This window comes from Mesoplodon mirus, assembly GCF_964341445.2.
Source record: "Mesoplodon mirus genome assembly, chromosome: 1".
NCBI lineage: Eukaryota > Metazoa > Chordata > Mammalia > Artiodactyla > Ziphiidae > Mesoplodon > Mesoplodon mirus.
The window spans coordinates 215,302,891-215,374,979 of NC_138976.1; the positions used below are offsets into that span (position 1 = coordinate 215,302,891).

General features: G+C 39.6%; 1 protein-coding gene across 2 annotated transcripts; it reads left to right on the top strand.

Moving 5' to 3' along the window:
• Positions 1 to 1,718: 1,718 nt before the first annotated feature.
• Positions 1,719 to 31,503, top strand: LPL (lipoprotein lipase; the record flags this gene model as incomplete). Of its 2 annotated transcripts, XM_082629226.1 has the most annotated exons (10): positions 1,719 to 1,991; positions 8,450 to 8,619; positions 12,466 to 12,645; positions 13,948 to 14,059; positions 14,831 to 15,064; positions 16,268 to 16,510; positions 18,472 to 18,592; positions 19,326 to 19,508; positions 27,705 to 27,809; positions 29,939 to 31,503. In XM_082629226.1, coding segments are annotated over exons 1-10 (1,437 nt in total). In that variant the 5' UTR covers positions 1,719 to 1,903. The 2 variants fall into 2 exon arrangements, with proteins under 2 accessions (XP_082485352.1, XP_082485351.1); XM_082629225.1 differs by lacking the exon at positions 29,939 to 31,503 and having other exon boundaries at positions 27,705 to 27,813.
• Between the last annotated feature and the right edge of the window lie 40,586 nt (positions 31,504 to 72,089).

The following is a 72,089-nucleotide window of genomic DNA, read 5'->3' on the forward strand; positions in this document are numbered from 1 at the left end:
AATATTTGCAATACAAGACAAATTGTGCTGTGACATTTAACACAGTAGCTTAAAGACAGAACTCTATTCTGTAGAATAACAAACTGAATTATTTAGGTATTATCAGGTATTTTGTTTTTGAGAAAAACTGAAAATATGAGAGTAGTTTAAATTGTATGGCCTTTCATCTTTCTAACATACAAATGTAGATTGTGTGTGTGTCTGTGAGGGAGGAGAGGCAGAGAGACAGGGAAGGAAGGAGGGATGAGTAGAAGGAAGTATTAAAGGTATTCAGAGAAATAATCCAATATAGACAGTGAACTGGAGGTTTTGGTTTATGAGCCCATTACTGAGATGTAAAGTGGAGAGTATAGAGTTAATTATCCCTCCTGGCTAATTCAAATTCTTTACATTTAAAAAGATATTTGAAAGTATTCTCAGCATTTTGGCAAAAAAATGCAATATCCAAAGTGATTTTATTATTCTTATTATTTTACTTGCATACCTCAATACATCTTTTTAATAGCTTTATTAAGATATAATTTACGTACCATAAAGTTTGCCCATTTAAAGTGTACAAGTCAATTTTTTAAATTTATCTATCCAGTTGTACAACCATCACCATAATGTAATTTTAGAACATTTTCATCACCATCCCCCCCAAAACATCTCCATTCTCCTCCCTCCCCTGTTCCCCAGCACCAGGCAACCACTAATCTACTCTCTAAGATTTGCCTACTTGTGGATATTTTATATCAATGGAATCATAGGATGTGTGTCTTTTGTGACTGGCTTCTTTCATTTAGCATAACAATACAGTTTTAGACTATTTGGCCTCAAAATTCTGCCTCTGAGGATAAAATGTAATCTTTGCATTCCTTGATGAGTTTGAGGACTGGGTATAATTTTCATGAGGCAAAAATCAGAAACTAGTTAGAGCAAGAGGACTTTCCACAACCACTTGCCATTTTGCCAATGTTAAAATATCAGATTGTGCAAGTTCAAGCTGCAGAACAACGTGTGTTCATGGGTCCTTAGACTGACATTGTCCAGGAGAATTTGGGGGGGGGGGAATAAACAAAAAACAAAACAAACAAAAAGGGCTTCCCTGGTGGCGCAGTGGTTGAGAGTCCGCCTGACGATGCAGGGGACACGGGTTCGTGCCCCGGTCCGGGAGGATCCCACATGCCGCGGAGCGGCTGGGCCCGTGAGCCATGGCCACTGAGCCTGCGCGTCCGGAGCCTGTGCTCCGCAACAGGAGAGGCCACAACAGTGAGAGGCCCGCGTACCGCAAAAAAAAAAAAAAAAAAAACCAACCAAAGGAAAAAAAACCACTGCAAGTTACAAACAGGATCCATCAAAAGAGGAGTGGGTTTCAGTGTTGACCAAATGTAGTTTAACAACTTAACTTCCTTTCCTTGGAAAACTGGTGATTCCAGAGTATTTCACATAAACCTGTGTTTGGTGCTTGTGCCGGGCACCCAGGACAGCCAGACCCCTTAGGAAAAGCAAATAGGCCTCATAGAGAAAGTAAAATTTCCTTTCTGCCCTTTCCCCCTCTTCTTGCTGGAAGGGTTGATCCTCATTACAATTTGCTCAAATATTTGGAAGTGAATTTAGGACCCTCCCCCCAGCTTATGATTTTATAGCCAATAGGTGATGAGGTTTATTTGCATATTTCCAATCACATAAGCAGCCGTGGAGTGGAAACAGTGCCAGACTCAATTTCTCCTCCTCCTTTTCCTCCTCCTCCTCCGAGGAAACCTGCCACTTCTAGCTGCCCTGCCTTCTCTTTAAAGGGTGACTTGCCCTGCGCCAGACCCCGCTGCTCCAGCCTGTTCCCGCCTCAGGCTCAGCCCGTCCATCCGTCTGTCCCCGCTCCAGCCGGGTGCCCTGTAACTCCCCCAGAGGGGCTCGCCCCGAGATGGAGAGCAAAGCCCTGCTTCTGCTGGCTCTGAGCGTGTGGCTTCAGAGTCTGACCGTCTCCCGCGGAGGGGTGGCCACCGCCAACAGTAAGTTTTGCGCGCAGACTCCCCTCCACTTGCAGAATCTGCTCAGCGGCCACTTGCACACGTTGTGAAGATGGGAAGGAGGAAGTGGGAAGGGGTTGCGATGCGCGCCGAGGACTCTCCTAACCCGAGCGCTTGCCCCAGGAAGGATCTGGAAGGGCCACGGAGGGAATTTTTCCTCCTATCTCTCTGGGGCGGCTCCCACTTCTTTCTCTCTTTCCCGCGTTCCCGCGCTGTCCCGTGCACTCTGGCTGAGGCTGAGTTCCCGGCCGCCTGGGCTTAGCAGGGAAGGGAGCGGGGGGAGAGTGTGAGGGGCGGGACCAGGGGGGCGGGAGAAAGGGCTCAGATGGCGGTGACCCGCAGCAACCTTTTCGCTCGGCGGGGCCCTGGAATGAAAGGCAAGGGAGCCAAGGTGACCCTGGCTTGGCCTTGGCCGCGGCTCAGTCCCTGTCATTGAGAGCGCGGTTAGAAAGTGGCCCCTTCTCCTGGAGAAGCTGGCCCGTGGCCGCGGGTGGGGTGGGGGTGGGGTTGACCGCCACTTAGGAGTACAGGACATTCTTGCTCTGCACGTGGAGGTGGGAGAGGACGCGGGACGCGGAGTCCTGGGGACGCAGCGTCCTGCAAGTGATGGGGCGCCGGGGAAGCTGTTTAGCTTCGTCTCTTGTACGCTCGGCTTTTCTTAGCGGCCAGAAAACTTAGCGAAGGGTTGACCCTCCTGAAAAACGTGGCAGAGCGACCAGCAGTCTGTGGCCGCTGGCTTGGGGGTTGCCAGGCTTGCACTTGGCTACACTTACTGTCCTGCGAGCTGAGCTCGGCTCCGGGCGCCCTGCCCCGAGGTGCGGTCGCGAGCACTTGGGGTTTCTTGGGCGCCGCCGGGAGGCCACTGGCTGAACCCCAGTTACCTCTCTCCCCAGGGTTGAGGCTTCGAGGCCGGATGTGCATTTCTTTATTGCAGGGAAGATGTGCGCCCAGCCAGAGACCTGCCACAGTAGAGGCAGCCTGTGTAACTTGAACCTTGGTTCAGTTAACACACAGCAGCAACTGAAAAGGCAACTGAAGCAAGTCATGAAAGGAGGCAACATTTTCTTTTTTCTTCCTTCGTGGACTTGCAGTTAGGGCGGTGTCCTTTGGTTGTGCTTTCAGGCGAGGCGGTCTGCAGTGGTTCAAGTTGTAGTCGAGTTTGTCTCTGACTTTGCTGCTAAACGCTTGTTTTATTTCAGCACTAAGTTGTGAAATAACATTTTTGATAGATTAATAAAAGAAAGTAGATTCCATCAAAGCTGATAAGAGAAGTATCTTTAATGTCAGATCAGTTTGGGAACAATGGAGGTTCAATTAGAAAGTCTTAAACATCTTATGAAGTAGCATGTGCCGCTGGATAGTGTTTTACACGGTCCAAGAAAATGGTTGGAACAAGCTCCAAATTCTTATTTCGGAAAGTACACTACAGAGTAATGTTACTTAGACTAAAAAACACACACAAATAAGTGTCATCCACAGACTGAGTTTTTTTCGAGACTCCCTGAGAGATTCAGGACCCTAAATTCCTGGGCTAGTCAGTGGTCACCTCTCTGAGTTTTGCTTCCTCAACTCTAAAATGAGGAGTTTGGATCAGACTCAAAATTCTCTTAGATCCCTCCAGATGTAGAGAACAAACTTATGGATACCAAGGGGGGAAGGGGGGATGGGATGAATTGGGAGCTTGGGACTGACATACATACACAACTATGTATAAAATAGATAACCGATGAGAACCTACTGTATAGCACAAGGAAGTCTGCTCAATGCTCTGTGGTGACCTAGATGGAAGAGAAATCTAAAAAAGGGGGTATATGTATACATATAACTGATTGACTTTGCTGTACAGCAGAAACTAACACAACAGTGTAAAGCAATTATACTCAAATAAAAAATTCTAAAAAAAGGTCTCTTAGACCCCTCTAACTCTTTACTCTTTGATGTAAATGGATACAAGTGATTAATGAATTAAATTGGATTTTAATCAGCACATGCTTTTCATGGCTGTAAATGCTTTGTAAGGGAGGAAGCATTTTGAAGTGGACTTGAAATTAATCCTTCTCATCCTTCCCTCCCACTCACTCTACTGCCCCACTCCCCCACCCCCGCCTTTATATTGTGCCTCTTCCAATACAGCAAATTTCTGCCCCCTTTATCCTCCAAATGAATTTAGGTAGGAATGTAAGAAATTCAGAGTAGAAAGGTACAAGTGTGAGGGAATGGCAAGCAGCACCCCCTCTGGGCTCTGACTTTACTTATTCATTCTCGATTTCTAGGAAAAATATGAGGATACAGGCACTGCCCTCAGCTCTTTGCTCTTGGAGGCACCACAGTCTCTGCGTGGCCCCATTAGGAAATTTGAAGAGCTCAGTAGCTGCAGTTCTATTTGACTGGCCATAGTGAATTTCTAGGCTAACCTCTGAGTTAAACATGTTGGGTGATGACAGCAAAGTAGCAGGTACCACCTGCAAGGGGAGCAGAGATCAGCAAGAGAGTGATTGATTAATAGCTGTACAGAAAGGTGGGAGTCAGCCACTGGGGAAGACTGACAATGGGAAATTTTCACTTTCTTTCAGGCAGTGTATTTTTAGCTCAGCCCTCCTTTTTGGCTTTATTCTGGGAAGAGAAATTGGGCTGCACATTTTACGGCCACTGTTTTAGCAAACCCTTTTTTTCTATAAAAATGAAAAGTAAATCAGCTTGTTAGGTAAGTCAAGCACACTGTCTACATTGGAATATCTGAAAACCTCAATTAATTCACTCAGATAACAGCACTGATTCCCCCCACCCACCCCCCGCCTATTGGGTTTTTTTTTTTTTTTTCACTTGTTTTTTGGCATTCTACAGAAGCTGAGTCAATAACTGTGAGCATCAGCCTCAGAGAGGAGGTGAATTACTGATGAAGTTCTTTAGGAGTGTGTGTTTGTGTGTGAGAGAGAGAGAGGAAAGAAAAAGAGAGAAAGGAAGTAGAAACTTCTAAGAGAATTGCATTATAATTGAGCTCTTGTATCTCATGTCTTCATATAATTGTTAATCTTATTTATCTGATAACTGTGAACTGCCTTTAGAGTCTCTTTCCTGGGATGCTCAGGGCTCCTCCTATAATGTACCCTCTATAAATGTACCTTTAAAGTGCTTTGACTTCTCAGCCTAATTTCATTCCTGTGAGCTATTATGCATATTAAGATAGCTCCTTGTCTTTGTTTATACACATAGATTTTTAGCTATCTATTTAGGAATTTAGGAATAAAGATGATATAGTCAAGAAATGCATTAACATGTAACTTTCCTGGTGCCCCAAAATCTTTCCCCTTAGTGCTTGATAAGGACAGGTCTGATGGTGTGATGTTACTGATATGATAAGCCAAATTCAGAATAGGGGCCCTTATAAACGATTAAACCTATGCACCTCCCCCCTGACACACACTATTCTAAGGCGGCTTTAATTTCTAAGGGGATCTGGTGAAAGGTTCTTCTCCCCTTAAAGGGCTAAGGGCAGAGTCCCTAATATCATTTCCATGTACGAAAAACAATAATTTTTTTAGCAGCAGTTGAGCCAACTCAGTTCATCTGCCAGCCAGGAGCAATCCCAGTGTATATATTAAGTCAACTAAACATACTCATAATGACCCATAATGAATGGATGACCCATAAATCAGGGTCCATCCTTCTCCCTAACTCTTCCTGGCCTAAGTCAGTTGTGTGAGGGCTGGTGGATGTTTGGAAAGCACACTCATCTTTAGATGCCAAGACATCCTTGAGGGGTTGGAAACACCAGTAGTGTGGAAATACCTGTCAGAACGCCAAAGAGAGGGAAAGACTGACTAAACACCAGTAACATTTATGATTTCATATAAAGAACAAACACAGAATTGAAAACATCACGTGGCATATAGAGTGGTATTATTTTCTTGTCAAAGGCTTCCTTATGTTTTCCGTAACTTAAAATGAAAAAAAAATTCCATGAAAAGTGAAACAAAAGTTTCCAAATACAAATTTGCTTGAGAATGTATGAATTTCCTATCATTTTCCTTTACAAGCGATGTACCCAACAGAAAAGGTTGCTTGTGGGAAACTGGAATCCTGCCTTAACAATTTCAAAGAATATTCTTAGTCATTTCGAAACCACCAGCAACACCAGAGACACCGTGTTGCACAATTCTAGGAAAAAATAGAATAAAAGTGACTGGTATCCTCTGGAGTTATGCAAGGCAATAATCTTAAATATCAGTTTGGCAAATAGGTAGTGGGCAAGATCTGTCTGCCAGATTGTTCAGAGTATTTCTGCTTTAAAAAGCTTGCTGATCGAACATGTTAAAATAAGACTGTTATGAGAGGAAACATGAGTTATTTGATATAGAGCAAATATATAGAGGGTAAAGTTAATTTAGTTTTCAATTTTCTAAAGCACTTTCTAACAGTAAAAGAACATCTTGGGCAGAATCTGAAAGTGGAATCAGATTAAAAATCTATAATTTTTTTCGACCATCAGATAAATTATTAGGCCACCGGAGTGCTTTCTGGTTAGGAAGGAAAAGGAAGACCCACATCTTCAAATGAGTTGAGAGGCAGAGAATATTCTTGATTGATGAATGGATTTCAAGTGAAATTTTACTATATGGAAATGAAAAAAAAAGCTTTAAATATCAATAGTCTATCACAGTCTTTTATTTGAATAAATCTTAGAATGTTTAGGTGCTAGAGGGGTGTGTGTGTGTGTGTGTGTGTGTGTGTGTGTGAGAGAGAGAGAGAGAGAGAGAGAGAGATCAACTTGTTGCATATAATGAATCTCTTGCAAGCAACCACATTATTGTTTAAGGAATTTTGGGAAATAATTAAAAAGGAGAATGCTGGTCAGTCCTCAGAAAATTATAGGATAAGTTTGATTCATATGCCTGTACTTTCACTGTACCATATCATTCTTATTTTAATTTTTGGTCTGACTTTTGCAATGTTATTTGAAATTAAGGATTTTCAACTTTTGTGAAAAGGAAGAAGGTTTAGATTAAGAAATTAGAAGTATTTCTAAGCAACCTTAGTTATTTATCTTTTGAAATGTTTAAATAGCCAAATCTACGCCTGCCAATGCAGGGGATATGGGTTCGTGCCCCGGTCTGGGAGGATCCCACATGCCGCGGAGCGGCTGGGCCCGTGAGCCATGGCCGCTGGGCCTGCGCATCTGGAGCCTGTGCTCTGCAACGGGAGAGGCCACAACAGTGAGAGGCCCGCGTATAGCAAAAAAAAAAAAAAAAAAAAAAAAAAAGCCAAATCTAAAATCTGTAAGTTACTACCTTCTTGTAGTGAATGGATAGGTTTTTTGACTTCTTTTTTACTTGACCAGAAATTAGATAACTTCCTAATATAACTTCCCTTTGGTGTGCTTGCTTTATAAAAGAGTTTGATTTTATTTGCAATACAATTTACTTAAAGTGTTCACTGTGATATTATATGTACTACCTACAAATACCATGTGAAGATTTATCAACATTTAGAAGTATTGTCCAGAGAGTCAAAAAATAGGCCAACGTTCTCTTTCTCTCCTGACTCACTTTGGGATTAACTATGAAGAACCAAAGTGGATTCTTTCCGAAACCACCTTTGCTATAGTACTTTAGGCAAGGAGTTTGTGTGGAAGACTGTAAAGACAAAATTGAGAAAAGAAATACTGGGGGGAAGAATTAACCATAACTCACACATAGCACAGATATTTCTGAACAACCTGTTAAAGGATTTTTAAAAACATTTTAAAGTGATGCATCTTGCCATGCTGGTGGGAATGATTCCATACAAAGACTTCCCCATGCTTCCAACTTTTCTTCTTGCTAAAATTAAAAAAAGTAATGTTAGTGAAAAGGAAACAACCTTCCTTCAAACAAACCTTATTGTATCATATTTTGTGGGAAGACAATCTTTTGATGTAATCAGAGATTTAAAGACGGTGAAATCATATATGAAGTAAGTGGAATTATACAACACAAGTGCCCTGAGCCAGTGTTCTCTAGAAGAACTACAACCAAGAGACCTGGGTTCTGGTCCCTACTCTCTCTCCCACTATTGGCAGCATAACCTTGGCTAACTCACTTAAATTCATATTTTGAGAGAAGATTAATTAAGGAATTCCCAAATAGCAGTTCTCTTACTTGAAACTGTATACACCCCACACACACATACACCCCTTGACTGAAAAAGAGCTGAAGAAAAGGATGGAACACAGGAGAGGTCAATATTACTTAACTCAGTTATTTTAAGGCTGTCTCTGTCAACTTTGAGCACCACTGGAGGATCAGTCATTCTCTTTCAATCCACATTCAGTTTTTTGGGTTTTTTTTTAACTTTAGAAACAAAAATAGCATTGGTGGTATTTGCTTGTGAATCTAAAACATATCAGTCCAGCAAGTAAAACAACCCTCTAATTAACCTCTTATCCAATTTTTCCTTTTCAGGAATTACAGGAGGAAAAGATTTTATAGACATCGAAAGTAAATTTGCTCTCAGGACCCCCGAAGACACAGCTGAGGACACTTGCCACCTCATTCCTGGAGTGACAGAATCTGTGGCTAACTGTAACTTTAACCACAGCAGCAAAACCTTTATGGTGCTCCATGGCTGGACGGTAAGAAAGGCTCCATAGGAAGGAGCTGAGTGGCATGAACCAAGCATTCTGATTGGCTTGCCCCAGTTGTTGGAAGCCCAGTGATGGGAACACAGTGATGGCTTTGCTTTAAACTTGAGTAAAGACAATTCTGGCTCGGGGTGGGGATTGAGGAATCTAAAGCCAAACGTTCATGGATACTTCCTCTGGACAGTGCCAGCCTTCATTTTACCACGGTACCTAGCTGTGACCTCAAACCAGCCATTCCCCTGGGCCTTTGCTCAAGTATAGAGAAGAATATAGGTTACCATTTAGAGGAGACAATGGAAAACTGGCATGATCCTGATTCATCCAGCACATCGCCAAACTCCTTTCCTAAGGAAGATAACCTGTAAGGGGGAGGAGAGGGCTGGAGTGGAGGGAGGAGGTGCTGGTTCTGGTTCTGCTTTGCCATTCTCCAGCTCTGTGATGTGGATCCAGGTACCTCTCATCCCTGGGCCTCAGTTTACTGATCTGTAAAACAATGAGATTAGACTAGACGTCCCTCCGCTTTCAATATTCTCCAATTGTAAACTTTTGGGAGCTTTACTTGAGATGAAAGAGGGTTAGCCAGGGAACTGTCAGCGACATGATAAGAATATGAATAAATATGCTAATTAGTCACTTTATATGGTATAGTTCTTACTTAACTACTTTAGCTTGTTTTCAATATTTCATTCCTTAGTGAGCAGATGTTACTGTTTATTAAAAAGGACTTATATAAAATTGATGGTTAAAGAGATATTATCTTTCCATTGTGTCAGAGCTTGTGAATAAGGTAATCGACACTAAATTCTTATGAGAATCAGTCCTGATTTCTTTTCCTACATAAGTGCCTTTGTCATTGACAGTGAAGGACAATTGCTATAACTTTTATAGAGATGAAGGCAACTAGTAACAGAATTCACAGGGATGTTTATTTTAATAAAATACATCTGTTTACTAGAGGTAACACAGTAAATTACATATCTTATGATAAAATTACATATTCAAATTCCTAACATAGATCTTTTTATATTTTAAGAGGTTTAAATAGGAAAACATATCTTTGGTGATTTTAGAAACATTTTAGTTGTATGTAGTCTTGGCTGTTAATACTTTTCAAAAAAGTTTAAGCTTAATAAACATTTATATGACAGCAATAAATTGAATATCTCAGGCATCTCAATCTTATCCCTGAGAGAATTTTATAATTTAAGAATATTTGAAAAACATTTCCTTCTCACATTAAGATGACACGACTCACCTAGTATCAGTAGATAGCACCAATTTCTATCCTTAGCCCTACTGCCCAATAAGCCCACTTACATTCTTCACATCATATGTCCTGACTTTTTTGAGTGCCTGGGCTCAGAGGCTGGGCCACTGGCTGTGGGACTGAGTTTCATCGTACAGAGCTGGTCGGTCTGTGCAATAACTCATCCAGCCGTGCTGGATAACCGATCTCAGCCAGTTCAGTCAACTCCCTGGCTGGTTCAGTGGGACCACCTGGGGCAGGTGGCAAGGAAAGCTTCAAGTTCAGCTGTATGCCTGAGAATCAAAGCTTTTAAAAATTGGTACTGATTTAAGGAAGCACAGAAGAAAAAATTAGGAAATAATACCTTTTCAGAATTGAAGAAGGTGGGTGCTTGTTTTCCACCCCTTTGTTGGGGTTACTTATAACAGTGTCTTATGTTAAATTAAAAAAAGATAGAATTAGATTGGTTGTTAGGCAGTTACTAAAAGTATTAGTCACCGTAGGAGTACGTTGGGTTCCTTGCCCTTTGACAGATTACCTAATTTAGAAACACTGATAGTACAGAAAAACTTAAAATAGGGGCTGAGAGCAAATGAGATTTTCCTGCCGTATCTGAGGTAAGCTGCTCAGCGACTCAAGGGCGTAGGACTAGGGGAAGTGAGGAGGTTCTGCAGCTTTGTTCTGCAGCTTTGACGAACCTGAAAGAATGCTTAGCATGCAGTGTGCACAGGACGCATCCCAGAAGGCAGTGAGACACAGCTGCCCTGGAGCTTGGCCACCTGCTTGTGTTTAAGTCCAGGGTTCTCATTGTGGTGTTGGAGATCCTCACCCCTGGCTGAAAGGAGGAGTGATTAACATTGCATTCTGAAGAAATGACATCATCCTCTCTCAAAAGGCAGCTGCAAAGGGTGGCCAGCCTTCAACCTCTAAGAGAGGAGAAAGGGAGGCAGGACCAATTCCTTAGGGTTTTTTGCTGGGTGGGTATTCCAGCTGGTTCCTCCAAAGACCCAGGCTTGAAGCAGCCTCACTGAGACATGTTCAAAGGAGATTTAAACATGTTCCTAATGGGCTCACATCACCTATGTGCCTTTTGTTTTTTGTTTTCTCCTCATGCTGGAAATAGATTATAGAGCTGGCATTTTATCACTGCAAGTAGATTGGGAAACAAAATGGTCACAAGAAGAAATTTTGGAGGTGGAGAGAAACTTCTGGATCATCTGATTCTGACCCCTTTGTTTTATAGGTAGCCTAGTAAGGTTAATACAGTGCCTGTGTTCACAGAAGTAAACAGTGGAAGAGCTGGGATTGGAACCAAGATCTCCTGAGTCCCAGGCTTGCTTTTTCCTTCCACAGAGCACAACAATTTGGAGAAAAATGGTGCAGGTAGTGTCAGGAGTGAAGAGAGAGCTCATGTTTTAATGTTTTAGACTAGAAAGTAGACTAAACAAAATGGAAGCATAGATTTAAAAGAACCCACCATCTAAGATCAAAGTTTTAAATGAAGTCCCTTGGTTTGGGAATTCAAGAGTCTTATTTTTGTCTATTGGCATTACTCTAAGAAGAATATAGGTTTTACAAGCTTCCCCTTATAAGCTGCCTTAAACGTGGATTTCAGAATCTTTTCCTGTTGGGTACATAGTTAAGTAACTTCTACTGTGGCTACAGTATGATCTGCTCTCAGGTAATATTAGGGGTGGATAGATTTGCGGATTTAAAGTAGGTTGTTGCTGTGTACAGGCTCCTGGTAGGATGGCATGGAATTTTATCATCTGCAGTTTTTTAATGTGTTTCGATTATTTTAAAGTAAGCATCTTTGCAAAGATGTTCAATGTCTCTTCTTTGATAGCATAAGTCTTTTGATTTTGAATTTGGGGGTTTTTATCAACAAGAAGCAAAGAATTACAGTTGGCAGTCTGCTTATCTCCAAAACAAGACCAATCTAATAATTTGGGAAATGCAATTATTAAGCCTCATTAATTTGCACTGTGATAATCAAGAATTTGAGAGAATTGTGAAAAAGTCTGAACTGAAACTAATCATTTTCTTATGTATTAAGAGATTGCTAAACAAAGTTACCTTCTGTTGGAATAGATTAGTATGTTTAAAACTATTTTTTTCATTATCACATCAAATGTTGTACGTAGATGACCCTTTATAAGAATAAAGGGCATTCACATCTCCCAAATTAACTTATTAGCCTAATTGAAATTATTTAAACTAAATTTCTTTTAAAATCGTCTGTAATTCTGCTGCAAATTTTTAACTTATTCAGATTGATCTTTCCTTTCAATACTATAAATTATTGAAGTTTTACTGAATTTATAAAATATGCTTTTAAAATTGAAGGCTTTGGTAAACCTCAATCTGCCATTCCTGAGCTCAACACAGTCCTTCTTTGGGGCACACAAATTTGCCTCAGAAGGGTCAGGCAGAAGACTCTGAATACTCTTGTGGTTTGAGTTTTGTGTCTGAGCCAATGGGCTTCCTGTGGGTTTGTTTCTTTTGTCCATTTAATGTAGGTGTATTGGGCTGACATGTCTATAACAAGTTGGAGGTGGATATTTTAAGAATGCTGGTATCATCCTTTTCAGGTGACAGGAATGTATGAGAGTTGGGTGCCCAAACTCGTGGCTGCCCTGTACAAGAGGGAACCGGACTCCAACGTTATCGTGGTGGACTGGCTGTCACGGGCCCAGCAGCATTATCCTGTGTCTGCGGGGTACACCAAGGTGGTGGGACAGGATGTGGCCAAGTTCATCAACTGGATGGCGGTAAGACTGGGGGAAGGAGCCTTGTATGTCCAAAACAGATCTCTTGGCTACAGCTGAATTAACGACCGGTCGTTGCTCTTTTTCACTTAGATATAGATATTTTCTGGGTCAACTCATATCTTCAGAATAAGCCTGGGCATTATTTTCTGGCTAAAAACATCACGATAAGAATGATAAAGCTATAAAGCCCCTAAGGCGTAGTCCTGCCCTGCCCTGCCCTGTCCTTTGATATTTTCATGGTGAATGGATTTGCTGAGACCAAGAACTAAATGGGCAGGACGGGCAAAAGCTTGTTATTTCAGGGCAGAGAGAAGATGTCATGTTCAGCCAAATCCTTCCCTCCCAGTTGGCTGGCACATGGAAATTTTATCCAGGGTTTGACCTGTTAGAATACCAATCTCTTGGACAAAAATATTAATAGTACTTGTTCCTTAGTGTGGATTAAGGATCCAGATTTTTGTTGAGAGTTAGGGGAGTGATGGAGATGAACTAGGGAAAAATGGCAGGAAAAGTCTGTAGGATATGAGGTGCTGAGAGTCAGGAATTTTACTCCCTCTGACTCTCTGAGGCCATTCTCTGAAAATCACCTTTGGAAAGTATCTCGGGGTTGAAAGGAAGCTAATACTCTCACAGGACCAAATTATTTAAGTCAGATGCTTGGAGGTAAAAAATAAGCTGTTTATTGGCTGCTCATTAAAAGATAAAAGCTCTTTTCTTGACTGTTTTGCTAACCAGGAGAGTGAATTTGGACAAATCAGATCACCTTCCTGGACCTCAGACTTCTCATCTGTTGAATGAGGAGACTGGACTCAATGTGTCTGTGGTCCCTTCCCCTGTAATGTTTTCTGATTTTAAGTCATTGCTTGGCTAACCTTAAAGAATAAAGTGATACAGGGTATTTAGAGTAGAGAATAATGAGTTAAATATATATTTGTATATGTATGTATCTATTCAATATATATACAAATATCTATATATAAATATACACATATACTTATATTTTCAGATGTATGGAAATTCATGTTTCCATACATTTCTATTTCAGATGTATGGGAAAACTTTCTAATTTAAATATGTTATTAAGAAAAGAGAAAATCTCAACACTATAATATATGTTCCTCTCATCTGTAACAAGAAATTAAAATAAGTAGAATTAATTTTCAGTATTGCCTATATTTTCAAAACAATATATTTTATTTATTTATTTGGCGGGAATACTATTAAACTTTTATTTCTTTTAGCATTGATATTTTGCAAGGAACTGTAAAATAGCAAATACCTTTTTCTTTTCTTCTTCCAAAGGATGAATTTAATTATCCTCTGGACAATGTGCATCTCTTGGGATACAGCCTTGGAGCCCATGTTGCTGGCATTGCAGGAAGTCTGACCAATAAGAAGGTCAACAGAATTACCGGTAAGAAAGCAGTGCCATTTTTCTTATAACAAAAGACTTGAGATGCCTGTCTTGTTCTGAAAGAGAATCAGACTGTTTGTCAAACAACCATATGTGAGTGGTAGTCTTCTGGGTACGCCTGGCCATTTGGTTATCTCATGGGAGGTCTCTTTTTCTGGAGTGAGATAAAATACAGACGCTTGCTCTCATGAGCTTACCGTCTAATGGCAGTAGAAGAGAAATGGTGCAGAGTTAAGTACAGAGAGTCCAGTGGTGTCTCTGAGAAACCCATTTCCCTCCTCCCTCTGCTCTGTGCTTTGATAGTTTATTGCACACACTTATGTCACCTCTCACATCAATACTGGGAAAAATGGAAAAGGACCAACACTAGAGGCCATTTGGAAAAAGGAGTCTTGTCATCTGGGCCAATAGCAATTGGTTGTTTGGCCTGTGTAGAGAGGAAGAAAGAGCCCAGCACTATTTAAAGGTCTTCTAACCAGGCTCAGAAATAATTTATTGATACAAAAGGGAATCAAGTCATCCTGAGTGAAAATTGTTATTTAATGACTAGTTTGAAAAACTCAAATTTTATTTGAGAAGGAGTTAAGCTGCTTTTATGAATCTCAGTAATTTAAAAATCCAATCACTATAGAACAGGAGGTGCTCATAAGAATCTATGTGGCTGCCATTTACATTCAAATGATGAGCAATGGAATGATAAGGTGATACTGGAGGAGACTAAAACTAATGGGAATTTAAAAATCTCTGAGGACTTTTTGTTTTCCCACTAAGGCCTAGATCCAGCTGGACCTAACTTTGAGTATGCAGAAGCCCCAGGTCGCCTTTCTCCGGATGATGCAGATTTTGTAGATGTCTTACACACATTCACCAGAGGGTCACCTGGCCGAAGTATTGGAATCCAGAAACCAGTAGGGCATGTTGACATTTATCCTAATGGAGGAACTTTCCAACCAGGATGTAACATTGCAGAAGCTATCCGTGTGATTGCAGAGAGAGGCCTTGGAGGTAAATATAATTTAGAAGTTAATTAAATGCAAGTTTTCGCCTTAACTCTTACTGACCAAGTGTCCTACCCATTCTCCACAAGTACGTAGTTTGAATACACACATTTAGCAAAGATATGTTTTTGAAGAAGTCTGTCACATTTAGCACGGCCACCTCAGAGCCTCAGCACTTCCTGTGGTCAGACAGACATTTCATCTTATATTATTTTGTAAACTACACTTATATTGTAAACTACTGCACTTGCAGTAATAAAAGTAAAAAAAATGGTGAGATTTAGGAAAGAGAACTGCCCCGCCTTTGAAAGTGTTATGTGGCCACACGTTAAACTTTGAATACAGTTGCAAAACAAATAGAGTTATTTTGAATTTTACTAAAAGTAAAGGACATGTTAATTAGTCCAAATTTCTTTTGTCAGCCTTTTAAATAGATGTACAAATCAGAAACAAATCACCATTCCCTAAGAATAAATATTCCAAAGTTTTAAGAAGAAAATACAATTTAATATTAGTTTTTAATATTTACTTTAATAACCATGTTAGCTGTGTTAATTTTATGATTTGTTTTAAGGGACCTTTGCATACCTTGTGGACAATGGGACCTACCTGTAGTCAATATGCTCAGGTGTTTTGGGCATACATTATAGGATTTATAGCATAATGTTACTAACTTCAATTGTTATAAAGCTTATGGTAATAGCTGCACGTTTATGACATTGCTGATTATTTCTATAATTCATTTAATGTAAAAATCATTAGCAGTGACACACCCCTCAATTATACATAGTATCAATATCTATGATAAAATACTACTAATTTAACAATTTTGCCTGCCCTTTATGATGTGGTTTCTAGAGTTACGTTTCTAGAAGCATTTAGAAGTATTATATGCTTTCAGTATAAGAGGAAGTTGTGATAAACTGGGGGAAATCAACTTCTATCTTGGATGTCTCTTATTATAGCTTCATGAACATACTCACAAATGGAGACAGCAAAAACATCAAAAGTCCCCTATAAATTTGCAACTTTGGCACTCTTGGGGGTAGGTGAGAAGCTGCCACCAAGAGTACCTCCTTAAATAGGACCTACAATCAAGGAGGTCATTTTATTCTAACACCACACCTCAACTATTCTAGACATGCAAGACGAAACACTCATTGTGGACTGTCACAGAGTTGAAATGTTCTTTGTATCTCTTTTTCCCCAGATGTGGACCAGCTAGTGAAGTGCTCCCACGAGCGTTCCATTCATCTCTTCATTGACTCTCTGTTGAATGAAGAAAATCCAAGTAAGGCCTACCGGTGCAATTCCAGGGAAGCCTTTGAAAAAGGGCTCTGCCTGAGTTGCAGAAAGAACCGTTGCAACAACTTGGGCTATGAGGTCAATAAAGTCAGAGCCAAAAGAAGCAGCAAAATGTACCTGAAGACTCGTTCTCAGATGCCCTACAAAGGTAGGCTGGAGACTCTTGTAAATAGGAAAATTGATTTGATCCTATTTTTCTTATCATGCTTGTTGCATCACATGTACTGTTTCTGTCCATTGCAACAGAGATGATAAAACGATGTTGCTAAACTCCGATCCTTCACTTGTGTTTCTGTTGGTAGAGAAAGAGTTGTACTAATCCATCTTACTGAAGCTCCTAATTCCCATTGCCAGTAAGGCCCAGGGCACAACTGCACTGCCCTATGCAGCAGCCCTGCTTGCCACCCACCATCCTTTGTACTTGTGACCATTAGCATGGGCCACTGCATTAGCACCAGGCTCCAAGTTAATCTGAAACCATTCATCCAGGGTCAGCAAACCATGGCCCATGGGCCAAATCCAACCCACCACCTGCTTTTGTAAATAAAGTGTTATTAGAATATAGCCACACTAATTCATTTCTGTACTGACTAAGGCTGCTTTCATGCCTCCACAGCAGAGCTGAGTAGTTGGGACAGAGACTATTTGGTCCCACAAAGCCTAAAATATTTACTGTCTGGCACCTTGTAGAAAAAGTTTGCAAACTCCTGAAGTCTGCTTTCAGTGAAGACAAGAACCACCTGTATTTGAAAATATAACTATTCCTGGGAGGGAAGTCTATACCAAACTTTCTAAGATATTCCCATTTTGTCATGAATTTGTTCACAGTTGAATTTCAAACTTGGCAGCTTGTTCAGAGCAAGACCTGCAGGAATTGAAGGGAGACAGGAAGAGGAGATAATCAGATAAATCTAGCGAGAGGGACTAATGTCAGAAAGGCTAGTTTATGTGGAGTCCAGGTGGAAGTATGAGGGAAGAGATGGCATTGAAGAACAGTTTCCCAGGGTAACATATATCTGATAGAGGCACCCATTTTTAAGGTGGTTTGTTAGAATCTAGAGGTGCATTTGGTGGTCCAGAGGTTTGGAGCATCTGTAATTCAAGGAAACCTTCTAAGCAATGAGGGAATCCTTAGTTTCCTTGACTTTTCAGAATGAGGAAGTGTGTGTCAGGTATAGAGGACACCATAATCTTCTGAAGAATTGGGCAGGGCTCACTCATCCCCAGCATCCTGCCTCAGTGTTCTCCGGGGACACTTCGGCAGTCAGACTTCCCTTGCTCTGGTCTGTGGTGATGCCTGCAAGGGCTCCATTTAACCCAAACTCTTTCTCTTCATCCTTTACAGCTGTGTTGCAAGCCTGCTGCCTTTCCTACCCTTTAACCTCTCCCGCATCCCATCTACTTAGGGTTTTTAGTAGAGATGGGGAGAGTAGGAGGAGGTGTGGAAGTTTAAGTACCTGCTTCTGGAGGCTCTCCCTAATACAGAACACTTTAGGAACTGGCTGTCTTTACAGCCTCACTGGTGATTTAATGAAATAGTGTTATTGTGAGCCTATTATTTACTGACTGTGTGCTAGACAGTGGAGAATAGAAGGTACACGTGACCCTCTGAACTGAAGGAGCCTACATACAGGGTAGGGAGGTCAGACATACCCAAGAAACATGAAGAAACATGGTCACATACAGTGACAGTAAAAAATACCAAATATGCTTGTTCCAGATGCTAAGGGACAAAACAGCCAAGGAAAGGTGGAGTTCATAGAGAAAGCTTCATGGGAATTTTGGCCTCTTGGTTTGATCTTCCTAGTACCCCATCAAAGTTGACTACTTTCTGGGTCGGCTTTAGCAATTCAGACACACCTGGATTCTTCCTATCCACTACAACCACACTTAATACAAGGGAGTAGAATTCAAATTCTGAATTTTCTAGTAGTGAGCACTGTACAGACATGAAGAAATCTTTCCAAGCCACACATAATTATAGTCATGTATGAGCACTTCCTGTTGATCGTTAGTAAGATACTGTCTGTCGTTCAGAATTGCCTGCTTATTTGGGCTGTAGTGTTCCATAAAGACTGATCAGAGGTTGTTCTGCTTTTCTCTCTACAGTCTTCCATTACCAAGTAAAGATACATTTTTCTGGGACTGAGAGTGATACACACACCAACCAGGCCTTCGAGATCTCTCTGTATGGCACTGTGGCCGAGAGTGAGAACATCCCTTTCACCCTGTGAGTAGCCACGGAACATGACCTCCAGCATGTGGGTTTATCATGGCACTGCTACCTGCTCTAATCATTGGTCTGAGGAAGAGAAGAGGCATAGGACACCTAGAAGAACACTTATTTAACAGAAAATTTTTTTAAAAGCTATATGGCAAAAGATGTTCATTGCTGTGATACATACAGTAGCAAAAATTAGAAGCAAAGCAAGTGTCCAAAACTGAGGCAATGGCTAAGTGAATTGTGGTTTAACAAATCAAGAAAATCAATCTGGCCTCTGAAAACTGTAACTATAGAAAACTAGGTAAAACATAGCAAAAAGTGAAAGGTAAAACATGAAGTGAACAAAGAAAGAATAGAGAATTGTATTATGTACACTATGACTGTAACAAAGGACACGTTCACATATCAATACAAATTGAAAGGGAATATACGCAAATGAAAATAATATCTCTAAATGGTGGACTTATGAACTTTTTTCTCTTAAGAATTATATTACATAGTTCATATTGTTAGGATAAAAGTTGGACTACATTAAAGGTCCACATTAGTGTAGGTATCGTTTAAAATACACTAAATGCCATTGACATGCATCTTGCGTATTTTGTTGGACATTTTTTGCATTTGAAAAATATTCCCCGAACAGTAAAGCTATTTATATTTTAGGAGGAAGAAAAAGGAAAAAACAAACAAACAAACCCTACTTTCCAGAACTAACCAAATATGTTGATTTTTTATTCAGGCCTGAAGTTTCCACAAATAAAACATACTCCTTTCTAATTTACACTGAGGTGGATATTGGAGAATTGCTAATGTTGAAACTCAAATGGATCAGCGATTCATACTTCAGCTGGTCCAACTGGTGGAGCAGCCCCGGCTTTGCTATTGAGAAGATCAGAGTAAAGGCAGGAGAGACTCAAAAAAAGTAATTAAATTTATTTTTCTCCATTCATTTTTTAAATGGTTATTTTGCTTTAATCTCTAGCCTACAAAGGTAGCTCACATGTTTTTTTTTCTTCTTTTTTCCTTTAACATCTTTATTGGAGTATAATTGCTTTACAATGTTGTGTTAGTTTCTTCTGTATAACTAAGTGAATCAGCTATATGCATACATATATCCCCATATACCCTCCCTCTTGTGTCTCCCTCCCACCCTCCTTATCCTACCCCTCTAGGTGGTCGCAAAGCACCGAGCTGATCTCCCTGTGCTATGCGGCTGCTTCCCACTAGCTATTTCACATTTGGTAGTGTATATATGTTAATGTTACTCTCTCACTTCCTCCCAACTTACCCTTCCCCCTCCGCGTGTCCTCAAGTCCATTCTCTGCGTCTGTGTATTTATTCCTGTCCTGCCCCTAGGCTCTTCAGAACCATTTTTTTTCTTTTTTTTTTAGATTCCATATATATGTGTTAGCATACGGTATTTGTTTTTCTCTTTCTGACTTACTTCACTCTGTATGACAGACTCTAGGTCCATCCACCTCACTAAAATAACTCAATTTCGTTTCCTTTTATGGCTAGGTAATATTCCATTGTATATATGTGCCACATCTTCTTTATCCATTCATCTGTTGATGGACACTTAGGTTGCTTTCATGTCCTGGCTATTGTAAATAGTGCTGCAATGAACATTGTGGTACATGACTCTTTTTTTTTTTTTTTTTTGTGATACGCAGGCCTCTCACTGTTGTGGCCTCTCCCGTTGTGGAGCACAGGCTCCAGACGCACAGGCTCAGCAGCCATGGCTCACGGGCCTAGCCGCTCCGCGGCATGTGGGATCCTCCCGGACCAGGGCACGAACCCGTGTCCCCTGCATCAGCAGGCAGACTCTCAACCACTGCACCACCAGGGAAGCCCTACATGACTCTTTTTGAGTTATGATTTTCTCAGGGTATATGCCCAGTAGTGGACCTGCTGGGTCATATAGTACTTCTATTTTTAGTTTTTTAAGGAAACTCCGTACTGTTCTCCATAGTGGCTGTATCAACTTACGTTCCCACCAACAGTGCAAGAGGGTTTCCTTTTCTCCACACCCTCTCCAGCATTTACTGTTTGTAGATTTTTTGATGATGGCAATTCTGACCGGTGTGAGGTGAACCTCACTGTAGTTTTGATTTGCATTTATCTAATGATTAGTGATGTTGAGCATCTTTTCATGAGATTGTTGGCAATCTGTATATCTTCTTTGGAGAAATGTCTATTTAGGTCTCCTGCCCACTTTTGGATTGGGTTGTTTGTTTATTTGACATTGAGCTGCATGAGCTGCTTGTACATTTTGGAGATTAATCCTTTGTCAGTTGTTTCGTTTGCAAATATATCCCATTCTGATGGTTGTCTTTTGGTCTTGTTTACAGTTTCCTTTGCTGTGCAAAAGTTTTTAAGTTTCATTAGGTCACAATTGTTTATTTTTGTTTTTATTTCCATTTCTCTAGGAGGTGGGTCAAAAAGGATCTTGCTGTGATTTATGTCATGGAGTGTTCTGCCTATGTTTTCTTTTCCTCTAAGAGTTCTATAGTGTCTGGCCTTACATTTAGGTCTCTAATCTATTTTGAGTTTATTTTTGTGTACGGTGTTAGGGAGTGTTCTGATTTCATTCTTTTACATGTAGCTGTCCAGTTTTCCCAGCACCACTTATTGAAGAGGTAGTCTTTCCTCCATTGTATACTCTTGCCTCCTTTATCAAAGATAAGGTGACCATTTGTGCGTGGGTTTATCTCTGGGCTTTCTATCCTGTTCCATTGATCTATATTTCTGTTTTTGTGCCAGTACCATACTGTCTTGATTACTATAGCTTTCTAGTATAGTCTGAAGTCAGGGAGCCTGATTCCTCCAGCTCTGTTTTTCTTTCTCACAATTGCTTTGGCTATTCAGGGTCTTTTGTGTTTCCATACAAATTGTAAAATTTCTTGTTCTAGTTCTGTGAAAAACGTCACTGGCAATTTGATAGGCATTGCATTGAATCTGTAGATTGCTTTGGGTAGTAGAGTCATTTTCATAATGTTGATTCTTCCAATCCAAGAACATGGTATATCTCTCCATCTCTTTGTATCATCTTTAATTTCTTTCATCAGTGTCTTATAGTTTTCTGCAGACAGGTCATTTGTCTCCTTAGGCAGGTTTATTCCTAGGTATTTTATTCTATTTGTTGCAATGGTAAATGGGAGTGTTTCCTTAATTTCTCTTTCAGATTTTTCATCATTAGTGTGTAGGAATACAAGAGATTTCTGTGCATTAATTTTGTATCCTGCTACTCTACAAATTCATTGATTAGCTCTAGTAGTACTCTGGTAGCATCTTTAGAATGCTCTATGTATAGTATCATGTCATCTGCAAACAGTGACAGTTTCACATCTTCTTTTCTGATTTAGATTCCTTTTATTTCTTTTTCTTCTCTGATTGCTGTGGCTAAAACTTCCAAAACTAGGTTGAATAATAGTGGTGAGAGTGGGCAACCTTGTCTTGTTCCTGATCTTAGAGGAAATGGTTTCAGTTTTTCACCATTGAGAATGATGTTGGCTGTGGTTTGTCATATATAGCCTTTATTATGTTGAGGTAAGTTCCCTTTAAACCTACTTTCTGGAGGGTTTTTATCATAAATGGGTGTTGAATTTTGTCAAAAGCTTTTTCTGCATCTATTGAGTTGATGATGTGGTTTTTATTCTTCAACTTGTTAATATGGTGTATCACATTGATTGATAGGCATATATTGAAGAATCCTTGTATTCCTGGGATAAACCCCACTTGATCATGATGTATGATCCTTTTAATGTGCTGTTGGGTTCTGTTTGCTAGTATTTTGCTGTGGATTTTTGCATCTATGCTCATCAGTGATATTGGCCTGTAGTTTTCTTTTTTTCTGACATCCTTGTCTGGTTTTGGTATCAGGGTGATGGTGGCCTCGTAGAATGAGTTTGGGAGTGTTCCTCCCTCTGCTATATTTTGGAAGAGTTTGAGAAGGATAGGTGTTAGCTCTTCTCTAAATGTTTGATAGAATTCACCTGTGAAGCCATCTGGTCCTGGGGTTTTGATTGTTGGCAGATTTTTAATCACAGTTTCAATTTCAGTGTTTGTGATTGGTCTGTTTATATTTTCTATTTCTTCCTGGTTCAGTCTTGGAGGGTTGTGCTTTTCTAAGAAATTGTCCATTTCTTTCTGGTTGTCCATTTTATTGGCGTATCGTTGCTTGTAGTAATCTCTCATGATCTTTTGTATTTCTGCAGTGTCAGTTGTTACTTCTCCCTTTTCATTTCTAATTCTGTTGGTTTGAGTCTTCTCCCTTTTTTTGTTGATAAGTCTGGCTAATGGTTTAACAACTTTATCTTCTCAAAGAAATGGCTTTTAGTTTTATTGATCTTTGCTAGTGTTGCCTTCATTTCTTTTTCATCTATTTCTGATCTGATCTTTATGATTTCTTTCCTTCTGCTAACCTTGGGGATTTTTGTTCTTCTTTCTCTAATTGCTTTAGGTGTAAGGTTAGGTTGTTTATTTGAGATGTTTCTTATTTCTTGAGCTAGGATTGTATTGCTATAAACTTCCCTCTTAGAACTGCTTTTGCTGCATCCCATTGGTTTTGGGTCATCTTGTTTTCACTGTCATTTGTTTCTAGGTATTTTTTAATTTCCTGTTTGATTTCTTCAGTGATCTCTTGGTTATTTAGTAGCATATTGTTTAGCCTCCATGTGTTTGTAATTTTTAGTTTTTTTCCTGTAATTGATATCTAGTCTCATAGCGTTGTTGTCAGAAAAGGTACTTGATACGGTTTCAATTTTCTTAAATTTACCAAGGCTTGATTTTTGACCCAAAATATGGTCTATCTTGGAGAATGTTCCATGAGCACTTGAGAAGAAAGTGTATTCTGTTGTTTTTGGATGGAATGTCCTATAGATATCAATTAAGAATATATTGCTTAATGTATCATTTAAATCTTGTGTTTCCTTATTTATTTTCATTTTGGATGATCTGCCCATCGGTGAAAGTGAGGTGTTAAAAGTCCCCTACTATTATTATGTTACTGTTGATTTCTCCTTTCATGGTTTTTAGCATTTGTCTTATGTATTAAGGTGCTCCTATGTTGGGTGCATAAATATTTATAATTGTTATATCTTCTTCTTGGATTAATCCCTTGATCATTATGTAGTGTACTTCTTTGTCTCTAGTAATAGTCTTTGTTATAAAGTCTATTTTGTCTGATATGAGAATTGCTACTCCAGCTTTCTTTTGATTTCCATTTGCATGGAATATCTTTTTCCACCCTCTCACTTTCAGTCTGTATGTGTTCCTACGTCTGAAGTGGGTGTCTTGTAGACAGTATGTATATGGGTTTTGTTTTTGTATCCATTCAGCCAATCTTTGTCTGTTAGTTGGAACATTTAATCCATTTATGTGTAAGGTAATTATCGATATGTATGTTCCTATTAACATTTTCTTAATTGTTTTGGGTTTGTTTTTGTAGGTCTTTTCCTTCTCTTCTGTTTCCTGCCTAGAGAAGTTCCTTTAGCATTTGTCGTAAAGCTGGTTTGGTGGTGCTGAATTCTCTTAACTTGTGCTTGTCTGTAAAGGTTTTAATTTCTCCATCAAATCTGAATAATATCTTTGCTGGATAGAGTAATCTCGGTTGTAGGTTTTTCCCTTTCATCACTTTAAATATGTCCTGCCACTCCCTTCTGGTTTGCAGAGTTTCTGCTGAAAAATCAGCTGTTAACCCTATGTGGATTGCCTTGTATGCTAACACTAACCCTTGCTGCTTTTAATATTTTTTCTGTGTATTTAATTTTTGATGGTTTCATTAATATGTGTCTCGGTGTGTTTCTCTTTGGGTTTATTCTGTATGGTACTCTCTGTGCTTCCTGGACTTGATTGACTATTTCCTTTCCCATGTTAGGGAAGTTTTCAAGTATAATCTCTTCAAATATTTTCTCAGCCCCTTTCTTTTTCTCTTCTTCTTCTGGGACCCCTATAATTCAAATGTTGGTGCATTTAATGTTGTCCCAGAGGTCTCTGAGACTGTCCTCAATTCTTTTCATTGTTTTTTCTTTATTCTGCTCTCTGGCAGTTATTTCCACCATTTTATCTTCAGCTCACTTATCCATTCTTCTGTGTCAGTTATTCTGCTATTGATTCCTTCTAGAGTATTTTTAATTTCAGTAATTGTGTGGTTCATCACTCTTTGCTCTTTAGTTCTTCTAGATCCTTGTTAAATGTTTCTTGTATTTTTTCCATTCTGTTTCCAAGATTTTGGATCATCTTTACTATCATTACTCTGAAGTCTTTTTCAGGTAGATTGCCTATTTCATCTTCATTTATTTGGTCTTATAGGCTTTTACCTTGCTCCTTTGTAACATTTTTTTGTCATTTCTTTTTTTAAATTTTTTTAATCTTTTTGTTGGGTGGTGCTGTATTCCTGTCTTACTGGTTGTTTGGTCTGAGACGTCCAGCACTGGAGTTTGAAGGCAGTTGGATAGAGCCGGATCTTGTTGCTGAGATGAGGACATCCGGGAGGCCTCAGTCCAATCAATATTCCCTGGGGTCTGAGGTTCTCTGTTAGTCCAGCGGTTTGGACTTGAAGCTCCCAGCATAGGAGCTCGGGCCTGACCTCCAGCCTGGGAACCAAGATCTCACAAGCTTTGTGGCGTGGTTAAAAAAAGAAAAAGAAATCAGAAAGAAAAAAAGGAGCAGTACCATATCAAAGGATAAAAACAAAATAAAATTAGAAAGATAAAAAATATATTAGGAAAATAAAACTATAATTGAAACAACTGCAACAAGGTAAAATAAAACCACACAGAAAAAAAAAAAGCCTTGGCTATGTGGGTGGAATTTAGGCAGGGTGTGGAACTTAGGCAGGGGCGGGGTTTGGGGTAGGGTGGTACCTAGGCGGGTGGGGGACTGACGCTTGAGCGTGGGGCAGGACCTAGGCTGGGTGATGTTCAAGCGTGGGGCGGGGCCTCTGCCTAGGATGTGTGCAGAAAGGGAGAGGCAGCACGTTGGAAGGAGGGCCTCTGGAGTGTGGGGTTCTGGAGTTTGGAGGTAAGGCCCTGAGTGAGCGTGTGTGGGTGGGGTTTAGGCTGAGTGCGTTGGAGGGGGTCTCGGAGTGTAGAGGTGGGGCCCTGGTTGGGGGTGTAGGGGTGGGGCTCGGGTTCTGGCGGCAGGAGGGAGGCTCCAAGGGCAGAGGATTAGGCCCGCAAGCCCAGCAGGCTTCCCCGTGCCTAAGTGGACAGGGAAAGCACTGGCTACGTTCCCTTCCGTTCCTTCCCGTCCCACGAACACCGTCTCCCCCAGGGTCTCCCCCACCCCACTGGACCCCTAATCGTGGGTGGGTCCGCCAGTGTAGGAACTCCTGCCCTCCGCCAGCCGCCTTTGCTTTTGCTCCCCCTTCTCACCCTCCCACTCCCTCAGGGCCGGCATGGCTGGAGGGGGCCTTGGTGGGTAGCGGATCAGGCCCGGGATCTCAGCCGGTTCCTCGGGGTCCAAGTGGGCAGGGGAAACCTGGCCACGCTCCCTTTTGATCCTCTGCCCCCCCCCCGTGGTCCCCCCATTTCCCCCTTCCAGCGTGGGATCCCTTCCCCTCCCCCAGCCACCCCTCAGGGGCGCCAGTCCCATCCCGCCTCTGCTTCTCATCCCCCTTGACTCCCCCCATTCTCCGTGTCCTACCTGGTCGCTGGGGATTCCTCCCATCCCCTTACATGTCCCACCGGTGCCTGGTAGGTGCCCTAGTTGTGAGGAGACGTGAATTCCACGTCCTCGTAGTACGCCATCTTGACTCCGCCCCTCTCCATTCATTTTCATTCACTCTAATGCTATTACCTAGAAATAGTATTTATGGAGCCTCCAATGTTCAGGTGAAACTTTAGTAAGCTTTGTCTTTAAAACTACATTACCTAGATAATTACACCTATCATTTTTTAGGAGTGTTATTTTATTGTCATACTAGGGAAGTAATGGTATCTCTGCATTTCATGACTCTGAATTGCCACAGTCATTGAGTGAGAGTTGAGATTAGAAGTCAAGAATCTCAGCTTCTCATTTAGCACTGATTCTTGCAAGCACAAAACAGTTATGCAGAGGACCTCAGAGATGCCACTTGGACACTCAAAGATTAAAACTAACCTCTTCAAGAAGGACAAGATTCCAAGATAATCTCATCCTCTCTTCCCAACCCCACTCCACATAGATAAAATGAATTGCATAGAGGGCCCCGTAAGATTTAAAAGTTTTATACTAAATGTACAGGGATTTTGCAAACTGTAGTATACTATTATTGTAAATAAAATGACTCTTTAAATTAGGATTGATAAGGAATTCTCTGGTGGTCCAGTGGTTAAGACTCAGTGCTTTCACTGTGGAGGGCCTGGGTTCAATCCCTGGCTGGGGAACTAAGATCCCGTAAGCCACGAGGCATGACCAATGAATGAATGAATGAATAAATAAATAAAGGTTGATAATGTATTTCTCTTTTGTCATTTTCTTTTATAACCAAAGAGGGGGAAAAGAGGTTGTGAATGGAGAGGCTATACAGAGTATTTGTTTTCCCAGCAGGGCCAGTTGAAGGCTAGTTTGTGAATTCCCTAATGCAGACACTAAGAAGTGGTAAAATTGATCTTGTATCATTTTTTGGTGAAAATCTTGTGATTTTAAGCCTGCTCCAGGCTGTCTGTGTGCCTGTATGTACTGATGAACTAGCTTTACTGCCAGACAGTGGGTTAAGCCCTCAGATAACCCTCTGATTTGGATGTGTTGCTGACCTGAATGGCCTGAATATAAACAGGTAATTATTGGAAATATCAAAACAATCAGAACAATTATGTAGGAGTCAAACAGCACTGACTGAACCATTTATGTTTTATTTTTTAAAATTTTTTTGGTACGCGGGCCTCTCACTGTTGTGGCCTCTCCCGTTGCGGAGCACAGGCTCCGGACATGCAGGCTCAGCGGCCACGGCTCACGGGCCCAGCCGCTCCGCGGCATGTGGGATCTTCCCGGACCGGGGCACGAACCCGTGTCCCCTGCATCGGCAGGCGGACTCTCAACCACGGTGCCACCAGGGAAGCCCTGAACCACTTATTTTTGAACAGTCATTTTTATTGTTCCAATATGGTGTGTTCACGTCCATTTTCTTCCACAGGGTGATCTTCTGTTCCAGGGAGAAAATGTCTCATCTGCAGAAAGGAAAGTCACCTGTGATATTTGTGAAATGCCATGACAAGTCTCTGAATAGAAAGTCTGGCTGGTGAGCATCATGGGCTCTCTGGGTATCTTGAACTTGCTCTCTGAAGGATGTTGCTTCATGCATTACCCTTCACCCCTGAACTAAAGGCTTGGACTGAGACTTGTGATCAGAGCCTTCAGGTGGCCTTTCTCAGGCCTCCTGCATACACATTAGACCAGTGCATTTGCGTTTGGCATACTTCCTCTATTTTCTTTTTCTTTCTGTTCTTTCTGTCAGCTCTGACCTTCACCCCAGGTGCACTTTTTAGATTTTATTTTACATCTTGAACTACCACAAAATCTTCACTTCTGCTTTTTCCTGTACTGCCCCATTTACAGACCCTGTGTGCAGTGAATACAACACAAGTTAGAAGCCGTGATTGCGGCTGTGGGTGCAGCTCCTCCCAGGATGTACCCAGGGGAGCAAAACATCAGCTGCAGCCCGAGTCCTTGATTCTTCAAGTGCCAGCAGATTCCAGGACAGAAAGCCAAAGGGGGCAGCCACCAAGCATCCATCTCAAAACCCCCAAAAACAGAAAGCTAGTGGACTTAGAGTTTAGGAGATGGTTCTCTTTTCCATCTCAAAACAACTGCCTGGCTCTTTTCTACCTGACCTTTAAGGCTAATCCACATGGCAGCTGTCAGCTGAATCATGCCAGAGTGTCAGTACTAAGTAGAGACTGAACATGTGACCTTCCCCATCCCCTCCTGAATTCCCAAAGTGTGCCACTTTCATTCCTCCACTCATTCCCCTGCCAGAAGCCAAGTGCCGAAGGCTTATAGATATAAAGAGGGAAAACTTAGATCATATCATAGAAGCCAGTGACATAAGAAACAATGGGAAATGTTGGTCACAACATCATCTGGAAATAGAAAAGCCAATTGCTTTCGGTTTGTCTTCTCCCGGTTACATTTATAGACCAAAGTACAGAATAAGAATTTTCTAATCAAAAAAAGCATATTAAAGACCCTAATGTGGAATATCTCTATTACTTTTAATTTCCATTTTATAAGATAGTTTATCCATGGATAATTATGGATTTTGAATAGATTAGAAAAAATAGGCAAAAAGATAATAAAATCATTATAACTATCACCCAGGGACAACCCCCAATTAACATTTTAATTTATATCCTTTCAGACTTTCTCTATGCACATGTAATATTTACATTCTTTTATTTTTTTACATAATGGCATTATGACATATGTACTTTGAGTGACAAGATGAAGCCATCTGGATTGAAAACATTAATGTAAGAGCACTCAAGATAAACTTGAAATGGAGAATAGTTACTGGTATTGAGCCAGGGAGAATAACTGAATTTTTGTCTAAGTGGAGACTTCTACTAAGAGCTTCATTGCTTTGTTTTTCCTCATCACAAATCTGAGGCAATTTCACACTTGCTTTAACTCTTTGAAAGGAACTCCTATATGAAGTTTTATACATTGCTTTTACATTACCTATAAGCATACACAAACACACCTCTGCATACATTCTCTCCAAATCATCCACAACTCTAAATATATAATGTGAATTTAAAAACAAAACTCGAAAAATTAGGAAATAACTCCAGCTGTTTATAAAGAATTTCTGGTCATATTGGTCATATTATTTATATAAGTTATAAGACTTTATCTGAGATAGTTATGATACATTCCTCATTTGATTATAAGACTACTGGAACAACAGATATTTAGAGAGCTTTTTTTTTTTTTACATCTGATCTTTATCTAGGAGGTAATTATGAATCAGACTAATAACCGTCTGCAGTTTGTCGCCTCTGTGACTAAATTAATCAATCAAATAAAAGCTTCTCTTTCTGATATAACTCTTTAGAACTCTCAAGAAAAGAAAAAAATAGGTATTTTATTTAACAAGTTTTAGAAGTAAGCAATCTTCCTAAAGTTTGAAATCATTTGGTTCAGTCTTCTGAAAATGATACTCCTTATCAGGACATGGCTAAGTAAATATTAGAGTGTCTTTTATTATTATGAGCCTGCCACTTCCTCTGATTCAGTTTATTCTCACAACCTTTGTTCTGAACTTCCAGTTGACTACTTTTTCACCATGAAGGTAGTGGGGGGAGGGGAGGAGGGTTATAAAACACTAAGCAGGTAATAAATTGCCATTCTTCCTCTGTTTTCTCTCAGAAACTGGGCAAATCTACAGAAGAAAGAACAGCCTATGAATTCTATGAAGAATGAAGTAACTTTTACAAAAGACGCCCAGTGCTTTGGGTGGTTAAAGGTGGATTTTCCTGAGTATTAATCCCAGCTCTATAGCCTTGTTAGTTATTTTAGGAGACAGTCTCAAATACTGAAAAGTGGCTAATTCAATTTGATGAGTAGAGTGGCCAAATAGCACATCTTTCAACATTAAAAACAGCAGATATGAAAAGCACTGCCTTCTGTCCTTTGAGAAAGAAATAAGAATTGTTTGGGCTCATGGTAAAATAATCAGACCTCTTCATATAGTAAGTTTAGCCATAGCCTAAAATTGATTAGAACCTCACATTTTAATTGGAATCCTGTATTTTCTAGACTGATAACCTTTTCAAAGTTTTCTCCAAGTCTAAATATAGAAAGTGATTTTTTGTGGCATGAGTTGGACCCATTTACTTATCAGTCAAAATACCTGCTTTCTTGGAATTATTCTCCTCTTGCCATTGGGATGTAGCCCAGGAGTTAACCAGGAACTAGTGACTTGGAGAGAGGAATGGAGAATAGAGTTGATAAAGCACGAACGTTTTAAATACTCCCTGTGTTGGTTGCATCATAAATAAGTTACAAATTAAAAGACATATAATATTGAGATCAATTAAATCTTAATAGGCTTTACTGTTTATTGCTTAGTCTTTCCCCTTCCTTTTCTTGCTTTGTCTCAAGATTATATTTTAACAAATTTCCCTGGATAGGCGTTTAAAATGAGCCTGTTATCATCCGCTGACACATAATTTTAACTACAGAGAAAGAAAGTGAAACAATAATTTTATTATCAGATTTTCAAAATTATATTCATTGATTTGAAGTCCTTTAATATACAATGGTTACTATTTAATTTTAGGCTTATTTCAGCCATGCTTCAGTCAGACTTTGAGCATGTCTCTTTCTTCCCTAATTTTGATAAGAAAATATGTGCTCAAGGTCAAATTTTGCGTCATGCAAACTCTTACAAATTTTAGACAAAGATTGTTTTTACTAAGTAAAGAAATAGAAGAGTTACAGGATATATTCATAGGCAGTGCTTAAAACCATCGTGGGCAGTTAAAAGGATCCCCCATTGTTATAATCACATGGAATATCGTGAGAGTTGTTGTTGTTTTTAACAACTAGTCAAGAGTGAGTGAACAATTATTTATAAACTAGATCTCATATTTTCAGAATGCTTTTCTATATATTATTATAAAATGATAAAGAAGTCAAATATCTCAGAGGCTATTGCTGGGAATCCAAACTGTGAATGTGTGTGGGTGTCTGAACACATATTCACGTATGAAGCCCCACATGTATGATTATTTCTCAGCGTGGCTTGGAAAGTAAATGATCAAGAGATGTATTGGAACATAATGGAGTAGAAATTGTTCCAGTGGTGCCAGCACTTAAGCCCTTCGTCTGAGAAATATGGTTTGGCCTGTACAAAATAGGACGAATGTTGTGATTGACATCAGCCAGCTTGGAATGAATTCTCTCTAAAAATAAAATGTTGTGCGACATGTTGTTGGCATCACCCTTTATTGTTAATTCATTATTTCTCTGGATTTGGGTTTTGAGCAAGGGTGCATCAACTTAAGAAAATATGAATCAAATTAGTGTATGCCCCTGGGAACTCTGGCTTCTACAGACTTCACTATATATATCAGCAATGCTTTGGCTTTAAATGTTATTTATTAGCTGTAAATATATGTGTGTATGTGTAAAGGGAGTTTGTACATATTGGAAAGGTCATTGTGGCTATCTGCATTTATAGCTGTTTGGTGCTAACTTTGTACATGTCTTTATCAGTGACAGCCTCACTGAGCCAACTTACTCTTATGAAGTAATACAATAAAATGGGCTTTAAAAAAACACAAAACTTACTTAACTATGTGAAGAAATGGAATCTGCTTTTAATAAAATTGATGAAATTTTATTACAATACTAAGTCATTATTTTGTATCATTTAAACCCCTCCAAAAAGAAATTCATTCTTAGGGCAGATTCATTGAGCAAATTTTTACTGAGTAATCCTATGTTTAGTAAAAAATATAGCTTCTAAAAATTACAGTGCATATTATATTTTATTTTTTTATATTTACATGTGTACAAAGCCTTAGAAATCCTTTAAATTATAGAGAAAAATGATACAGAATTTTTCCTAAAAAAGTACACAGGACTTTCATTGCCTGCCAGATCCTTTTTCACAAGTAAAATGTTAGATTAATATAAAAATATCTTTCACCATTTTCTGGAATAGTGTTTCTATTTCTGAGGTCTGATCATTAGCTATAAAGTCAGTGGCATTTGTGCAATAAAATGAATTATTTAGGATGAGAGGGTGCATTTTTAGACCTTTTCTTTGAATTGTCTTGATAATGAGAAAGAACAACATACAGGGTCATCCCTGGTAGTCCAGTGGTTAAGACTTCACCTTCCAATGCAGGGAATGTGGGTTTGATCCCTGGTCAGGGAGCTAAGATCCCACATGCCTCGCGGCCCAAAAACCAAAACATAATACAGAAGCAATAGGGCTTCCCTGGTGGTGCAGTGGCTGAGAGTCCGCCTGGCGATGCAGGGGACACGGGTTCGTGCCCCGGTCCGGGAAGATCCCACATGCCGTGGAGTGGCTGGGCCCATGAGCCATGGCCGCTGAGCCTGCGTGTCCAGAGCCTGTGCTCTGCAACGGGAGAGGCCACAACAGTGAGAGGCCCGCGTACCGCAAAAAAAAACCAAAAAACAAAAAAAACAGAAGCAATATTGTAACAAAATTCAGTAAGAACTTAAAAAAAAGGGGACTTCCCTGGTGGCTCAGTGCTTAAGAATCTGCCTGCCAATGCAGGGGACATTGGTTCGAACCCTGGTCTGGGAAGATCCCACATGCCGCAGAGCAACTAAGCCCATGCACCACAACTACTGAGCCTGCGCTGTAGAGCCCACGAGCCACAACTACTGAGCCCGTGTACCTAGAGCTCTTGCTCCTCAAGAGAAGCCGCCACAGTAAGAAGCCCGCGCACTGCAAAAAAGAGGAGCCCCTGCTCGCTGCAACTAGAGAAAGCCCGTGTGCAGCAATGAAGACCCAACCCAGCCAAAAATAAATAAATAAATAAATAAATAAATAAATAAATTACTTAATTAAAAGAAAAAAGAACAACGTACAGCCCATCCATGTAACTAAGTAAGGATTGGTTCTTAGAACAATCAGTACTTCTTAGTACTCCTGCATCAATTTCTAGAGCAGGGATTGCCCTTCTGGGACTCAGAATAGCTTGCGATTAGTTTGGCTTCTTCGTCCACACGTTCTTCATTTAAAGTGTTATGGATTATACATTTTGTTTTTCTAGTTAAACTAAAGTACGGTTTTATAAAATCTGTAATGACCTCTTAGGAAATTTAGACAGTTAGTTACTAATGTTCTAGACACAGCCTCTGTTTTTTTCATTAGGGAAAGTCTTTTGGAACACAGAATTATTATATGTGAATGACACCATCCAATAAGGTATGCTTATCAGCTACTTCTGGGATAACCCAAGCTTCTAACCTACCTTATTAGCATTCAAACTGTGCCCACTTAACTTCAGAAATGCAGTATCTGCACCTGATTGTTCTCATTTCCACTCTTTAAGTGTCAAATGATTAAGGAATACAATAAATAATATTGTAACTTTGTATGAGAACAGATGATTACTAGACTTATCATAGTTATCATTTCATAATGAACTCTGGAGTTCAGCTGAGGGTCCCCCTTGAGTCTTTGGCTGAGTACTAATCACTGTGCATATATGTGTGTGTGGGAGTGGAGATAATGAACTACCAAAGGTTCAGGAAAGAACCATCCAAAAGTAATAGAGAAAATAGTACCTATATAGTTCACACAGAAATAAAATAGTGCCTGTCTCCAATTTACAGACTAGAAAAACCTCATAATTAGTGAGTTATCAAGTAGAATACACAAAAGGGCTTTGCCTTGGTAGTTCAACAAAAATAGCTCTAAAATAAACACTTCACTGGTCCTGTCAACACAGCTTAAAAGCAAGACCCAAAGGCTAAAATTGTTTCTAAGAACCTGCATCCCAGAACAAGGCTAAAGAATATTTATAAGAATTTTAAGCATCCATCAAGGCAAAATTCACAAATGTACCTGATCAAAATTATCAAGAATGCAAACGGCAGAAAAACATGACCCGTAACTAAAAAGAAAAAAAAATCAACTAATCAAAACCAACGCAGATGATAGAATCAGTAGTTTAGGACATTAAAACAGTTATAGGGCTTCCCTGGTGGCACAGTGGTTGAGAGTCCGCCTGCCGATGCAGGGGACACGGGTTCGTGCCCCGGTCCAGGAAGATCCCACATGCCGCAGAGCGGCTGGGCCCGTGAACCATGGCCGCTGAGCCTGCGCATCCGGAGCCTGTGCTCTGCAACGGGAGAGGCCACAACAGTGAGAGGCCCACATACCGCAAAAAAAACAACAAAACAAACAAACAAACAAAAAAACAGTTATAATGACTACATTTTATGTGTTCAAAGAGCTACAGGTAAGATTGAGTATGTTAAGTGTAGAAACATGGAAGCTTTTTTAAAATAATCAGACATCTAAGGATGAAAACTATAATGTTTGAGATGAAAAATAAACTGGATGGAATCAATGACAGCCTAAGCATTGCAGAAGAAAAGATTGAGGGATGGGAAGATATACTGTACAAAATGAAAAAGAGAGTAAAAAGTACCAAAAATTAAAGCTTCAGTGAGTTGTGGGATAACTTGAAGTGTCCTATTATATGTGTAATTGGTGACTTTGAATGAAAGCAGGGGTTCTTAAGGAACAGAAAATATATAAAATGAAAAAATGGTAGAACATTTTCAAATCTGATGAAAACTATAGATCCATACATCCAAGAAATTTAATGAAACCCAGAAACAAGAAAACTATACCAAAGTACATTGTAGTTAAGTTTCTCAAAACAAGTGAGAAAGAAAAATTTAAAAGCAGCTAGAGAAAAAAGATTATATATGCACAGAGGGAGAAATATAAAGATGGAAGAATATTTCTTGTTGAAAAAAATGCATGAGAATACAAGTGAACAACGTCTTTAAGTACTCAAAGAAAAAAACCTGTTGCTTAGAATTCTATACCCAGTAAAAATGTCTTTCAAAAACAAAAGTGGAGAAAAAAGAGTTTTTCAGACATACAAAAGTTAAAATAATTCATTAACAGCAGGTGCACACTACAAGAAATGTTAAAGAAATCTTAAATATTCCTTAGGTGGAAAGAAAATAGTACCAAATGGAAATAAGGATCTACACAACATAATGAAGACCACTAGAAATTGTAACTGTCTGGGTAAATAAATAAGACTTTTTCCTGTTATTTAAATGTATTTAAACAATCATCTGGTTAAATCAAAAGTAACAATAAAGAATTGTGGGTTTATCACATATGTAGAAATAAATAGTTGACAATAGTCCAGAGGCTGGGAGGGGAGAAATGAAAATATTCAATTGTAAGGCTATAATGCTATAAGTGAAGTTGTATCATATAACATCATTAGAACAAAAACTGTCATAAGTTAAAGGTTTACACCATGAATAGTAAAGCAAGGAATAAAGTTACAAAACAGCTAATAAACCAGCAAAGGGAGATAAAATGTTGTAATAAACTTAATCCAAAAGAAGGGAGAAAAAGAAGAAAAGGGATACAAATAACATATGGGACAAAGAGAAAACAATTAGCAAGAGAATACACTTAAAACTACGTCAATAATAACATTAACTGTAATGTCATAAACACACCCCTCAATAAAAAGCAGACATCATCAGAGAGAATAATAACAATACTGAGCAACTAGAACACTCATACTTTACTAGTGAGAATGTAAATAATATACTCATTTTGGAAAATAGTTTGGCAGATTCTTAAAATGTTAAACAAACATCTACCATATGAGTCAGCCTATACACTCCTGGGTATTGACCAAAAATAAACGAGAGCATATGTCCATACAAACTTGTACATGAATGTTCAAAACAGATATATTTGTAATCACTATAATCTGGAAACCACCCACATAACTATCAACGTGTGAATATATAAACATATTGTGGACTACTGATACACCTAACAACATGGATGAATCTCAAGATAATTATGCTGTGTGAAAGGACACACAAAATAAGAGTGCATACTGTATTATTTCATTTACATAAAATTCTTGTAATTTAAAATTAATCTGTAATGGCAGAAAGCAGATTAGTGATTGCCTGAAGAATGAAGGGAGGGAGGACTGGAGAGAGAGATTATAAAGGGACCTGAGGAAATATCTGGGGTTGTGGATATGTTCATTATCTTGACTTTGGTGATGGTCACACTACAACAACCCTTATTAAATTGTACACTTTAGAACTGTAGTTTATTAACATCAATTATACTTCAATACTCTGTCAAAAACAAAAGAGAAAAGAAGCTATATAATATTTACCCATGGACATATTAAAAGTCATTTTATTTCTTATAGAGATCCCCATGCTCCTGGGGCCAAAGTGGTCTTTAACTGAAGAAGGGTCTCACAACGCTCTCTTTGCTCCAAGGATACCGTCCCCAATTCTTGCAACTTTAACGTAACAACTTGTCTTAGAGAGACCATCATGCCTTAATCCCATCATGCTCAGTAACTTTGTTTTCCTTGCTCACCAATGAATCTCAAGATTCCTAGGTTATTTATCATCTCCTGACTCTCATTCCCTTGTGATTCTGTATACTCCCTAACCTAACTCTGTCTCTCACCCTTCTCCAACCCCACACACCCTTCCACAATTTCCAGTTCCCTGACCAAGGATCGAACCCGTGCAGTGGAAGTGTGGAATCCTAACCACTGGACCTCCAGGGAATTCCCCATCTTCTGGAATTCTTCATTCGTCATCAGCAAAATCCATTGTATACACATCTTCTTGTCTGAACATAATCTTTACCTTCTTTCTCTGAGATTGGCTGTCCCTTGAGAATACCTCTTTCCTGTAGCCTTCTTTAAGGGTAGATAGTCCTTTCCTCTTTTATCACTTGACCTGAGAGTGAGGTAGATATCCTTCTTGTTCCGCCTTGCCATTTTTATACCATTATCCCTTCCTTTTTCCTCAAACCCCAAGTTTGCTAAAGCTCATACCAACAAACTCATTATCTTCTATTTCACCTTGTTGTGGGTATCTACAACAAAATAGCTCTTTGTTCTTCCTAATCAGCATTTTAACACCTGGCTCACTCTCTCTCCCTCCAACACTAGTCCTATTATTATTATTATTGATTTCAGTATCCATGCTATGGCAAATTTTATTTTCCAAAGATGGCCACAACAATATCTTCCATTCCACATGTTCTTCTGCAATGTTACCTTGCCACCACTTTCAAGAGTTAGAATCTATTCCCCACACCTCCTTGAATCTGTGTGGGCCCTGAGATTGCTTCTACTAACACAATATGGTAGAAATAACACTGTGCCAGTTTGGGTGTAACCCTTCACTGGCTTTGTATTTTCTGCTTCCTGCCTCTTGGAACACTCACTCTTGGGACAATTGCTTTTGGAACACAACACATGTGATGTAAGAAGTCCAAGTTAATGGAGAGACCATATGTTGGTACTCTGGTCAACAGCCTAGCTGAGCTCCTGGCAAGCAGCCAACATCAACTGTCAGCCATATGAATGAGCCATTTTGGATTTCCACCCAGTTGAGTGTTTAGAAGACTGTAACCCCAGCTATTACCTGGAACTAACCACAGTACTGTGAGAGGTAATATATTGTTGGGACTTCCCTGCTGGCACAGTGGTTAAGAATCTGCCTGCCAATGCAGGGGACATGGGTTCGAGCCGTGGTCCAGGAAGATCCCACATGTTGTGGAGCAACTAAGCCCATGTGCCACAACTACTGAGCCCGTGTGCCACAACTACTGAAGCTGGTGTGCCTAGAGCCCCTGCTCCACAATAAAAGCCACCACAGATGAGAAGCCCACGCACCGTAGCAGAGTAGCCCCCCGCTCGCTGCAACTAGAGAAAGCCCGTGCTCAGCAGTGAAGACCCAACACAGCCAAAATAAATAATAATAATAATAATACATTGTTTTATCTAAGTTTTGAGGAGATGTGTTATATAAAAATAGATAGCTGGGACTTATACGGATGATGCTTCCACTATTATGGGCTCATAATTTCTTTACGTCCTCTCCTCCCATAATCTTGTCTCTCAATCTACTTTTACATAGACTTCCTGGGTTATATACTACATTATGTCATTACCAATAACTCATGAACTCCATTTCAATTCCTCTCCTCTTTGACCACTACTACTACCACTACTGCTTCTTAATTAATTTAATCCAACAACTCCTTAAATGGCCTAGAACCTCCAATTCATGGATTTATCCATCTCTTGCTTCCTTATATATCCTCACTTTGATCGTTACTCAGCTTAGATTTCAAAGCCCAAGGTCATTATTACTCCACTGCCAAAACTCCCAAGGCCCTTGCTCCCCTCTCCCTGAATTGAACTTTCCAGGGCAAAACACAAACCTTGAACAAATACAAATCATCACTGACTGCATCTGGACAACAGAATGTGACTGGAAACACACCAATGCGTACACATGCGCACACACACATCCTGCTGACTGTCTCACTTTAAATCTGTCAGCACCTTGTTCAGATGGTACCTTAGAACTGCCCAGCAATCCTCCTACATGTATAAACATTCTTTTACTCTCCCAGATGATTATTTCACCTCCAACTTCCGATAACTCCTTATCACTCCTCAGTCTCAGAGGATGGCTTAGCTCCTGATTTTACTGAGAATGTAGAGGCAATCATAAAAAGGATGTCTATGTGCTCCACTCCTAAAGGTACCAACTTCCCTGCTCCATATACTATGCTTTCCCTTCAGATAAAAAAATATTTTCCCTGTTCCTATCTAAGGCCAGTTCCTGCACAGATTGATTGTACAGGAGAAGAAATTCCTTCTTTCCTACTCAGACATTGTTCTAAAGTTGTCCCTGTTCAACCCTGCCTCTCAATTTTTACTTCCGTTGGGGCCCAGGGTAGGCCACCCTAAAATGTGCCTCAGTAGCATATTGATTATTTTGAATTAAGTTACTTAAGAAATGGCCAATGGAAGAGTGACACTCTGACACTCCTTTCTGTCTCCCCAAAAGCAAGAAATAAGTCACTCATGCAAAAGACACTCTCCCTGCATGTGGAGGTATTAGGATACCCTTCTCACCAGAGATAGGAAATTCAGGCCAAGAAGCCTGTATAAACTTTGTACTTCTTAAATTTACTACCCTAAGCCTAAATTCTGTTTAGATTCTTCACTAACTGAGTACTCCAAACCTAAGTTTCTTTGTCCTGTCCATTTTTCACCAGTTTATTGTTTCTTTGTCTAAAAAGTATAAAAGCTGTTTGCTCTGGCCACTTCTTAGGTCCTATTTCTATGAGACCTCCATGTGCGTGAATTAACATTTGGTTCTTTTTCTCCTGTTAATCTGTCTTGTGTCAGTTTTATTATTAGTCCTGCTACAAGAATTCAGGAGACGTAGAGGGGGAAATTTCCCACTCCACAACACTTCCTTAAGGAATCACTCTATCAGCATGCAAGCATGCTGTAATAGTTTCTACTTAAAAACAAAGCAAAAGCCCCTTGATCCCACATTCATTTCCAACTACCATTCCATTTATACGTTCTTTACAGCAAAATTGCCTGATGTGTCTCTACTCACTGTTTCTACTTTCCCTCTCCAATCTCAAAGTCTAATGAAGCTGTCACTTTCACTCTACCAAACTTACTTTTGTTAAGGTTATTGGCAACGACCATGATGCTAAACCCAATAGTCAATTCTCCTTTCTCCTCTTACTTGACTTCCTGGCATAATTTGATCCAGCTGGTTGCTCTTTCTTTATAACACTCCCATTGATCTACAAAACTCCACCATTTGCTATCCTTCCCTCTGAGTAGCTATTCCTTCTCAATTTCCTTTGTTACTTCCTATTCACCTTCTTGACCTGTAAAAGTTTAATGGCCCCAGTGCTTAGTCTTTGACCCTGTCTTCAAGATGATTCTATTTAGTTCCATGGCTTTAAACACCATTTACCTGAATCAAAAATTTACATCTTCAGTCTGAACCTCTCTTCTAAATTCCAGACTTGTATATATCTAATTGCCTATTAAATAACTTCATGCAGAAATTTTCAGTTATAAAAAGTTCTAGAGACTTTCAAGATGGCAGAGGAGTAAGACATGGAGATCACCTTCCTCCCCACAAATACATCAGCAATACATCTACATGTGGAACAACCCCTACAGAACACCTACTGAACGCTGACAGAAGACCTCAGACTTCCTAAAAGGCAAGAAACTCCCCACGTACCTGGGTAGGGCAAAAGAAAAAAGAAAAAACAGAGACAAAAGAATAGGGACAGGACCTGAACCTCTGGGAGGGAACTGTGAAGGAGGAAAAGTTTCCACACACTAGGAAGCCCCTTCACTGGTGGGGACGGGGGGTGGGGGTGGAGGAGCTTCGGAACCATGGAGGAGAGCACAGCAATAGGGGTACAGAGGGCAAAGCAGAGAGATTCCCGCACAGTGGATCGGTGCCGACCAGCTCTCACCAGCCTGAGAGGCTTGTCTGCTTACCCGCTGGGGCAGGTGAGGGCTGAGACCTGAGGCTCGGGCTTTGGAGGTCAGATCCCAGTGAAAGGACTGGGGTTGGCTATGTGAACACAGCCTGAAGGGGGCTAGTGTGCCACAGCTAGCCAGGAGAGAGTCCAGGAAAAAGTCTGGAGCTGCCAAAGAGGAAAGAGACCATTGTTTTGGGGTGCGTGAGGAGAGGAGATTCAGAGCACTGCCTGAACAAGCTCCAGAGACGGGCGTGAGGCACCGCTATCAGCGTGGACCCCAGAGACGGGCATGAGACGCTAAGGCTGCTGCTGCAGCCACTAAGAAGCCTGTGTGCAAGCACAGGTCACTATCCACACATCCCCTCCCGGGAGCCTGTGCAGCCCGCCACTGCCAGGCACTCGGGATTCAAGGACAACTTCCCCAGGAGAACACACTTCATGCCTCAGGCTGTTGCAACGTCATGCCAGCCTCTGCCACTGCAGGATTGTCCCGCATCCTGTACCCCTTCCTCCCCCCCGGCCTGAGTGAGCCAGAGACACCTAATCAGCTGTTACTTTAACCCCATCCTGTCTGAGCGAAGAAAAGACGTCCTCAGGCGACCTACACCCAGAGGCGGGGCTGAATCCAAAGCTGAAGCCCAGGAGCTGTGCAAACAAAGGAGAGAAAGGGAAATCTCTCCCAGCAGCCTCAGGAGCAGCAGATTAAATCCCCACAATCAACTTGATGTACCCTGCCTCTCGGGAATACAAGAATAGACAATGAATCATCCCCAGATTGGGAGCAACTGTACACTTGAGGTTTGCTTTCTGCATCTAATTTGTTTCTTGTTTTATGTTTATCTTAGTTTAGAATTTAGAGTTTATAATCATTGGTAGATTTGTTTGTTGATTTGGTGGCTCTCTTCCTTTTTTTATATATAGATAGATATATATATTTTTTTCGTTTTTCTCTTTTTGTGAGTTTGTATGTATATGCTTCTTTGTGTGATTTTGTCTGTATATCTTTGCTTTTACCATTTGTCCTAGGGTTCTGTCTGTCCTTTTTCTTTGTTTTTTTGTTTTGTTTTGTTTTGTTTTTAGTATAGTTTTTAGTGCTTGTTATCATAGGTGGATTTAGTTTTTGGTTTGGCTGCTTTCTTTTCTCCTTCTTTAGTTTTTCTTAATTACTCTTTCATTTTTAAAAATTTTAATAACTTTTATTTTAATAACTTTCATTTCTTTTCTTTTCTTTCTTTCCTTTCTTTCTTTCTTTCTATCTCCCTTTTCTTCTGAGCTGTGTGGCAGACAGGGTCTTCGTGCTGCAGCCGGGTGTCAGGCCTTTGCCTGTGAAGTGGGGGAGCTGAGTTCAGGACATTGGACACCAGAGACCTCCCAGATCCACATAATATCAAACAGCAAAAGCTCTCCCAGAGATCTCCATGTCAACCCTAAGACCCAGCTCCACTCAACGACCAGCAAGCTACAGTGCTGGACACCCTATGCCAAACAACTAGCAAGACAGGAACACAACCCCACCCATTAGCAGAGAGGCTGCCTAAAATCATATAAGGTCACAGACACCCCAAAACACACCACCAGACACGGTCCTGCCCACCAGAAAGACAAGATCCAGCCTCACCCACCAGATCACAGGCACCAGTGCCCTCCACCAGGAAGCCTACACAACCCACTGAACCAACCTTAGCCACTGTGGGCAGACAACAAAAACAACAGGAACTACAAACCTGCAGCCTGTGAAAAGGAGACCCCAAACACAGTAAGTTAAGCAAAATGAGAAGACAGAGAAACACACAGCAGATGAAGGAGCAAAGCAAAAACCCACCAGAATAAACAGATGAAGAGGAAATAGGCAGTCGACCTGAAAAATAATTTAGAGTGATGATAATAAAGATGATCCAAAATATTGGAAATAGGTGGAGAAGATACAAGAAACGTTTAACAAGGACCTAGAAGAACTAAAGAGCAAACAAACAATGATGAACAACAGAATAAATTAAATTAAAAATTCTCTAGAAGGAATCAATAGCTTAATAACAGAGGCAGAAGAAGGGATAAGTGAGCTGGAAGATAAAATAGTGGAAATAACTTCCACAGAGCAGAATAAAGACAAAAGAATGAAAATAATTGAGGACAGTCTCAGAGACCTCTGGGACAACATTAAACACACCAACATTTGAATTATAGGGGTCCCAGAGAAGAAGAGAAAAAGAAAGGGACTGAGAAAATATCTGAAAAGATTATAGTTGAAAACTTCCCTAATATGGGAAAGGAAAGAGTCAGTCAAGTCCAGGAAGCACAGAAAGGCCCATACAGGATAAAACCAAGGAGAAACATGTCAAGACACATACTAATCAAACTATCAAAAATTAAATACAAAGAAAAAATATCAAAAGCAGCAAGGGAAAAACAACAAATAACATAAAAGGGAATATCCATAAGGTTAACATCTGATCTTTCAGTAGAAACTCTGCAAGCCAGAAGGGACTGGCAGGGCATATTTAAAGTGATGAAAGGGAAAATCCTACAACCAAGATTACTCTACACAACAAGGATCTCATTCAGATTTGATGGAGAAATTAAAACCTTTACAGACAAGCAAAAGCTAAGAGAATTCAGCACCACCAAACCAGCTTTACCACAAATGCTAAAGGAACTCCTCTAGGCAGGAAACACAAGAGAAGGAAAAGACCTACAATAACAAACCCAAAACAATTAAGAAAATGGTAATAGGAACATACATATCAATAACGACCTTAAATGTAAATGGATTAAATGTTCCAACCAAAGGACCTAGATTGCTGAATGCATGCAAAAACAGGACCCATATATACGCTGTCTACAAGACACCAACTTCAGACCTGGGGACACATACAGACTGAAAGTGAGAGGATGGAAAAAGATATTCCATGCAAATGGAAATCAAAAGAAAGCTAGAGTAGCAATCCTCATATCAGACAAAATAAACTTTAAAATAAAGACTACTACAAGAGACAAAGAAGGATACTACATAATGATCAAGGGGTCATAATGATCAAGGGATCAATCCCTTGATACAACAATTGAAAATATTTATGCACCCAACATAGAAGCACCTCAATATATAAGGCAAATGCTAACAGCCATAAAAGGGGAGATCAACAGTAACACAATCATAATAGGGCACTTTAACACCCCACTTTTACCAATGGAGAGATCATCCAAAATGAAAATAAATAAGGCAACATAAACTTTAAATGATACATTAAACAAGATGGACTTAATTGATATGTATAGGACATTCCATCCAAAAACAACAGAATACACATTATTCTCAAGTGCTTATGGAACATTCTCCAGGATAGATCATATCTTGGCTCACAAATCAAGCCTTGGTAAATTTAAGAAAATGGAAATCATACCAAGTATCTTTTCTGACCACAGTGCTATGAGACTAGCTATCAATTACAGGAAAATATCTGTAAAAAAATACAAATACATGGAGGCTAAACAATACACAACTTAATAACCAAGAGGTCACTGAAGAAATCAAGGAGGAAATCAAAATATACCTAGAAACAAATGACAGTGAAAACACGATGACCCAAAACCTATGGGATGCAGCAAAAGCAGTTCTAAGACGGAAGCTTATAGCATTACAATCCTACCTCAAGAAACAAGAAACATCTCAAATAAACAACCTAAACTTACACGTAAAGCAATTAGAGAAAGAAGAACAAAAAAAACCCACCAAAGTTAGCAGAAGGAAAGAAAGCATAAAGATCGATCAGAAATAACTGAAAAAGAAATGAAGGAAACAATAGCAAAGATCAATAAAACTAAAAGTTGGTTCTTTGAGAAGATAAACAAAATTGATGAACCATTAGCCAGACTCCTCAAGAAAAAAAGGGAGAAGACTCAAATCCATAGAATTATAAATGAAATAGGAGAAGTAACAACTGACACTGCAGAAATACAAAGGATCATGAGAGATTACTACAAGCAACTCTATGCCAATAAAATGGACAACCTGGAATAAATGGACAAAGTCTTAGAAAAGCACAATGTTCCAAGACTGAACCAGGAAGAAATAGGAAACATAAACAGAACAATCACAAGCACTGAAATTGAGACTGTGATTAAAAATCTGCCAACAAAAAAAAATCCCAGGACCAGATGGCTTCACAGGTGAATTCTATCAAACATTTAGAGAAGAGTTAACACCTATCCTTCTCAAACTCTTACAAAGTATAGCAGAGGGAGGAACACTCCCAAACTCATTCTACAAGGCCACCATCACCCTGATACCAAAACCAGACAAAGATGTGACAACAAAAGAAAACTACATGCTAATGTCACTGATCAACATTGATGCAAAAATCCACAACAAAATACTAGCAAACAGAATCCAACAACACATTAAAAGGATCATACATCATGATCAAGTGGGGTTTATCCCAGGAATGCAAGGATTCTTCAATACATGCAAACCAATCAATGTGATACACCATATTAAAAAAATTGAAGGTGAAAAAACATATGACCATGCCAACAGATGCAGTAAAAGCTTTCAACAAAATTCAACACCCATTTATGATAAAACTCCTTCAGAAAGTAGGCATAGAGGCAACTTACCTCAACATAATAAAGGCCATATATGACAAACCCACAGCCAACATCATTCTCAATGGTGAAAAACTGAAACCATTTCCTCTAAGATCAGGAACAAGACAAGGTTGCCCTCTTTCACCACTATTATTCAACCTAGTTTTGGAAGTATTAGCCACAGCAATCAGAGAAGAAAAAGAAATAAAAGGAATCCAAATCAGAAAAGAAGAGGTAAAACTGTCACTGTTTGCAGATGACATGATACTATACATAGAGAATCCTAAAGATGCCACCAGAAAACTACTAGAGCTAATGAATGAATTTGGTAAAGTAGCAGGAGAGAGAATTAATGCACAGAAATCTCTTGCATTCCTATACACTAATGATGAAAAATCTGAAAGAGAAATTAAGGAAACACTCCCATTTACCACTGCAACAAATAGAATAAAATACCTAGGAATATACCTACCTATGGAGACAAAAGACCAGTCTGCAGAAAACTATAAGACACTGCTGAAAGAAATTAAAGATGATACAAACAGATGGAGAGATATACAATGTTCTTGGATTGGAATAATCAACATTGTGAAAATGACTATACTACCCAAAGCAATCTACAGATTCAATGCAATGCCTATCAAAGTACCAATGGCATTTTTCACAGAACTAGAGCAAAAAATTTCACAATTTGCATGGAAACACAAAAGACCCTGAATAGCCAAAGCAATCCTGAGAGAGAAAAACGGAGCTGGAGGGATCAGGCTCCCTGACTTCAGACTGTACTACAAAGCTACAGTAATCAAGGCAGTATGGTACTGGAACAAAAACAGAAATATAGATCAATGGAACAGGATACAAAGCCCAGAGATATACCCACGCACCCATGGTCACCTTATTTTTGATAAAGGAGGCAAGAATATACAATGGAGAAAAGACAGCCTCTTAAATAAGTGGTGCTGAGAAAACTGGACAGCTACATGTAAAAGATGAAATTAGAACATTCCCTAATACCATATACAAAAATAAACTCAAAATGGATTAGAGACCTAAATGTAAGGCCAGACACTATAAAACTCTTAGAGGAAAACATAGGCAGAGCACTGTATGACATAAATCACATCAAGATCCTTTGTGACCCATCTCCTAAAGAAATGGAAACAAAAACAAAAATTAACAAATTGGACCTAATGAAACTTCAAAGCTTTTGCACAGCAAAGGAAACCATAAACAAGACAAAAAGACACCCCTCAGAATGGGAGAAAATATTTGCAAATGAAGCAACTGACGAAGGATTAATTTCCAAAATTTACAAGCAACTCATGCAGCTCAATATCAAAAAAACACACAACCCAATCAAAAACGGGCAGAAGACCTAAATAGACATTTCTCCAAAGAAGATATGCAGATTGCCAACAAACACATGAAAGGATGTTCAACATCACTAATAATTAAAGAAATGCAAACCCAAACTGCAATGAGGTATCACCTCACACCAGTCAGAATGGCCAGCATCAAAAAATCTACAAACAATAAATGCTGGAGAGGGTGTGGAGAAAAGGGAACACTCTTGCACTGTTGGTGGGAATGTAAATTGATACAGCCACTATGGAGAACAGTATGGAGGTTCCTTAAAAAACTAAAAATACAACTACCATATGATCCAGCAATCCCACTACTGGGCATATACCCTGAGAAAACCATAATTCAAAAACAGTCATGTACCAAAATGTTCATTGCAGCTCTGTTTACAATAGGCAGGATATGGAAAGAACCTAAGTGTCCATCGACAGATGAATGGATAAAGAAGATGTGGCACGTATATATAATGGAATATTACTCAGCCATAAAAGGAAACGAAATTGAGTTATTTGTAATGAGGTGGATGGACCTAGAGTCTGTCATATAGAGTGAAGTAAGTCAGAAAGAGAAAAACAAATACTGTATGCTAACACATATATATGGAATCTAAAAACAAGAGAAAAATGGTTCTGAACATCTAGGGGCAGGACAGGAATAAAGACACAGACCTAGAGAATGGACTTGAGGACACGGGGAGTGGGAAGGGTAAGCTTGGATAAAGTGAGAGAGTGGCATGGACATATATACACTACCAAATGTAAAATAGATAGCTAGTTGGAAGCAGCTGCATAGCAGAAGGAGTTTGGCTTGGTGCTTTGTGACCACCTAGAGGGGTGGCATAGGGAGGATACGAGGGAGACGCAATAGGGAAGAGATGTGGGGATATATGTATATGTATAGCTGATTCACTTTGTTATAAAGCAGAAACTAACACACCATTGTACTCCAATAAAGATGTTTAAGAAAAAGAAGTTCTAGGGAATTCCCTGGTGGTCCAGTGGTTAGGACTCTACGTTTTTGCTCATGTGGTCTTCCCTGCCTAGAATAACCACCCTATCTTCTCTGTACCTTTAATGACTATATTCACTGTTCTGAACTCCCTTCCTCAACCCCTCTTCTTTCACTGCTGTATGACCATTAGGATACGTCAGCACAATAGTAGCATGTATTTGCTCAGATGTTGCTTTAATAAATAATAGCTGTTATTTTCTCTTCATCAACTCTGTGCCAGGCACTGTGTTAGGCATTTGTTTATATTTACATTTGCTATATTCTCCCCACAGCCTACTGGGAGTGGTATTTTTATCTTCTCTTTATTGATGAATGAATTGAGGTGCAGAGAAATTAAGTAGCTTGGAAATTAAAGGCTCATAGCTAGTAAGTAGAAGAGAGGGCATTCAAACCCATATCTAACTTCAAAGTCGTTGTTTTTCCTCTAAGTTTTAAGCCTGTTTGAACATATCTGGAGCACTTGTGGATGGGTCACCAGAAATTTGTTGGCAGGAAAATATTCTTCTAAATCTTCTTCTAAGTACAAAAGAACAATCCACATACAAGGGGCCAGAATGGAGAAGAGAGACAACTTTGAGTTCTGCCCTGTGCCTGTTTCTCTTATTGTCACAGCTTCTATGGAGAAATGCCTGAGACTTAGGTAGAAGGGACCAATCTGTGGATGGCTAGATTTAACACCCATGGCCTGGGGTCTTGTGGCAGCGTTGATCCAACATTTTCTCAGCAATGTATTAATGCATTGGGTCTCTTGTGATTTTTGTAAGCTGCTCTGGCTTCACTGGGGACTCAGTCAGTCAGAAAACCTTGACGTCTCTGGCCCTTAATGCATTGGCAGTGGGTTGTGACAAGTAATATTATTAACAGCTGGAGGGACAGAGGAAGAAAAGTATAGGGTCAATTCAAATTAACAAGTTTTATTAGGCATCTACTACTTGCAGACATTTTGTAATATGCTAGGGTCAAGGTACTTATGGCCCTTTGAGCAGGCATATGGGAGTAGATAGGAAAATCTATGCATGACATGGATCTTTATATGCTTTACGTACTCAGAAGTAAATGCCTTTTTGTAATTTATTTACCAAAGTGGGCATCTTTGGGTAATTCACGCAAAGACACTATACATGCAAACACTGACTTTACTTATTGCCCTGCTCCTCACTAAAATTAGTTAGAAAAGGTTTAAAGATGCTGTAAGTACCTAAATATGAAGTAGGGGGCTGGAAAAATACTGCTATGGTATATTGTGCTTTGGCTCTGTATTGCCTCCACCATTCTATTTTTCCAGAAATTGATTTACATTACTGTTTGTCTTGCCTTCTCAGATGTACACCAGTTGTCTTTGATGATAATGATTATATCAACCATCTACTTTTTAAAAACTCAGAGTATGAAAATAATTTTGCATGAATTTATTTTAACAATTCTTTGTTAAATAGAAACATCAATAAATGAATGATGACTATCATGATTAAGTACTTTTAAAACTTTGACAAAAAGCATAAATGAATAAAATTCTTCACTTTACTCTCCGTATCTCCACCTCTGTAGATTTCCTCAAGCAGTGGGTGTAATTGAAATTGACCAGTATTCTCATTCTTCCTGGGATGTTCTAAAAATATTTTTTTGATGTATTAAAATAAATTTCTCAATAGTGTAACAAACATGAACATAATTAGCTCTAGGAAGAGATTTTCCTGTATGTCCTAAGAAGAAGAAAAAAGGAACTCAGACACTGATCCAAAAAAAGCTAAGGAAAAAATGGGTGAGTTGAGTTGAGGTTAAAAAAAGCAATAGAAAACGGAAGTTAGAGAGAAGGAAGGAAGATATTAATGTCATAACACTATATCTTTAGTATTAATTTTGAAAGAAAAAGTAACTTTTGTTTCCATTGTATGTGCCAGCATCATATGAGATAGTGTCATACATTGAAGGCAATGACAGTATAAGTTAAATAAAGAGTTGGTTGAGTTTATCACTGTGAACTCAGCACTTTGATATCCAAGTAAGGGCTAAAATATTAGGCTTTCAGAAATCCCCAAGTTGGAGAGTCTGGGTTGTAAAATGAGGCCCTGGGACTCTCCTACTACCACATGTGATTTGGGCTAAGATACCAATGATGAGAATACCCTCAGAAGTATGGAATATTCTATTTGAAACCAAGCCACTAATCATTTCAAGGTGACCATGAGTCCAAGGGGACATCAGAACTCCATATTCATCAAATAGTGTCACCCTGTTTCTTCACGTTTACTGCTCCTCTAATACTAAAGGTATGATGTGAGTGAGTGAGGATTGTACCTTCTATCCACACCAATGAAAAGAAACAAGTTATATTGAGTACTTTCTATGAAAAAAAATTAGCAGGAATCAGCACACTATTATTGTAAGATTTACTACTGTGGACATCTTTATACAAGATGATTTGTCAAAAGAATTGATAAAATTACAGTGTTTCCCAGATTTTCTCATAAGGCCCATTTCTAAAGGCTCATCAGAAAAAAATAATGGAAATAATGTGACTCACTTAAGTTAAAATATAGCTTTTACACACATATCAAAAGCCAAGTCAAAAGAGAATAAATTGGTTAAAAAACATTGATACATAATAAACAATTTCCTAAAAATCAATAAGAAAATCATAAACACACACAGACACACACAAGAGTAAAAAAAAAAAAAAAAAGAGCAAAAGATGGGAAGAGTAAATATAAAAAGGCCCTTAAATAGAAGATAGTTACTGTGACTCATAAGAAGAGATGCAATTTATAAATTTACTGAAAAGCCACTTTTTACCAATTTAGATTGGGAAAATCCTGAAGTTTAAAATTACCCTCTCTTGGGACTTCCCTGGTGCCAGTGATAAATAATCTGCCTTACAATGCAGGGGATGTGGATTCAATCCCCGGTCAGGGAACTAAGATCCCACATGCCGCAGGGCAACTAAGCCTGTGTGCCACAACTACTGAGCCTCAACTAGAGCCCGCGTGCTGCAAACTACAGAGCCCACGTGCTCTGAAACCCGTGTGCCACAACTACAGAGCCCATGTGTCCTTGAGCCTGTGCACCACAACTAGAGAAGAGAAGACCCGCACACCACAACTGGAGAGAAGCCGTGTACCACAATGAAGAGCCCGCGCACCACAACGAAAGATCCCGCATGCCTCAATGAAGATCCCGCGTGCTGCAACTAAGACCTGACGCAGCCAAAAATAAATTAAATAAATAAATAAATCTTAAAAAAGAAATTAATTAAAAATAAAATTACCCTCCATTAAAGCCAGCGCAATGAGAAGCCCGCATACCAAAACGGAGAGTAGCCCTCGCTCGCGGCAACTAGAGAAAGCCCACAAGCAGCAACAAAGACCCAGTGCAGCCAAAAATGAAATATAATAAAATAAATAAAAATAAAATAAAATTACCCTCTGTTAGCAGCCCTGAAAGGAAATGAGAACTCTTTTACATTGGTGGAGGGAATGTACATTTGTACAATCCCTATGAAAGGCAATTGTTTATACTTATCAAAATTATAAATAAACACCCATTCCAATATTCCTGCTCCTGGAAATTTATCTTAGAGATATTAATATGGTGCTGCTTATCACAGTTTTGTTTGTAACAGCAAATCTGTGAACAACATATATGTCCATTAATTAGGATTATTTTGTAACCATAAAAAACTGAGGATGAAAAAACATTTGTCAAAATTTGAAATCCATTCATGACAAAAACAACTCTCAGAAAATTAGGAGTATAAGGGTACCTCCTCAATTTGATGAAGGGCATTGGCTTAGAGTTCTCTAAGAGAAAAAGAACCAATAGTAGATAGATAGATAGATAGATTAGATATAGATACAGATAGATATAAGAAGAGATTTATTCATAGGAATTGGCTCAAACAATTATGGAGGCTAAGAAGTTCTACAATCTGCTATCTGCAAGCTTATGAACCCAGAAAATGGTGTAATTCTTTCCAAGTTCAAAGTCCTGAAAATTGGGAGCCAATGGTGTAAATGAGTTCTGGTCTGAATCCAAAAGCCCACAAACCAGGAGTGACAATGTATGAGGGCAGAAGATGCATGTCTCAGGTCAAGTAAACAGGCTGCCTTTTTGTTCAATTCACACACTCAACAGATTGGATGATGCTCACCAGCATTGTTGAGGATGATCTTCTTTTCTCAGTCTCCTGATCCAAATGGTAATCTCTTCTGGAGATACTCTTACATACATACCCAGAAATAATGTTTACCAGCTATCTGTACATCCCGTAGCATAGTGAAGTTGACACATAAAATTAACCATCACAGACATCTACAAAAAAATTACAGATACTATAATTTAGTGGTGAAATATTAAGTTTTTTCCTAAGATCAGGAACAAAGCAAGAATGGTCACCTCATCACTCCTACTCAACATTGTACTGAAGGTCCCATTTGGTGCAATAAGGCAAGAAAAAAGAAAGTAAAAGACATCCAGATAGGAAAGGAAGAGGTAAAACTGACAATGTTTAGTAATAACCAAGAATAAGTTCAATTATAAAATGTTATAGAAATATAGGTATAAATTCAGAAAACTTTGATTTTTGAAGGGAAATAGATAGGAGAGGGGTTTTTACACAATGCAAAATAATTGACTTTACCAAAAATTTCAACTCTTCAGTAAAGTTTGTCAGCTGTGCTGTTGGAATAAGAGTGTTTGTATTGCCTACAAACCCTGCCTTTGGAGTGTGCACAGAAATATATAATATAATATGACATATAATAGTATAAACATATAATATCTCACATCTACTTATTCTTTACTGTCTGCAAGTACTCTGCTATGTCTTTAATGCACATTGACTGATTTAATCTTTACAAGAAACATATGGATTAAGTACCCTTACTATCTGTATTTGATGAATGAGGAAATCAAGACAAAGAGAAATTAAATAATTAGGCTGAGGTGACATGTTTGGTAAATTGTGAGTTGGGATTCTGTAAAACAATAATCAATATCAAAGCTACAAAGAACAAAGAGTTTTATGTGGGGTATTAGGAATTGTAATTTGGGAGACACAGATTTGGGTAAAACCAAAAGAGTATTCAGGGAAGAAATAGAGTCAGGGGCTTATAAAGGCAAAAGCTATACAGCTGTTAAAGTTACAAGAATTATGACTGACTTTGATACAAAAAGAACATATTTTATCTTTAAGGGATAGGCTGTCACAAGTTATTTAGGGTAAGGGTCCAATAAATATCTTGAGTTCCTGCAACATTGGGCAGATGTTCTGGATGCCTATGTTGAGACAGTAAGTGGTGAAAGTTCAGATTCTATCTGGGCTGAGACATGCATAGACTGCACTTCCTCATTGGCCTCTCAGCTCCATTTTAGAGAGCTCTCTTAGCAATACCCACTCCACTTTGATTTTCCTTCACAATCCCAAGCTCACTCTTGTGCCCTCCACACAGGAGAAGCCCAGGATGAAGGCAATAGGGTCATTACTGAAGGTGTGGGTGGGACTCTAACATGGAAGAGAGAGATGGGCTGGGAAAGGTGTCAGCAGCTGAAGGAACTTAGAGAATTCTGGCAAAAAATAAGCAGGTGGAATGAGAAATAGCAGCCAATGAGGGTAAGGTTGGGAAATCTATGAAACCCTTACTTAGCATATCAAAGGGAGCAAGAAAAAAATAGTCTTGGGGTTGAACACAGAGGCCCAGAAGAGGGAGACAGAACTTAATTCAGGGGATTACCACTGGAAAATTTCTTCTGAGAAGGACATACCCCCTTTTCTGGAGAAATAATTTAGCATAACAATGCTACTGATGTTGGGTAGCTGTCATAAAGGGTTAAACAGCTGGAGAGCTGCATTAAAGGTTTAAAAGGCTATTTAAAGGTTTAAAAGGCTATTGCCTGAACTTAAACACAAATTACACAAAAAAGTCTCAATCTCTTATTCCATTCTCCCTCTTCCTTCTGACTGGTCATTCTTTCCAATAATTAAAGTGGGAAATAATGGTTTGCTTACCTGTGGACCACCCTTCATTGTGATACGCATGAACAGATCCTACTTTTATTCTACAAATATTTATTTTGAGATACTTGTCCCCCCAACACGTATATCTTAACAATTTAAAATACATTTAAAGTGCCATTAAAAACTGACAGGGACTCAGTACAATCCCTTCATTTTACAACTGAGAAAGCTGAGACTTCCAGGAGTCAAATAACTTGCTGAGGATCACCCAGTAAATTAACAGGGAGATTCCAGATGAAAGTGAAGTTATCTTGGACCCAACCCTGCCAAAACGTTCCCTAGTGCTCACATTCAACTCTAGATGCTCCTCATCATGTTGATATGAATGTACATGTGTGTGCGTGCAAGCGCGCACACACACACACACACACACAAACCCCTCCAACTACCCATGCATTTTCAAGACAGAATTTAGGAGCTAGAGAGGAGGATTTATTAAGAAACCAAGTGAATTTAGGCAGAGGAATTTCCAAAGACCTGTACCTTATTTGAATTTGTATTTTGTGTTCTATTTTCTTAAAATATTCCCCCAAATTATGTAAAGTTCACGTCTATATAGAACAACACAGAGTATTCTCAATCTGGCCCTAGGTAGCAGGTCAATGGGAAAAGCATAAATTATACTTGCCAGAAACACAGTGAAATTTAATTATAAAATGATTAGCAGAAAGTGGGGGAAAAAGACTGAAGAACATGGAGAATTTAACCCTCCCAAGGACATCATAGGTGGAGAGAAGTGGTTCAGCAATATTGCCTTTCTTTTTAGTTTGGTAATTTTGATAGCAAAAAAAGAAAAAAGTAGGCTTGAAAATTGCAGGAGGAGGCTTCCAAGTCCTAAGGAAGCTAAGCAAGTCACAATAAGCATAGTAGATAGGAGGCAAAATAGTACAGTACGGTGGGTTCTCACCAGTTGTATGCAAGCTCACACCTGGCATGAAAGAGCCCATTGTTATACTGTCAGGAATTGTATAAGCAAGTTGTCAAATGCAGCCATAATTAAAAATTATATTAACTTATTAAATAAATTATATTTTAAAACAAAGGTAATAAACACAAAAACCTCTCAATTTCTAATTACTATTTTTAACAATATCTGTTCTTGAATTTATGTCTATTGTATGTAATACTATATAATATATTGTATATAGATTCTATATAATAACGTGCTACTACACATATCATCCCAACTCTGTATTCAATAACATATATTGGTAGCTTGAAATCTGACCTGGTGGGAGTATTTGTACCACAGAAATTGGCAAATGCTACAAATCAGGTCTTTATTTATTGTTTTGTTGATTGTCTGGACTCAAGACAGTGAAGGAGAAGTGTTAATAATGCAGATTAAACTTAAAAGTAAGTTGAGACTGTTGCCATTACATTGTGAATAGCACAAAGAATTGAGAAATATGTTTCCAGTATTCGAAAACTGTTACCTGATTTCGCAAAAAGGTCCTTATGTCATTAGAAAAACAATACATTATTATTTCACTTTCATCTTGTTAGAATAAATGAAAATATCAACAAATATTTATGGCAGAAGTACATGAGGAGAGTAGATTGCTAAATATTTACAAGCCTGATACTATTTCTAAACTAGGCTCTACAACCTCTTCCTAGACCCTTGCCCATGGATGAATTTCAGAATGTCCATTATATTTAACACTCAGCAAGCACATAGTATACTTTTCTGGGAGGTGGTCCATAGCATTCATCAGATTCTGAAAGAATATAATAAACCAAAAAATGAGCAAATCACTGGTTTAACATATGGTGCACCAGACTGGCAGGAAAAATATTTTAAACAACCTGTATTGTAAAATCCAGCTCTACCCTTTATGCCTTAGGCCTAATCATTTAACTTCTCTGAATCCCATTTTCACATCTAAGTAGATGTAGGACCTACTTCTTAGGTTATGGGGATCAAATAGGGAGGACACACATTAGATATCCAGACTCAGGAGATCTAGGTTCTCATCTATTTACTTCACTGACTGCGTGACCTTGAGCAAGTCATTTAACCTGGCTGGGTCTGACGTTGGGTGGCCTTGGCCTGCAACGGCTTGAAGCAGGATTTCGGTTCCCCGGCCAGAGATTGAAGTCAGGCCGTGGCAGTGAGAGTGCTGAATCCTAGCCACTAAACCACCAGGGACCAGTGGCCAGTGACAAGAACTTGGCCTGTTGGCTTTGTAGAAATGAATTTCCACAAAGAGGGGGAAAGTAGTGAAACAACTAAAGTGTTTATTAGGAGGAAAAAGAGTACATGTGAATAGACTCACACAGGTGAGCTCAGAGAAAGAGTCGTGCCCTCGTGGTAGCTTGAATCTCTTATATGCTGCATTTCTTCTGGGTTTCCTCTGGCCAATCATCTTTCTTTGCCTGGTTTATCTCAGGGTCCTCCCCTGTGTGCGCACGCATCTCTTAGGCAAGATGGATCCTAGTGAAGAGGTCCATGGGTAGGTTGATATCACCTACTATGGGGTGGCACCCCATCTCTTTTTGACCCCCGAGGACTCCTTCTCTGCATGCTTAGTCAGTAAGGTCTCCTTGACCTCAAGAATGAGAAATATGTGGTCTCTTTATCTTTTATCTGGATGGGGCTCAGCTCTTCCTCTCTCCTGTCCCCACAAAGGGGACAAACTCCAGCTGCTCAGCCTGGGGCCCATCTATCTCTTGCCTCAGTTCCACTGTGGTGGTGGGGAGGGCATTGTTTCCCCACATCCAAGCAATTCTCCAGCACCAGCTGGGTGTCCTACAATTCAGCTCAATCCTGACACTATCTACCTGGCAATAGAGTCAGATCCCACGAGTTATGGGTTCAGTCCTATAAGACTGCCCTCAGCTTCAGATGCCAATCACAAGGCCAGGTTGTTACCTGTGCTTCTGACTGACTGGCTACGGATAGGAAGTTTCCATGACATCCTCCTTGTGTTCAACTAACTTGCTGGAGTGCTCACAGAGCTCAGAGAGACATTTTACTGACTAGATTACTGGTTTACTATAAAAGGATATAACTCAGGAACAGGTAGATGGAAGAAATGCATAGGGCAAAGTGTGGGGAAAGGGCTTGGAGATTCCATGCCTTCTCTGAGCACACCACTCTCCCCAAATCTCTACCTGTTCACCATCCCAAAAGTTCTTGAACCTCGTCCTTTTGGGATTGTATGGAGGCTTCATTACTTAGATAGGATTGATTAAATTATTGGCCATTGGCAATTGAATTCAATCTCTAGTCCCTCTCTCCCCTCAAGAGGTTGGGGGCTTCGGAGGAGGATTGAAAATTTCAACACTCAAGCCACCTGCTTAGCTTCATTGGCAACCAGCTCTCATCCTCTGGGGCTTTCCAACAGTCACCTGATTAACATAACATAAACATCTCCCCTACGGTCACTTAAGAAATTCCAAAGGTTTTAGGAGCTCTGTGCCAGGAAGAGGATCAAAGATCAAATATATATTTCCTAGTATAAATCACAATATCACAGCATTTTTAAAAAAATAAATTTATTTATTTATTTTTGGCTGCATTGGATCTTTGTTGCTGCGCGTGGGCTTTCTCCAGTTGCGGCAAGCGGGGGCTACTCTTCGTTGCGGGGCATGGGCTTCTCACTCTGGTGGCTTCTCTTGTTGCTGAGCACGGGCTCTAGGCGCACAGGCTTCAGTAGCTGGGGCACGCGGGCTCAGTAGTTGTGGCTCGCGGGCTCCAGAGCGCAGGCTAGTAATTGTGGCACACGGGCTTAGTTGCTCCGCGGCATGTGGGATCTTCCCAGACCAGGGCTCGAACCCGTGTCCCCTGCATTGGCAGGCGGATTCTTAACCACTGCGCCACCACGGAAGCCCTATCACAGCATTTTTGAAAATTTTAGCTTTAGCAGGACACTTTCTTCAAATGAGATCACACATGTAGAATTGTTATAAGAAATATATGAATTATTATAAGAAATATAAGCTTATATTATATGCCCTCCCAAAATATGCCTATTTGGCATATGGATTATTTTGAGCTGGTTATTGTTAAGGAACAGCAGACACAGGAAAAGCTCTGAAAACTGAGTAGAAATTACCCTTTTGTAAGGGAAATTTACATTTATAAGGGAAATTTATTTGTAAGGGTGTTTCCCTCTCTGTACCCTGGAGAGAAGGATGACCAAATTTCTAGAAACTCTTATCAGTGGAGAGGACCATTTAAGCACCAACTTAAATCTACATTACAACCATACCCTCCTTTACTATGCTTTGTCTGATAACCTCCCATAACTAGCTACTCCCCTCACCCCACTCCCCACCCCAACTTCTTCTTTTGTCTTGTGGACAGGGAATGTTCCCTGCCTTTCCAGTAAACAAAGAATGTTGCCCTCAATTCCAGTTCTACAAAAAGATCAAGCCATCAGTCTGTAAGTCCCCTTGATGGTGCACTGAGAGAAACTCATGATGGATTAAAACAGGAAGCATTTTGTGCTTTGGATACTGGTTCTTAGATAGTTAAGATGCACATCTAAGGAATAATTTCAATGAGCCCAAACTGATTTAGTACTTTAGGAAAGGACTAAAATCATTAACTTGAGATGCTTGTTCTTTGTGATTAGCAGTAATCTTTTGATGCTCTGCTAATTTTTTTTTCCCAGCAAAAACTCCTGTATATCCTGGCTCCCCCTTTACCTGTCTGGAACACTTTCTCAGAGGTATCTGAGAGGTTGTCTCCCAGGTTATAGTCAGTAAGATCCCTGAAGAAAACTTAACTCACAAGTTTTAGGTTGTGCATTTTTCTTCAGTTGACAGTTTTGACAACCATGAAGGGACCCAGAGCGACATCTTTCCTTCATCTGAACTCTATGAGGATCCAGAACCTTGGTACCAGCAAGGGTCTCTTGTGTCCATTCACCTCCTTGGTGAAGGCAGACAAATTTGGGTAAATCTCTCCTGATTCTCAGATATCCCGATTATTGGTTGATGATCCTGAGTTTTATTTGGTGGTGTATAACAGGTACGTGGTCCCTCAGTTGGAATATACTGAAGAATCCCACCCCCCAGTTGAAAGGTACTAGGGGAGTCCAGTTGAAAAATGCTGGGAAGATTTTGCTCAGTTTAAAGACACTTGAGTGCGTTATCCCAGTTGAGAGACACTGGGAAGATTTTACTATGTATGTGCAGTACTTATACTTACAAGTACTTACTTAATTGGGAATTAAAGGAAATCTTGCCCTAAAAGTGGTCAAATTGTTTTGGGTTTTTTTTTGACATTCCAAAATTAATTTTTTAATTAATTGTGTGCACAGCTAAAAAACAAACAAACAAACAAACAGAAAACCTGGCTTGATAAAACACCTTTTCAGAATTCTGACCTTAAAGGAACAAAAGCACTTCTAAGAGGAACTTGTATTTCTCTTCCTGTGCCTTTGAGATGTAAATTTTCTATCTGATCTTCTTAGGCATTTTGTTCTGTGTTTTGAGAGCTTGATCTCTGCCATCCTGAAAGTACGCACATGGTGTACATTTGGCAGGCACTCAAATAGAATGGGATTCCAAGCAGTCTTTTTGTCTGGTTATGCCAGCTCTCAGGGAAATTTGTCATAAGTGGTCCCAGCCCATAAGGAGCATTTGTTATCTTAACCTTAGTTGTGTGCCCCTGTACAATGAAAGTCTTTACTTTCTTAAACTATTTTTGGGACTAAACTTGTTAGATCTTGTGAAGGTAATATTCTTTGCACTTTCTTGTGGGTATGCTTCTTGCATTTTATTGGTTTGAATCGCTATTAAGATACTACTGGTCAATGGCCAGATGATGGATCCTTTAAGTTGGAGACACTTCTAAACTGGTAAATTTTTAGAGAGCTCTCATTATAAACTGTTTTATTGGTACCTATGAAAAGATCAAATTAGAAGGTGGGTACAAAAAATATAATGACTAACCTTAAGAACTCCCTTAGTTTAAAACAAACAAAAACAATGGTTTGGGAAGCCTTATTTTTGGTCTTGGCTTCCCCTCAATGGGTCTTACAGATGCTGACAAAAACATTAGATTAATTAATATTAATTAGCTTCACAGGGGAGTAAGAAGAAGCTGAGGTGAAAGTCTAGAGACATCTTCCTAATAAGGTGAAAATTTTAGAGACTTGTCCCAACAGGATGGAAATCTTTAGAGTGTAATTAAGAAATGGGGATAAATAAAGCATACATTCGTGAGATTAAAACAAAGGTTTTGACACAACACTATCTAAGGTTGAATGAGCTGAAGGGATCTCCTATTGGTGCCCCCACTCAGCATTAAAGGGCCCCAAACAAGTCTGCTCTATTTGCCACAGTTTAAAAAAAATTAAGGCTGGGGCTTCCCTGGTGGCGCAGTGGTTGAGAGTCCGCCTGCCGATGCAGGGGACATGGTTCGTGCCCCGGTCCGGGAAGATCCCACATGCCGCGGAGCGGCTAGACCCGTGAGCCATGGCCGCTGAGCCCGCACGTCCGGAGCCTGTGCTCCGCAACGGGAGAGGCCACAACAGTGAGAGGCCCGCGTACCGCAAAAAAAAAAAAAAAAAAAAAAATTAAGGCTGGAAGAAAATTACACTGAGACACCTGAACAATTGCTTGGGGCAACAGGCCAATTAATCAAATTAAAAGATTGATAAAAGGACCTGAGTCCCTTGTCTCAACTCCTCATTGGGAGCTCCAAAGCCTTTTATACAAAAATAGATAAAATGGCCAGGGGACAAAAAGGAAAGTTTCTGGGACTCCTTGTATGACAAAGACTCCATCAACAGATGGAGTCTTAATGGAGGTAAAGTTAGGTATAAGAGTTGATAGAATTGAAATGAAAGTTTATAAAAATAGATACATTTAAATGGGCTTTATATAAGATGGTTATATCTCTTTTGCCTAATTATATTGTGGGATAGACATTATATCTCACTGGGGAATGCTTCCCCTGCCTGGTGTTATAAGACAGTGTATATAAATCTGTCCCTCAGGCAATATTAATTAAAAATACTACGGGAAACCAATAGGGTTACCTGAGCCCACACAGTATGAAATAAAAATTAGGAGCTAATATTCAGGGGTTAATAAAAGCAAAAATTGAGATTTTTTTTTTTTTGCCCCTATGGTAAATTGCTCTGGATTTAACTTGTGCACTCAGAAACGGGGCCTTTGTTGAAAGCCTTGTGCAAACTTTTGAAGGCATGATAAATTAAACCCTAAAGTTCTAGAATATAGAACTCTTGAGTTCCAGTTTAGTTGGCAATCTTCTTGCTGGTATATTAATTTTTTTTTAAAAGCAAATTAAAGAAAATGTAGTTGGGCAAATCTATCTTTTGATATCATTTAGGCAACAGACCAGCTCTTCCGGGAATTAAAAAGCAACTGTCTTTGTCTTGCAAATCTATGCAAATCAGAAATGTAAATACAGCCCACAGTAACCTGAGACTCAGTCTAATTAGCTTAGTCAGGTAAGAACTGAAACCAAAAGAAAAAAAAAATAGGGAAAAAGAGGACTTTTAAAACTTAAACTGCTGGAAAGTCCCCTCACCCAAAATCTAATTCATGGCCTCCTTAAGGATATAACAAGGACAAATACAAATCTTAAAAGTCTTTTCTGCAAATATTAAAAAGCCTTAGTCATCTGAGCAAATGCATTTAACTTATTCCAACTGTTATTTATAAACTAGTTAGTTTAAAATACATTGTAATACCTGATTTATGACTAAGTTTTAAAATGAAGCTATGAGATCTCTAGTTATGTCTGTTTATATGTCTGTGTGTACATTACACATATGATATGTCTCTACCTCCAGATAGTATTTTCAAAATTAATTTATAAAAGAGCTCTATTTAATTGACTTGAAAGCAAGCACTTACAAATTAAATATTTCTAAATGTAATAGAAACTAGCCCAAATTACTTTCAAGTTCATGCTATCTGGAAAATATTTAATATTAAATTAATAGTCAGTATTAAAATTTAAGTTTGTTGGTTTAATTAATACAGGCATGCCTTACATTTATTGCACCTAGGTTTACTAAAAGTCAAATAAAGTCCTTTTATCTCTGTTATAAAATTTACCAGCAAGAAAAATAGCTTGGGATGATGGCTGTGTTGGTCTAATATCTCATAAAGTTTTCATGGCTAATCTAAACATAATTATTGGGAACAAATGAATTCAATAGATATAAATGGGGTAAAAGCTTTTAGGTGAATTCTTTCAGAATAATTATGTTTTATGGTATGTCTACTTAAAAATAGTTTCTCCAAATTTTTGGTAACTTGAAACTTTAGAGACTTGCTAAATTAAGTTGAATGATGGAAACATTAAATATCTAGGTCATTCCCAAATAAAATAAGATACTGAAACTACTAAACATAGGCTTCCTTTTACAGAGAAACTAAAGATATTTAGGTCTATTAATAAAAATGTTTGAAAATTTATAATGAAAAATTTTCTGTAAAAAAGCACGTGTTTTAGAAATTATAAATAGTGGCTACAATATTGCCAGTCTATAGAATGCTAATGTAAAAGTTCATAATTGCTTACTTCTTAGTTTTCACTAGAAATTAAGGTTTTAGAAGTTAAGAATTTAATTAACATAGGTAATTAAAACTACTAAAATTAATACGAAAAACATTTTTGTATGAAGAAATGTATAAGGAATGGAAATACATTTTATTAAGGGAAAGAAAGTAATTTTGTCCTGGAGAGAAAAAGAAAGGGAAAGCATAGGGCAAAATCTGAAGGTAGAATAAAAAACTATGAAAGGGGGCTTCCCGGGCTTCCCTGGTGGTGCAGTGGTTGAGAGTCCGCCTGCGGATGCAGGGGACGCGGGTTCGTGCCCCAGTCCGGGAGGATCCCACATGCTGCAGAGCAGCTGGGCCCATGAGCCAGGGCTGCTGAGCCTGCGCGGCCGGAGCCTGTGCTCCTCAATGGGAGAGGCCACAACAGAGAGGCCCGCATACCGCAAAAAAAAAAAAAAAACAGAAAAACAAACAAAAAATGTTGTATAACACAGATATAATCAAGTTTCTTTGTCAATTGCATTGCAATCAGACCTTTAACCATGCCATTTTAAGTATTTTGTCATTTATAGACAGTCATTGTTTTACTCTGATGCACTTACAAAATGAAGACCTTCAAGAAGATCCATAAAAAGGACTTTTTGACAAATATAAGTTCTGATGACTTTTAGAGCATGCCACTGAACTGGGTAAGAAATTACAAAACTAATAAAACACCTGATGGGTTCATCAAGATCAATAGGAATTAAATACATGGAATAAATAAACTGATAAATATCATTTATAATTTTATGACTTTTATCTAAAATATTACTGGCTTTTAATCTTTGTTTTCCAGAAAACCTTTCCTCTTATGCTAACTATGACCCACATGAAAAATTAGATTACTGCCTTAAGTGATTCACTTCCTGGTTTTGGTGAGCTGGTTTTGTTCTGGAATCTCATGGCTTAAGTCCCTACTTATGACTTTATTAATGTTACTAGCTGTATTTCTTATATCCTGTCTATTTCACAAGATTGTTTTCTCTTACATTATCCAATGTATAACCAGGTTTCTGACAAAATTAATGAGGGCCAAATGATTTGAGGCAACTGATCATATATATAACTCTATATAGAATAATTGTAATAGTACCACTCTATATATTGAAGAAAACAACAAGGGAAAACATTCCCTGGATTATAATAGACTAACAAAACAGACATTCTAGAGAATTTTAGGTTATCAACAGGGCCTAATCCAAAAATAACACATTGAGTGACCAATCAAAAAAATCCTTGTCTGACCTGGGGCTGAGAATTCCTAGCACTGTGGGACAAATTGAAATGCCTCCCAAATCTTGGTTGAATTTATGACCAACCAGGGGCTCTGTGGACAAGGAATATTGCGTCATTCCAGGAAACAAAAAATGTTGCCTGCCATTCCAATTCCCTTAGGGGAATTCATGATGGAGAAAAACAGGAAGTATTCTGTGCTTTGGATACTGGCCATTAGATAGTTAAAATACATATCTAGGGAATAGTTTCAATGAGCACAGACTCTTGCATCTTCTTATACGTAGAAAAGCACTAAAATCATTAAACTGAGATGCTTACTCTTTGTGATTAGCAGTAATCTTTTGATGATCCACTAATTTTTTTTTCCATCAAAAACTCCTATATATTCTGGCTCTTCCCTTACTTCTTTTTCAGAGTAGTTCCTCGGAGCTATCTGAGAGGAGGTGTCTCAGGCTATAGTCCTCCGTAAGATCCCCAAATAAGACAACTTTCAACTTTTAGGTTGTGCATTTTTATCCAGTTGATGGTCTTTAGCTTGAGATGATATTTAAGGTGGTGGCTTGGGCCATTTTGGAGAGTGACTCAGTTTTCCTCGGGATCTCCCATGTATACAGGGAGTATACATGTTATTAAACTTCTGTTTATTTTTCTCCTGTTAATCTGTCTTTTATTACAGCAAGGTTTCAGCCAAGAACCTGTAAGGGTAGAAGGAAAATTATTCTTCCTCCCCTAGTGGGGAAAGAGGAAAAGGGGAAGTCTACTTTGATGGCCCTTCAGGTTATTCTGGAACACCCCTAGTTCTCCATAGAAACCACTGAAGTAAATGATCTTAGGACACAGTGACATTCTAAAATTCTCCAGATTGTTTTTTCCCTCAACACCGACAAGAACCCCAGGGACAAGAAGAACCTATTAGAGCAAATGACTCACATCAAACCCATATTACCTACATTGGTTAAGCAACATCTCTCCTGGGAGGAAAATTTTATGCCACAAAGATTGAAAAACACGAAGAGTGCTTCCTGAGAGACCCTAGTTTTTTCTTATTGCTTGCGCACTCCAGATCAGCCTATCTGCCAAAATGACCTCAGTTGATGCCACAAGACACAGAACTGTCCTGTCAAGCCCTGCCTGAGTTCCTGGCCCACAAAATTGTGGGATGTAATAAAACAGTTGTTGTTTTAGGTCAGTAAATTTGGACATATTTTGTTACTCAGTAATAGATAAAGAAAATGAAAACAGTAGTATCTCAAAAAAGTAATTTACTGGCTCTTATACCTGAAAATTCCAAGGGGAGTTCTGGTTTCAGATATGGCTTGATACAGGTGCACCTATTTTTTTTTTTTTTAATTCCTTGGGTCTATATTTACTCCATTCTCAGGGCCACCTCTATTGGTTGTAAGATGAGAGCTGGCCAGTCTTATATTCACAGGTACAAGATCAGTGGAAAGAGAGGACCCAAAAAAGTGTTACTGGTTACTTTCCAACCAATATCTAAAGAGTCCTGAAATTCACCTCGATAAGACTGGCTCAGGCCCCAAACAATCATTAACCACTGTTGTCAGAAAAATGGGATACGTTGACTGGCTTCCAGCCTGAGTCTCATGCTTCACATTTGGAATAAGGATGCTAACCTGTATTAATCTTTTAAAAATGTTTCCATATTTTATGATATCAGGCCTTGCAGACCTGGGGAGGTACTACCCCTCCCAGGGCTAGATAGTTCCTAGAGGTAGGAAACAACTTGCCTGTGAACATGACTTTAATACCTAAATCAACCAAGTCAGAGTCCATACCACCCCCATCTACCTTCTTTTAACTGGTTCCTGTAGTTCAGACAACTTCCTTTCTTAAATCAACCCAGAGCCAGGTACCAGATAACTGAGGACACTCCTATAGCCTAAAGCCCAGCAAAATTATTCAAACCTTCCAGTCCTAAGCCTGTTCAGCTTCTTACCTTGCCTCTCCCATTCCTTCTTGCAAAAAAACCACAATGGAGTCTTTTACCCATATTTTCACCACACACCTTCTTCATCATATCAACCCAGGTGCTTTCCCATGTGGCGCTGCATGGTGTGGCATGCCTCCTCCTCTTGGAAACTGTGATCAACAAATGGCAGTCATCTCCTGATCTGTTGGCCTCACCATACCTGCATAAAAACAAAATCCCAGGTACATTTTAAAACAAAAACTTACCCAAACCACATGTCCCAACAAAAACCAGGAGATTTTACTCTAAAGCACATATGTAATGAGTATCCACAAATTATTATGTTTAGTATACTAATTTCCTTTTGCTATTGAAATGAATTATTACAAATTTAGTGACTTAAACAACACAAATATGTTATCTTACATTTTAGGAGTTCAGAGGTCTGAAATGAGTTTCACTGGGTTAAAATCAAGGTATCATTATAGTTGTATTCCTTCTGGAGGCTTTAGGGAAGAATTCATTTTCTTGCCTCTTCCAGTTTCTAGAGGCTGCCTGCATTCTGTGGCTCACTGCCTTTGTCCATCTTCAGAGCCAATAATGGGAGATAGCTTCTTTCTGTAATAACATGACTGATTCTGACTTTTCTGCTTCCCTCTTCCCCATTTATGAATCCTTGTGATTACACTGGGCCTATCCATATAGTCCAAGATAATTTCATTTTAAAGTCAGCTGATTAGCAACTTTAATTTCATCTGTAACCTTAATACCCTCTTACCATGTAACACAATATACGACACAGAAGATGTTTCTGATCTGTAATGCTGAGGTGCAGAGGCTTAAAAAATTTACAGTGTGGTATGGGTGGCAGAGAAAAACTGTCATTGTCTCCTTTTTTATCATATTTTTATAGCCAAATGCATAGTCCCCAGCACTTGGTACATGCTGAATAATTTTGTCAAACTAACCTGATAAGCCAATACCTCAGTTGTTGCCCTCATAATAAAATTTTTAAAAATATGTGTTCCATTCTCCAAAAAGAAAGAAAATTTTAAAAGGGAAGACTAGTAGGCAAAGTAGTAAAACATTTTTTAAAAGAGGCAGGAGGAATCAGAGTAATCTCAGGAGACAGATACAGCAAAGTCAGTCTGGATTTAAGCTCTTTCTTTGGAATGTCAAAAGATGGTATTTGGCTCCCCAAATACCATCAACACAATCTGATGGTAAAACAAAGCTGAGTATATTGCTTAGTTCAGTAAGGAAGAATGCCATATAACAAAGCTTTGGCAGTGTCTTGGAGCAAGGATGATAAAGTCAGAATTTATTAAGAATTGGAAGTTTCATTTAAGATGGAACTTTAAAAGAAGAAGTTTGGAGAGGATTCAGTAAGGATCACAATGGGGTTCAAGACACTCTACCCCCCAAATATGGCACCTTGACATATTGAATATTTTAAGCTGAAGGAGTTTGAGAAAATGGCAGAAGCAGAAAAGTCTGCTGACCTTCCCCTGTCCTCAACCCTTCTAACAGGTCATAAAACCCTCATGTAACAAACGCTCCCAGAGGAAAGGAGCATCTTTATCTCTGAAGACAAAAGGACATTGAGAAGAATCCCAACAAAAAGACCTTGCTAAGTATTCCCCCAGTTTATTACACTTATACTCTGACCTACCATACTTCCATGGGACGGCTCACCCTTCAGTAAACCTAGCATAAAAATACTCAGGCCTATTTCTTTGGGTCTTCATTTTCTTTTGATGGTCTACATGTCATGTAAACTTACATTTAGTAACTTTGTGCATTTTTCTTCTGTTAAACCATCTTTGTCAGCTTAATTTTCAGACCCAGCCAGGGACCCTCACAGGGTCAAGAAAAACTTTTTCTTCCTCTACAATCACAATCCAACAGTACAGGCTTGGAAACAGCAAGATGAGGAATTTGTGGTATATACCATTTGTTGATGTTTTTCACTGAAGAATTAATGAATCTTCTGGAAAGTTTCTATAATGACCAATCAAATTGCTTGGCCAGGAGACTCCTGGAAGAATAAGGCATTGACAATAAAGACAGAGGAAAGTTGAGTTCATATAGATAACTGGATATGGTTTTGGTACTCAGTGTCCAGGCTAACTGAGAGTATAGACACTGTCTGTTCTCAAGGATTAAGCTGACGTTAAGTTGGAATTAGGTTTCCTTTGAGAAGCGGGGATAAAGTCAAAGGGAATGGTATGTCAGATGATCAGGCATAGCCCTAAAGAGCCCCCATTTGTGGAAACTGAGTGACTTTATACTGTTTTTTAACAGTAAAGATAGGAGGAAAGCATTCCTCAGGGACTATGGTGACATAGAGAATATTTACAGCTATTTGTTCTTGCTTAAAGCTTAGTGTATGTATACAAATATAAAAATAACTTATTAGAAAAGGAATAAAAATGACAGGTGGAATGAAAGTGAGTCAGTGAGAAATAGGTTTACAATTCTGTGTGTTGTGCCATTTTATGACCTTGTTGAGAATATATCATACATCGTTAGTGCTGGCAAAAAAAGGTAACTTCCAGATCAAGCGTTGACTTTGATAAATAAGTCACACCACAGGTCATTGGAAATATTCTCTGTCCTTCCTAAATAAGGAGCAACTGTAAAGACTTTCCAAAAAAGAACTATGCCATGAAATACCTCAGCTCCCTAAGGCATCCATCCTTTCCTTGGGCCTGGTACCTGAGATTGAGCCTATCCCCAGGAGGTAGATTATGAAGCAACCATGATTGCAAAAATGGAAATTTCTTCCAGTAGACTTGAAATTGCCTACAATGAACAGAACAGTAGGTCCAGGGCTCACAAAAGGTCCTTGGCCAACTGACAAGGATAGACACCTGGAATGAAAATTCTCCATGAATTTACTTGTCACCTGTGAGTCCTGAGATAGGTGATTGTGTTTTCACTAAGGTAGATAATTACTAGTTACCAGGAATTGTCTGGTCACTAGATCTTCCCAAACTGTACCCTGTGGTCCTAATATGTATTTTGTTTTTAGAATTGTCCTTTATCAATTTAACTTGGGAAACACTGGATTAAAAGAATGTAATCCCAAGGTACTCATGAGACTTCCACCATTTTGCTCCAGCTTCTAGTTGTTCATGCACAAGGACTGGAAGATGCTTGGAGAAGCTGCACTGCAGTGGCTGCTGGTAGAATTCACCATGAGAATGAAAATGACCATACTCTTTTAGACCCATTTTCTGTGCCCCTGGAGCTGGGCTGGATTCCGAGGGGAGGGGGAATGAAAGATCTTCTCTTAGATTCTTATAAGCTGTTGCCTGGTGAAAACCCGAGTTTTTATTTGGAACCTCATAAAGACAAGTGAAAATACGTCCTTCTGTTTCTGGTCCTCACTGAAAGAACAAAGCAGTCAATCAATGCCTGCCATCCTTCTGATATTCTCAGCCTTTCTCACTCTTGGCCTGTGTTTGAAATCAAACTCTTTACTCTTATTCAGTTACAAAACAAATGTCCTCTGTATATCAACAGTTCTAGAGAACACCTACTGAACGCTGGCAGAAGACCCCAGACCTCCCAAAAGGCAAGAAACCCCCCACATACCTGGGTAGAGCAAAGCGGAGAGATCCCCACACAGAGGATCAGTGCCGAGCGGCACTCACCAGCCCGAGAGGCTTGTCTGCTCGCCCGCTGGGGCGCGCAGCGCTGGAAGCTGAGGCTCGGGCTTCGGTCAGAGCACAGGGAGAGGACTGGGGCTGGCGGCGAGAACTCAGCCTGAAGGGGGCTAATGTGCCACAGCTAGCCGGGAGGGAGTCCAGGAAAACTCTGGAGCTGCCGAAGAGGCAAGAGACTTTTTCTTCCCTCTTGGTTTCCTGGTGCGCGAGGAGAGGGGATTAAGAGCGCTGCTTAAAGGGGCTCCACAGACGGGCGCGAGTCGCGACTGAAAGCGCGGAGCCCAGAGACGGGCGTGGGACGCTGGGGCTGCTGCTGCCGCCGCCAGGAAGCCTGTGTGGGAGCGCAGGTCACTGTCCACACCGCCCTTCCGGGAGCCTGTGCAGCCCGCCACTGCCGGGGTCCCGGGATCCAGGGGCGGCTTCCCTGGCAGAACGCACGGCGCGCCTCGGGCTGGTGCAACGTCACGCCGACCTTTGCTGCTGCAGGCTCGCCCCGCACACCGTGCCCCTCCCTCCCGCCCGGCCTGAGTGAGCCAGAGTCCCCGAAGAGGCTGCTCCTTTAACCCTGTCCTGCCTGAGCGAAGAACAGACGCCCTCCGGCGACCTACACGCAGAGGCGGGGCCAAATCCAAAGCTGAGACCCAGGAGCTGTGAGAACAAAGAAGAGAAAGGGAAACCTCTCCCAGCAGCCTCAGAAGCAGCGGATTAAAGCTCCACAATCAACTTGATGTACCCTGCATCTGTGGAATACATGAATAGACAACACATCATCCCAAATTGAGGAGCCAGGAGTCAGTGCTGTGCCTCTGAGGTGGGAGAGCCAACTTCAGGACACTGGTCCACAACAGACCTCCCAGCTCCACATAATATCAAACGGCAAAAATCTTCCAGAGATCTCCATCTCAACACCAGCACCCAGCTTCACTCAACGACCAGCAAGCTACAGTGCTGGACACCCTAAGCCAAACAACTAGCAAGACAGGAACACAACGCCACCCATTAGCAGAGAGGTGGCCTAAAATCATAAAAAGTCTGCAGACACCCCAAAACACACCACCAGACGTGGACCTGCCCACCAGAAAGACAAGATCCAGCCTCATCCACCAGAACACAGGCACTAGTCCCCTCCACCAGGAAGCCTACACAACCCACTAAACCAACCTTAGCCACTGGGGACAGACACCAAAAACAACGGGAACTACGAACCTGCAGCCTGCAAAAAGGAGACCCCAAACACAGTAACATAAGCAAAATGAGAAGACAGAAAAACACACAGCAGGAGAAGGAGCAAGATAAAAACCCACCAGATCTAACAAATGAAGAGGTAATAGGCAGTCTACCTGAAAAAGAATTCAGAATAATGATGGTAAAGATGATCCAAGATTCTATTTCCCAGATCCAAAATCTTGGAAATAGAATAGACAAAATGCAAGAAACAGTTAACAAGGACCTAGAAGAACTAAAGATGAATCAAGCATCGATTAAAAACACAATACATGAAATAAAAAATACTCTAGATGGGATCAATAGCACAATAACTGAGGCAGAAGAACGGATAAGTGAGGTGGAAGATAAAATAGTGGAAATAACTGCTGCAGAGCAAAATAAAGAAAAAAGAATGAAAAGAACAGAGGACAGTCTCAGAGACCTCTGGGACAACATTAAATGCACCAACATTCGAATTATAGGGGTTCCAGAAGAAGAAGAGAAAAAGAAAGGGACTGAGAAAATATTTGAAGAGATTATAGTTGAAAACTTCCCTAATATGGGAAAGGAAATAGTTAATCAAGTCCAGGAGGCACAGAGAGTCCCATACAGAATAAATCCAAGGAGAAATACGCCAAGACACATATTAATCAAACTGTCAAAAATTAAACACAAAGAAATCATATTAAAAGCAGCAAGGCAAAAACAACAAATAACACACAAGGGAATCCCCATCAGGATAACAGCTGATCTCTCAGCAGAAACTCTACAAGCCAGAAGGGAGTGGCAGGACATAATTAAAGTGATGAAGGAGAAAAACCTGCAACCAAGATTACTCTACCCAGCAAGGATCTCATTCAGATTTGATGGAGAAATTAAAACGTTTACAGACAAGCAAAAGCTGAGAGAGTTCAGCACCACCAAACCAGCTTTACAACAAATGCTAAAGGAACTTCTCTAGGCAAGAAACACAACAGAAGGAAAAGACCTACAATAACGAACCCAAAACAATTAAGAAAATGGGAATAGGAACATACATATCAATAATTACCTTAAATGTAAATGGACTAAATGCTTCCACCAAAAGACACAGATTGGCTGAATGGATACAAAAACAAGACCCATATATATGCTGTCTACAAGAGACCCACTTCAGACCTAGAGACACATACAGACTGAAAGTAAGGGGATGGAAAAAGATATTCCATGCAAATGGAAACCAAAAGAAAGCTGGAGTAGCAATTCTCATATCAGACAAAATAGACTTTAAAGTAAAGACTACTAGAAGAGACAAAGAAGGACACTACATAATGATCAAGGGATCGATCCAAGAAGAAGATATAACAATTGTAAATATTTATGCACCCAACATAGGAGCACCTCAATACATAAGGCAAATACTAACAGCCATAAAAGGAGAAATCGACAGTAACACCCTCATAGTAGGGGACTTTAACACCCCACTTTCACCAATGGACAGATCATCCAAAATGAAAATAAATAAGGAAACACAAGCTTTAAATGATACATTAAACAAGATGGACTTAATTGATATTTATAGGACATTCCATCCAAAAACAACAGAATACACATTTTTCTCAAGTGCTCATGGAACATTCTCCAGGATAGATCATATCTTGGGTCACAAATCAAGCCTTGGTAAATTTAAGAAAATTGAAATTGTATCAAGTATCTTTTCCGACCACAATGCTATGAGACTAGATATCAATTACAGGAAAAGATCTGTAAAAAATACAAACACATGGAGGCTAAACAATACACTACTCAATAACGAAGTGATCACTGAAGAAATCAAAGAGGAAATTAAAAAATACCTAGAAACAAATGACAATGGAGACACGACGACCCAAAACCTATGGGATGCAGCAAAAGCAGTTCTAAGAGGGAAG